Here is a 72,089-nt window from a genome sequence, read left to right on the forward strand (position 1 = left end):
GCATGCGGTCGTAAAAACCCCTTTGCCAAATGATGAACCATGCCTGATGTTGTAAGGAAAGGGGCATCAAGCAACCGACCTCTTAGTGTAGGAGTAACGATGGGAAAGAAGAGGTGAGGAGACTTTTGCCGTATACATGTTAATTTTCCTATTACTCATTTCCCTAAGAGACTAGCAAGTCCTTTCGAATTTATTTTCCTTGGTACTCACCTCTTACCATCGCACTTCACTCTGGTTCAGAAGGATGCTTGAACATTAACTTTTTGTTATCCTACTCTACTCGGGTAGAGGGGCAGGAGGGGGTTGTCTTTATCCATTCCTCCCCGGCTAGTCTATTCTACTGGAACTGAGAAGGGTCCTTGGTCATTCTTATCCCACTAGTCTATTCCACTGGGACTGAGAAGGGTCTTACGCCATTATTTTTCCACTAGTCTATTCCACTGAGATTGGGAAGGGTCATTTCTCTCTTGTCATTCTATTTTATTGAGGTTGAGAGAAGTTCTTGTTCCTTTCCTTCTAACCTCCCCACTCCATAAAGTTGAAAGTGGTCATTGGTCATTGGTATCATACTCCACTGGGGTTGACAGGACTGGGTCGTCTTTCTCTTCCTGCCTTCCTTTTTAAGTGGGGTTGATAGGGATCTTTGGCTTTAAACACTCAATAACATATTTTCTGCCCTCCTACGCCAGTAAAGTTAAGAGAAGTCGTAGGCTATTTCCCTCCGACCATCATATTAGGTGTTCTTGCGGCTAAATCCCTCTGTGGGAAATGTCTTGATCACCTTCCTTATTTGACCCAACTTCCACAGGGGTGTGAGGGGCCTCTAGCTCCCTCTCTCATTATTACTCCTAAAAGGTTCAGATGACTGCTCTCCCATTCCCACAACATCTTCCATTAAGGAGTAAGGAATCACTGGTCTCACATTCCTCCTACCACTAGATTTCACTTGGAGAAAGAGGAGTCCGTGTTCCCTCATTAACAAATCATTTCCTACTGGGATGAGAGGAATACCCGCCACGGTCTTAAATCTCCAATAACCCCTTTCCCATTTAAGGTGAGAAAAGTCTTTCCTCTCCCTACTCACATTCCAACAACAGCAGGAGTGAATGGGACTCTTGCCTATCATATTCATAAATTGAATGAGAGAATTCCATGAATCCTCCCTTCTACTGACCTTCTACCAATGGGGAGAGAGAACTCGTCGCTCCCCTTAAACAACCCCATTCTCCCTGAGGTAATGAGGAGAGAGAGTTTTTATGGTCAATATCGTCAGGGTCATCCACAAACATCACCCCTCGTAAACTTTGCGCTCTGTGGCTTTTTTACGCAAGTGATGATTCTCTGGCGACTTACGGGAGATCATAACAACGTCGCATTAGAATGGATCATTCTAATTGGTTCGGGTACAGCTTCTGCTAAAAACACTCGCATCATTTCCCCTGATTCTCTTCTCCCTTGCTTTATTTACCTTTCTTTCACTCATCTCCACCTCTTTTGCTGTTACAACTTCTGTGTCTTATCTATGTGGTCTTATTATTATTATTATTATTATTATTATTATTATTATTATTATTATTATATTATTATTATTATTATTATTATTACGTGTTCATGTCCATGTGTAAGCATGCTTGTCTGCTTACGATTTCGAGAGCCAAATTTAAGTGAATACAATTGTGTTTATTATATGGATTAAAGAAAGGGGACATCCTGAATTTAAAACACACCGTGGAGGCTGAATGGGGGAGGAATAAAAGGTAATTTATTCAAAGTACTAATGCACCATGAAAAATCCAAAAATATTTAGCAACAAATAGCGAATTTAAATGGTTTAAGACTCGTTTTATACAATGTTCGGTGGTTAACATATGATAAAATCAACTTTGAGTTAAAACAATCAATATATTATAGTTAGGCAACTAACAAAAAGTTTCTAAATGCACACCCTTCCTGACAATCCACCTGCAAACTCTCCCCAGCCAATTTTTAAATCAGTACAGAAAGACAGTTACCTGAAGGGTTTCTTACCTTTCAAGTTACAAGAGCGAAATGTATTCTCTTCAGAAAGTATCGGATTTCTTCAAAGGTGAACAGTATAGGTATCCACCAGGAAGCGTTCAGTTCGTTCAAGACAAATCTACTTTCCTCCTCGTTCAGCCTGTAAAGAATGAGAGTCACCGTTAGAGAGGTCGGACAGCGAGATGAGAGAAAGGAAGCCGTTGCGAAGCTAGGGACCGAAGGGGTGCTGAAATAAAATTGAAAAGTCTGAAAAATGAAGTTAAATAGACAACATGATATCCCTGCAGAATGAACGACGGTCTCTAATGAAATCGTCCTGCATATATAAGTTTGCAATCAAGTTGACACCTTCCGACAAAATGTATATTGCAATAAATGGATTTTTTTTACCTAATATCAACTCTATTGTTTATATATCATATTTCAATCGACCATACTAAATTTCGATAGAATAAAATACGAACGGGACAACCATATTGTTTAGATTAAAGGGTGGCAACTAGAAACAAGCAAATGCTGTTTAAAGGAGGGAGAGAGAGAGAGAGAGAGAGAGAGAGAGAGAGAGAGAGAGAGAGAGAGAGAGAGATTTGTTACTAGTTATGACGCCACTGTTTTGCATAACATCGATTCTTCATTTTGTACAATAGATACCGACATTTGTTATTAACGTATATAACTAGCGAAAATTTCAAAATATCCATGTTCATAAAAAGAACGTATGGTAAATAATAATAATAATAATAATAATAATAATAATAATAATAATAATAATAATAATAATTTACGCAATTCCCCCAGTCTCTTCTCTAAACACCCACGAGGTAATTTAAATGGAGTAAACAGTAATTATTTTGACAAGCCTTTACCGTGGTACTTGAAAGGGATACACACCGTATGGAATTATAACACATCACTGTGGAAATAAGTTTTATATAGCATTAAGTTATAGCACGACTACGCTATAATCGTTTGAAAAATCGATAGGAATGTCTGACGTGCGAAAGTTGAGAGAGAGAGAGAGAGAGAGAGAGAGAGAGAAAGTGGACTTTAAGAGCTAATTTACTCCTATCAAAAACCGGAATCAGAGAGAGACACAGACAGACAGACTTAGAGAGTTGGGAGGTTGGAAGAAAGAGAGAGAGAGAATGGAGGGAGAGAGAGAGAGAGAGAGAGAGAGAGAGAGTGGATTTTAAGAGCTAATTTACTCCTATCAAAAAACCGGAATCAGGGAGAGACACAAACAGACAGACAGACTTAGAGAGTTGGGAGGTCGGAAGAGAGAGAGAGAGAGAGAGAGAGAGACTAAAGGTGACTTTACACTTCAAGAAGTCAAAGTGGACTTGCAACTCGGCTCTGAAATGTTTGCTTTCATGAAATACTCAACCGAACATCGTTTGCGAAAGCAACAGCTCTGTGGTTTGTCACTGAATATAATTAAGTCTCACTCTAAAAAAAATTCCATTGTATTAATTTTTTTTTTTCTTGTTCCCTTTCGAAAGAGTTGCAGTTTTCATGATGCAGCATGACGTCACGAGAGAGAGAGAGAGAGAGAGAGAGAGAGAGAGAGAGAGAGGAGGAAGGTGATAGGAGATAGACAGATAGAAAGATAGATAGCGAGAGAGAGAGAGAGAGAGAAGAGAGAGAGGAGAGAGAAGAGAGAGAGGGAAGGTGGTAGGAGATAGATATGATAGATAGATAGATAGATAGCGAGAGAGAGAGAGAGAGAGGAAGGTGGTAGGAGATAGACAGATAGAAAGATAGATAGCGAGAGAGAGAGAGAAAAAAAGAGAGAGAGGAAGGTGGTAGGAGATAGATAGAGAGAGAGAGAGAGAGAGAGAGAGAGAGAGAGAGAGAGAAAGGAAGGTGGTAGGAGATAGATAGATAGATAGACAGATAGCGAGAGAGAGAAAGGAAGGTGGTAGGAGAGAGAGAGAGAGAGAGAGAGAGAGAGCTGGAGAAATTGTCTCCCTGTAGAATAGAAAGTATCTAGGCTGAAATAGGAGAGGCATCGATCATCTAGGAGAGAAAGTATGTAAAGCGTTTTGTCCAAAGCTTGTAGCCGGTTCTCCTTAAGTTATTGGTATGTTTTGTGTGTGTGTGTGTGTGTGTGTGGTGTTGGTAGTTTTTGTGTGTGTGTGTGTTGTGTGTGTGTGTGTGTGTGTGTGTGTGTGTGTGTGTGTGTGTTTTTTCGCGTTACGGCTCCTCTCTTCATTTTTTCTATTTATCCAGTTTTTCTTATGCAAATATATTCCATTCATGACAAACCTACCTGTGCATTGACACACAGGTTTAGCAGGTAAATATGAATATACTGTACATTATCTTTCTATTCAAATTGTCTCAAATTTGTTACTTTGATGACATGTGGTCTGATGTTCAGCATACCCATTTTGCATATGTTGCTGTACATTATTCATTTATTTAATATACTCCAAATATGGTTATGATTTTCTACAAATTACATTCACCTTCAACCGTGTATGTACAGCATGATTTCAATTTTGCCCTTTAGTATTCAAGCTTAAGTGATCTGACCGTGAAGGGGTTACTATCACTGATTGCCAGGGATCTTCATTCTACCCTGTTCTGGCTACTAATTTGTCTAGTCTGGCCATTTATTAGTAAGATAATGTACATTATTAACAGTAGAACGACAGAGCGGTCATTTCGATCGGAATTTCGCTTGCAAGTGTATTAATTTTCTGTAATTTTCCCGTTAACAATCATGACTCTCCGTGACTTTTTTCTAATTCATCAGGATGTATATTAAATTGAATATAGATTTTAATCGAAATTCCAAGCAATGGGACCTATGAAGTCATTCAGCGCCGAAACGAAAATTGACAGTGACAGGAGGAAAACCTCGTAGGTGCACTATGACTCAATTGTTAGGAGAGGTTAGAACGTAAGATGGAAGAAAGAGAAAATGAAAGGAGATACAGCAAAAGGAACGAAAGGGGTTGCAGCTAAGGCCCGAAGGGCACCCTGCAAAGAACTTTAAGTAATGCTCTCAGTGCACCGCATGAGGTGCACTGATGGCATTACCACCCTTTGGGGACCAGAATGTACGAGTATAATGAACTAAAATGAGAGTGAAACAAGCTTTTTGCTTTTGAGATATGGCCTTCTTCACCTTCAAAGACCGAACAACGGTCATTTTAACCGCTGGTCAATATGGAGAATTATTATTTTGGTTATTATGGCGTGGCAATCTACACTTCGTGACTCATTATCAAGTATATCATAATTAGTCATTTAGTCGCTGCTGTGGTTAAATACAGCGAATAAGTCAGCAAATATTGCTCGCTTTTGGGCATAAAAATTCTGACATTGTTGACTACAATATCATCCATTGATTCCGTGCGTGATCTATCTGACGACGGGGAAGAAAAATATATTTACACACTGAAAGCTCATCCACATCTGATGAAGAAGCTGATGATGACAGTGATGACGCAATACGAAGTGGGTATACTTTTGGCGAAGAAGAAAATGAAGTACATTGAGAATGATTCGCGGAGCACATCATTTGAAGAGGTGTGTACGACAATGGGCATTTTGACGCCAGAGGACTTATCGGCAAATGACAACCAGTATAACACTATAAAAAAGAAGAAGAAAAAAACTTGGGATCTCCATTTCCCTTCAAACAATGTAAGGAATCGTTTTAAAGGAATTATGAGATTTCTTAGATTTGCCGTCAACAAGATCCACTCGATGGCAAACTGATTGCGTTGATTTCTGAATTTTTTTTTTTTTCAGATTTATCAACAGCTGTGTTGTAAGCTATAGACGACTCAAGAATACGTTAGTGGACAAACAGTTATATGAAATGTAGGTGCCCATTCATACAGTATATTGCCAGCAAGTCATACAATTTCAGTATAATGGTTTGGTTAGCCAATAGATTTTTATATCTTGGTAAAGACCATAGTCGTCTTGCAAACCAATCAGTCTCCAAATGTGATGTCCAGAAGTTAATGAAGTCATAAATGGGAAAAGGAAATGTGACAAAGGATTACTTTTTTTCACTTCAGTAAAACGGGCGGAAAATAACAAGTTAGAAACACGATTCTTGTGGGGAGCGTAAATCCTATTCGAACGGAGATTCTCACATACATAAAAAAAAAAATTCCCTTGGCGATCTGTGCAGAAGAATAGCGCTGAAAAGTGATCAGTACCCCTTGGCAGAGTATCAATGTAAGACAAACGAAAGTGCACTCATACTTTGTAGCTTTAACATAACTTTAGAAACTGGAAATGATGCAAAGAAAATTAATGGAACTGTATTTACTGTACTTCTTCGAACTACGTAGATCAAATGTCTCGGTTGTACAGCAGTAAAGCAGCTTTACGACGATGGACAATGCAAGTATGTGATAATACTAACAAGCATATGTATACAGAAATTATGTATGATAAATTCGTCAAGTAACTAAGTTCACGGGCTTAACCAGCCCGTTTCACGGGGCAGAACCAGCTCCGTTTCAGGGAATCCCTCCTCACCCCCACCCCCTTTGAGGGGTGGGCACCCCCACCCCATTCGAGGGGTGGGGGGAGATAGAATGAACCCCATTATAAACTATCTTAGGGGTCCCCACTATAACACTGCCAGGTTTCATGCCCATCGGACCTGCCGTTTGGCCGTGATTGAATGACAGACGGACGGACATACATAACGTCCATTATAATAGTAAGATACTTGGTCTAGCAAGTTATCGGTCACAAAAGCTCCCGTCGTGATTTCCCTCATTAGTTAGCCGAAGAACTTCAGGAAACTTTGAAAAATAGCAACACCGCAAATAATAGTGGAAGCGATATTGATGGGTGACCGGTAATAACGTCACAGGAAAAAAAATGTCACATTTAACTTATAGTGGTCGGTTATAGAGTCGCATGGAAAAATTCACAATATTTCTTGGGGGTCATTGCCTTTATGATATTTACAGTCTTTTGCTTATGTTTATGCGGAAATTCCCAACGGCCTTGTACTAAATACGCCGCAGAGGTGGATACATACCGGGTTAAAACCCCCTTAGGGTCACTATCTAGGAAAGATTACTGTGACATTTTTTCCCGTGACTTTTTTTTCTGTAGCTTTTTACCTGTTTTCATAGTCATCCGATATTGAAGCAGAAGTTTCCATAATTACTAAATAAATGAAACAGTGCCAAATAGGATACTGCCATGAGAATAAGACTACAGACATTTATCATCGATGTAAGAGAGCTGCACGCGGCAAATGACCGAGCAAGGTGTTCAGTAAACTCCTTTGCAAAAAATAAAAAAAAATTACTTGCAAAAAACTGACATTACTCCTTGAGTAGAAAGTAAAATGAAAAATTAAACTGACAACGCATTATCGCACAAATATATATTATTATTTATTTTTCAGTCATTCGTGTTTTTAAGTAAAAACTAATGTTTTTTTTATTTCATAAACATCAATAAAACACGTTTTACGCCGTGGTACTCGAATACGGATTATGTACTGAAGCTCATTTCAGACGTTGTTATTTCATTAACCTAAAAGGTATCCACATAATGTTAACCGTCGTTCCAAGGATGACGGGTTATTATTACCTGCTTGTGTAAAGTCCAGGCTGAGAAAAAGACTGCTATTCTAATTAATCATAATCTTGCAATTAATTTTAATAATAAAAGCTGAAAACGATAGTATTAGACGGCTTCTGAAAGATAAAATAATAAAAAAATAGATATATACCAATAAAATCTTATATGTGTATTTTTTTGTTTTGTTTGTATGGTGTTTTTACGTTGCATGGAACCAGTGGTTACTCAGCCACGGGACCAACGTGACTTCCAAACCACGTCGAGTGAACTTTTGTCACCAGAAATACAAATCTTTAACCCCTCAGTGGAATGCCCGAGAATTTAACTCGCGGCCACCGAGGTGGCAGGCCAGTATATCTGTGTAACTACATAAAACTGTTAACATTGAAATACATAATTACATATTTGTAAAATGTAAACGCTGAAAATATTCATTAACCCGAACGATAGGATAAAATTATATTTGTTAATTTTTGGTAAATTTAAATCAGCTTTGATAAAATTCTGCTTTTAATACTGGTAAAATTGTAGAATATTGTATATTTTCTCTAATAAAATAATTGCTTTTAATATATTTCTTATTTCAATGCAACAAATAATATTTCAGTTTAGGAAATTATAATTTTTCATCTATTTAAGGTTTGATAGTAATTATGTCAGTTTTTCTTGAGTTAATTATGAAGTCTTGCATTACTGATTATGTCAACAACTTGGTTCTGTTTCCTTATTATGTTTGTTTGTTTGTTTGTATCGTGTTTTTACTTTGCATGGAACCAGTGGTTATTCAGCAACGGGACCAACGGCTTTACGTGACTTCCGAACCACGTCAAGAGTGAACTTCTATCACTAGAAATACACATCTCTCACTCCTCAATGGAATGCCCGAGAATTGAACTCGTGGCCACCGAGTTCAATTTTTCAACATTGAAATACATAATTACATATTTGTAAAATGTAAATGCTGAAAATATTGCCAACTCGAACGGTAGGATAAAATTATATTTGTTAATATTTGGTAAATTTAAATCAACTTTGATAAAATTTGCTTGTAATGTTGTTAAAACTGTAAAATATTGTATATTTTCTCTAATAGAAGAAATAGAATTGTTTTTAATATATTTCTTATTTCAGTGCAGCAAATAATATTTCAGTGTAGTAAATTATATTTCCTCTATTTTAGGTTTGATTGTAATTATGTCAGTTTTACTTGAGATAATTAAGGGATCTTACATTACTAATTATGTCAACAACTTGGCTCTATTTACTTATTATGATTGTTTGTTTGTATGGTGTTTTTACGTTGCATGGAACCAGTGGTTATTCAGCAACGGGACCAACGGCTTTACGTGACTTTCGAACCACGACGAGAGTGAACTTCTATCACCAGAAATACACATTTCTGACCCCTCAATGGAATTCCCAAGAATTGAACTCGTGGCCACCGAGGTGGCAGGCCAAGACCATACCGATCATGCCACTGAGGCGCTTAAAAAATAAAATCCCCAACGGACTTGTATCAAAGACGCCGCAAAGGTGAATACATGCCGGGTTAAAATTGACTTTTGTGGTTCACTATCTAGGAAAGATTAAGGTGACTTTTTCTCCTGCGACGTTTTTTCTGTGCCGTTTTTTCTGCGACTTTTTTACCTTTGACGTTTTTTTACCTGGATTCAATGTAACTCACATTCTATCCTTTCCGGGGAATAAGTCGTGTGGGTTGTTCATTAAATATTCATGGGTCAAAAAATGGTGACCGAATGGAAGACTGAATAATATGACTTCACTGCGAGTTCTTTCGTGTTTAATCTCTCTTAGTTTATTATTGACAGAACCATATTATTCCAAAACGTATGCTATTTACGCAATATGATGGGTTTAATAAAAGCGACGAGATACTGACAGAATGGAATGGAATAAAGTTTATGCCAAAGGCCAAGCGATGGGAACTATGAAGTCATTGTGTTGAAAGGGAAACAGAGTAGAGAGGCTTGACTAGTGTAACAGGAGGAGAGCCTCGCAGTTGCACATTGAAACTATTGGTGGGAGAGGGTGGATAGCAAGATGAAAGAAATATAATATAGAACGGAATGGAATATGGAATTTAGGCGTGAAGCCAAGCACTGGAATCCAAAGGATTATTCAACGCTGTAATGAATTTGGTTTAAAATGCATGTCAGTGAATTTATGAATGAATGAATAAAATAAAAGTTTTTTTTAAACTACGGTAAAAATTGATATTTGGTAAAAATTTATATTTGGTAAAAACAGATATCCTCCATAAAAAAATATAACTTTAAATTTAGGATATGCATACAATCTTAAGTGGAAAACAGTAAAAATAAAAATAAAAAAGTATACATAGAAATACATATATACACAACTGCAAGTGCATATACTATACTTGGCAATGTATCAAGAGGACAAATATTAAGTCATTATAGACGTTTATGCCTCTAAGGAATGCCACAAGGTTTTTAACATCCACATCAGGACCAAGAAGTTTTGCTATATCACTGACCACTAACAAATGTCTTTGCTGTGCTGCAGCATACATACGGCAATGTAATAATATGTGTTCCACAGAAAGAGGAGAGTCACACTGTATACAGACTGGTGCAGTTCCCCCATATAAAAAGAATCTATGGGTCAATCAAGTATGGCCAATTCTCAGACGATATAAAACAATTTCTACCATATGGGTTTGTTGGTATACAGATGGCCAACGTTCAATACTTTCTCTGATCTTCCTATACTTTTTATTGTTGGCCAGAAGGGGAGAAGACCAACGAGCTTGCCATTTATTTTTTATATATGAACGAATACTCCATTTCATATCGGTAGCTGGAATACGAGAATGTCTTCTATAGTAATGACATCCCTAGCTTCAAGGTCAGCAAGTTCGTTACCTACAATGCCTACATGGGCAGGGACCCAGCAAAGATGGACTAGTTTGAATTTGGAAGCAAGCCTATACAGCCATTCTTGAATACATTGAATAATTGAATGTTTAGGGTTATATTGCTTAATGGCCATGAGTGCACTAGAAGAACCTAAGTATATGGTGACAGTATTACACTGTAGAGTAGAAACAACTTAAGTGATTTAGCTAATGCAGTTAATTCAACTGTAAAAAATAGAGGCATTATTTGATAGTCTGTCGGCAAATGAACTGTTACCATGAACAACAGCCCAGCCAACACCACTTTATCCTTTTGATCCATCAATGAATACTTCAACGAATTCAGGCTTATAACGAATGAAAGTGAATTCCCAGGTCCCAATTCCAATAAATGAATTTAAAATTGTCAGTAGGTAACGAAATTCTATCATCAATTGTTAAGAAATCAAGCATACAACGAACTACTTAAAACCTGTTGAAACGAGGTGATAATTTTGTTAAATATCAAACATTAAAATACATAACCAGTTCTTAAGCTAACAGTGACTTTTAGTGAAATTATAAAAAATCTTGATAAACTTAGGAAGATCGATACTTTTATCGTCTGGATTTCATTCTGTATCGGAACAAGGTAGGTAACCCAGTCCTTTAAAATATTTCATTTTATAACGAATGATGCCCATAAAGGCCTGTCCAGTGTCCACACAAGCGGGCCTGATCGGCGTGCTCCTGGGTTGACGGGCAAATTCTGGCGGGCTTACCCGTGAATGTTGTCCACACGGGTGAGGCGATGGAGAGGTGGGCGTGCCCAACGATGCCAGTAGTGTGTTCAGTGCGGTACGATAAACATGGTGCCTACTGCAAAGAAGAAGATATTGTGTAGCATGATAATTCCTTTGTGTGTGATGAAAAAGAAGAAAAAGAAGAGAATATGGTGCAAAGAATGGCTCAGTAAAAGAAATGTATATGGTTAACTTATGTCTGTCAGGGTCGAAGCTCTAGCCATCTGGCACCACCATGGTGATTTTGCTACAAGACCCATCGGGTAATTTGATGGTTTGCTCGTCAAGTGTGCCCGGTACAGGCCTTAACGAATTGCGGACGAGAGTCCTCTGGAATTCGCTAGTGGAGTAATTATAATTAAACTATAAGGAAGAGCTCCGCACGGAGATATATATTAAATTTTTTGACTAGGCAATCTTGAAAAGAGTGCATACGATGCAGTCAAGAGTTTTTACGCTGCATGGAACCAGTGGTTATTCAGCAACGGAACCAACGGCTTCACGTGACTTCCGAACCAAGTCGAGAGTGAACTTCTATCACCAGAAATACAACATCTCTCACCCCCTCAATGGAGTTTTCACATTAAACCCCTAGAGGGTGGTACTAACATGGTGTCCCCCGAGGAACTTTCTGCCTAGAAACAAACAGACAAACTACAAACAATTACAGTACATTTTTTTTAAGTTACCTCACGTGCACTGCGTCGTGCACACACTTTTCTATAGTTTAGTATATAATAGGGAACGGTTAAAAGTATATTGTCTAATAAGAGTAAAAAAAAAATCATGGACTATCTCCCAGCGGAGTTATATCCCATGATTACCAATTATACTATTGAATTTAGTACCATGTCATGTCTTAAGAAATTGTCAATCTTGGAGTAACAAAAGCAATTTCAGTTTATATTTCGCGCAGTTAACCAAACTGCGATGATTTCATAACAGCAGAGTTCCTCGTTGGAAGAGTGGTTTTCGCGCTCGCCCACCAATCCGGTGGTCCGAAGTTCGATTCTCGGCTTTGCCAACGCGGAATCAGAAGAATTTATTTCTGGTGATTAGAATTAATTTCTCGATATAATGTGGTTCGGATACCAGAATAAACTCTACGTCCCGTTGCTAGGTAACCAATTGGTTCCTAGCCACGTAAAAATATCTAATCCTTCGGGCCAGCCCTAATGAGAGCTGTTAATCAACTCAGTGCTCGGTTAAACGAAGTATACTTAACTTTTATCATAGAAGTAAAATATGAGAAATAAATTTGAACAAAATATTTTAAAACATACTGTTCTGGTAATTTCAGACGACAGTAACATCGCTGCTTGTCACCGACCTTCAAACTACCGTGATTTAGGGAAACTAGATATATAATAGTTCCCCCACCCCCCAATCTTTTATTCTGACCCACGAGCAAGTAACCGATGGTACGTCTCGCAATTAGCGTAATGTATTCCTATGCTAGAATCTCATATGATTAAACCAATATTTTTTATAAAAGTAAATAACGTCAACATTCACACCGCTAGTTCTAGAAACCTTCACAGTTTTACAGATTCATTGCCGTGAACTTTACCAACCAGTTCTTGAGAGGATAATATCCATTCGCCCAACCATTTAATTTCTTACCTTGGCAAGGAAAGCCATTTTGCCTCTACCGTCATCCATTCCCCAAGATTTGCACTACCGAAAACACCTATTATTTTTTTCTCTCCGTTCTTCAATACTTTGAATTTAAGTCAAAATTCCTATTCATTTTCTTCGTTCGACAATGCTTTGTAACGCCTGTATAAAATGGTGCTATGAATGAGAGCTTGTTTGTTTGTATGGTGTTTTTTTTGTTGCATGGAGCCAGCGGTTATTCAGCAACGGTACCAATTGCATCACATTGGCTTCACAACCACGTCGAGAGAACTTCTATCACCAGAAGTCATCTCTAACTCCTCAATGGAATGCTGGAGAATCGAACTCGCGGTCACAGAGATGGCAGGCCAACATCATAAAACCACGTCACTAAGGCGCTGCTATGAATGATTATCCTGCAGTTTCTATTTATTACAATGCATTCTATGCTGGATAACTAAGAACTACCTTTTTTTGCGACATTGCCTTTAAACACTGCGATGCTCAGAGATTTTATCCATATAGGAAAAAGTGGCTGGTCAAACTTTTCTGCTGAAGTCCTTTGGTATGAAAAAAATATAAGTAAATTGAACATTCTGTTGCCCTAGTTAAGAGTGTTTGTCCATTTTCGATTTTAAAAATCTTTAAAAACTGGGAGGGGAGGATCTTGGTATACAATTACAAATTCTTTAGAATTTGTTGATCTTTACCAGTATCTATGGCCAGTATCTAAATATTTTTTTAATAGCAGGATCAGTACAAGCATAGTTACTCAATAACGGGCATAATTGAATTTAATCTCGGTATACATTGGACATGTGTCAGGCAACTTTTTTTTCTTTTTACTTAGAGAATTTTTTTTGTGCGACCAGCGTCAGACGACAACCTTTTTTTGGACCTGCGTCAGACCCTTTATTTCTTTACCTGCACGATCATAAGTCAACAGCTAAGGAGGCATGAAACCCTACATATAAAAATTTAAGTTTCAGTAACCTTCATTATCGAAGTACACAATCAAAGAGGCGATACAAATGAATAAAGCTCAGAGTGGTTATCGTAAAAGATTTGTAATGTTCATATACCCTTACAATCGTTATTGAGAAGTGTTAACAGTTTTCAAACTCGGCCAGCTGCTTGCAACGATGAACGATTTCGATGGGGGAGTATCAGGCAAACAGCATCGTAGGTTCCTAGAGCTTCGCCTTCTTCACAAGACAGATTCGTAAATAGACTTTACTATCTCTTACTGCAGAACCAGCTACGTACAGATGCAATCCAAATCTGTGAAAATAGGAGGGCTGAAATATATGTTGAGCAGATTTTTCAACCATAATCTAAAGGACATTCCAGCCGGCTGTCTCTCTCTAAAATAATTTAACACCTTGAAAGGTCATTTCTGCCGTCTTACCTCAATTTAACAACTTAGGTCATTTCTGCAGTCTTAACTCATATCTGCCGTCTTAACTCATTCTAAAATAATTTAACTTTTAAAACTAAAATTTATACGATAGCAAGGAATTCAGTATAGCACTATGACAATATTCAAGTGCTAAAACAATGCATTGAACTATAAAATATCGAAAAGGGTACAGTCTAGCATTACATGTTTCAATGGAAAATAAACCCAAGTCCACGTCTAAAAATTAACAGCGTAAAATAAGATGAACTTTAATTTATACCACTGATTAAAACTAAAGCCAAAATCTTAGTAATTTTAATTTATAAAATTTGACAATTAAATTCAACGTCTAATTACATTAATCAGAACGGTAAAACCAATGTCAAAACTACACTACATTCCCTAATTATCTCCGAAAACCTACATAACAAAATACACAAAATTGTTGTGGTTTAAGTAGATAGAAAAAGAAACGCAAGCCCCCTTGTGACATACGGTAAATTTACCGTATGCCAAAAAGGATATCCTCCCCCGCCAGCGGCTCCGCCCCCGATGGGGGGAGGATTAACTTGCACCAAGGTTTGAGAAAAAAAACGCAACTGTAACAGACTCTCACCTTTTATAATGGTATAGTTACCAAACTCCTTGACGGATTCGTAGCCAAAGGACTTTCTTCACTGCTATCTGTTCCGAAAAAAATAGGGGGATAGTAATGTATTAGTGCTTTAAAAATAAGTATGTAATTAATAGTAATAATAATTAAAGCTTCAACATTAATCGGGTCTTACGACAAAAAGTAATTTATAAAACTGAAAAAAAAAACCGCTTCAACAGTGATCGGCCTTTCGACAAAAACTATCGTTACAAGCATCAAAAGCAGTCCAATTACCTTGAAATCGTAGATGAACGATTATCCCCAACGGAGGACTCGCTTAATTAAACACACCAAAACCAGACAGCGCGACGCGACAAAGAAGCAACACAAAACGAGAAATACCGTTTCACGAACCGGACCGGAGAAGTTCACTCTCCACGTGGTTTGGAAGTCACGTAAAGCCGTTGATCCCGTTGCTGAACAACCACTGGTTCCATGCAACTTAAAAGCACCATACAAACTAACAAACAGCTGAAGGCTGAAAAGGCCCCAACTAAGGACGACGGAACCACAGGTCTGGAAACATTTGGGATGAAGTTCCAAGTCACCATGCACTCGCTGTTATTTTAATAATTTTTTGACAATGAAATTGGTCATAAGGTTATGATATAAGGATGAATTGGTAATGCTAATGAAGATGATATTAATGACGTAATGATAAAAAGGGTGATACTTGGAGTAATATCGCTAGATAGGACTAACGATTTTACGCGATCGTTGCATAGGACGAAGATGAAAAAAATATGGCAATTAGGACAATGAAAATGATGGATGTTATAGGATTGATATGATATCGAAGTTTGTAATAATAATTATGATGAAAATGATAACGATGACAAAAATGATACCGATAGTAGTTATGGGAATGCAATTATAATGATGATAATGACAGCGATATCAAAGTAGTTATTGGTGATAATAATGTTATTGTAATAAAGACAATAATTGAAGATGAAGGTTACATTCTTGATAATGATAATAATCACAGTGGCGAGAATAAGAAGCAATAAAAATTGAAATGACAGTGATGATGATGATAAATCATAATGATAATGATGATGATACTGACAAAGACTCATTACTAGAAGTAGCAATATACATACATCGCATGATTATTGTAGATTCTCTTGAAATGAACTCGGTATAGGTGTATTTAGTAATGACGTCATCCATTCTTCTTAATAACTTTCTTTTACAATAGTTTTCTTTTACAGAAAGCTAAAATGAGCGATAGCGACCTGAAATTAGCTGTTCAACGTCCCATTTCGAGTGAGCAAACACGAAAAAATAAAAAAAAATTCTAATCTGTCATAATATTCAGTATAAAACATTATGGAAGGCTTAGAGAGCGAGAGAAATTTGCAATTTCTGCTTAATGAAGAGGAAAGTTTCTTGCCACAGTTGGTGAAAGGTGAAAGTGCATCCCAGTGCTCCTCACACGGTGTACCGTAGGCATTAGGTAAGGTTCTTTGCAGCGTCGTAGAGTTGGAAGAAGGAATGACAGCGCTTCTTGCATTTTTAACAACTCTTCGAGGTCAAATGAACAATGCTGATCGAGTCGTTCGGAATTTCATTTAATATTATTCTTATCTGCATTCCGAGTTCCTGAAAAGTTGCTTTTTCTTCTGTTTTCGCCAATTCGATATGTTTCTTGGGGATGAGCCGATGGTTCTCTTCGAAGGGTGTAGAACCGAGGCAGTTTATAAGTCTCCTGTTCATAGATGACTTTTGAATGACCTGTTTTATTTTTGTTGCAATAAATTGCTATTAGAATGTGCAAAGATAAGTAGACAACACCAATGTAAGCTAAACAGATTCACTTAACAAAGTATTCGGACAAGATATCCTAAAAATGTTTCCTTTGTAATATATCTAATAAACCTATGGAGAGCACCACCTCAGTAGTCTTAGGATATGGAATAAATTTCCCCATTAAAACAGATACAGATTGAATTGAAATTGGGAATGCATTTTGTAAGCTTGAAAAGTATGGTACCACTACATCAGAAGAAATCAGTATATGTAAGGGTATAGTGTATGGGATGGTCAGCTTCGATTCACCTGCGAATATTCCTGTAAGGTTCTTAAAGCATATAAGAGACTGAAAAAAGCTGAGGATTTTCATATTACCAGAGCTGACAAACCAACACCCTGGTCATCATGATCAAGGTCGAATATGATAATAAAATGTTTGAATTACTCTAAGCTCAAGAAACCTACTCAGGAATAAGAAACAATCCTTTAGATAATGTTAATGGTTTTTTCAACAAAAACATCAAGAGTATTTTAATGATCACAAAGACTTAATACAAAATTCATTACTGTAAATCCAACTCTTTCTTATTTATATGGAGTTATCAAAACGCATAAGGCAAATAATCCTCTTAGACCCGCTATAAGTTCCGTAGGCTCTTATAAACTATTGAGGTGGCTTGTTAACGAGTTGTCTCTAATGCTTGGAAATATATAAGGTGTGTCTGTGAAAAATAATGTGGATTTTATAGATCGTTAAGAAGGTTCATTTCGAATTATGATTTCAAGTTGATCAGTTTTGACGGCAGCTCATTGTTTACAAAAGTACCACCAGTAGATGAACTACTTGAATTTATGAAGGAAGAAATGGAAAAATACACTTTCTCTTTGGACAGGTCTTCTATGATTAAGTTTACAGAATTGTGTTTTACAGGTTGTGAATTTGTGTTTGGAGAAAAGTATTATGAGAAAAGATTTGGCATGGGATTGGGCAATACGTTACCTATATTACTTAGCATCATTTATATTCAGTTGTTCGAAGGTATGTACCTCCTAAGGATACTTGTTAAAGGTATCCTCTGGGTTTGGTACGTTGATGATATACTTCGGGCTAGGCTCTGTTGACAAAGATGAAGAGAGGTTCCTAACAGCGTTAAATTTATAAAATTCACCTTGGAAAATGAAGTAGATAATAAGATGGTGTTTTAGATGTTTTAATTGTGAAGAATGGTAGAGTTTTTAGATTTTCCTTGTACTGGGTGCATACAAATGTAGATTCCTACATACATTTTTATTCAAACCATCATCCAAGAACGATGATAATGCTATTTTCATCTAAGTTTTTAAGGGCGCTGCGGGTCGGTTGCCCTGACTTTTTCGAGGATGAGCTTCGGAAGATCCGAGACATTGCAACAAGTCTTAGATACCCTCGTGATTTTATTGACAGAGCTTTCTGCAAAGCAAGAGAAACTTTTTATGAAGTTGGTCGTAAGAGTAATTTTAATGTGAAAAACCTTCTTGTTTTGCAAAACTTTAACTAGTTTATGGCCATCCCTGGGCTGTTGAGACAATTTAATGTTAATGTCATGTATTTAAGAACATGTTAATCAGGAATTCCCCTCTACAGGAGAATGGTTGCATAAATGAGATCCCTTGCAATCAGAATAATAAAAAGTACGTGGGACAGAGTGGCAAAGATCTCGAAACAAGATTAAAACAACATAAACATAATGTCAGAGAGTACTGCGAGCAGTTTATTTCGACATAGGAATGAATGCAACTACGCAATGAATTACAAAAATGCCAAAGAGATGATGTTCTGTAAAGACATTACGAAAAGAAACACTGTTGAATCATGCATAATACAGAAAAAATCGTATAGATTTGATCAACAGCAGCCCCGGGATGTACAAACTGGATGAAGTACTTGTAAACATTTTAGACAATTAGTTTTTAAATAGTAGCACGATAGTTTTTATACTTATCTACTGCTGCCACAGATGTGTCTTTGTAACAAATCATGAATTTTTGTACAACTTGACCTTGGGGAGGTGTGATAATACACGAAAGCTCTCGGGCAACTCCTTATTTTTTTTCTTCCTCCAGCCATACGACACCAAAAAATATCGCAAGTTTTAATGATAGATCGTCAGTATGTGTGTGTGTGTGTGTGTGTGTGTGTGTATATTAAATATTTATATCCTTGAGAGAGAGAGAGAGAGAGAGAGAGAGAGAGAGAGAGAGAGAGGAGAGAGAGAGAGAGAGAGAGAGAGGAGTTTTCAACGTCAGATAGCCGAAGGACAGTGTAAGTACTTACAGGCCAAAGGAAAGGCGGTGACGAGAGTTTACTCACAGTCGGGTTGAAAGGAAAGAAGGACCGCTTTTGGGAAAAGGGGCGCTGCCTCGAATGTTGGAACATTGGAACACGACCTCTCTGGAAGAGCGATAGCATCGACAAGGACAGAGGGAGGCCATCTTTTTATAGAGTGGAGATATGGTAAGTTTCGTCAAGCTTTCCTTTCAGAGATTCGTCGTCGATAGCGCACGCAAATTAGACCTTCGGATAGATGTCTATATTTAGGGTTGGGAGTTCTGTTCGAAGACTAAAGATATAGGGTTTCGCTATGGCTTCGGAGTGTCTCAAGATCACGTCATTTTCACACACACACACCACACACAAACCCACACACACACACACACATATATATATATATATATATATATATATATATATATATATATATATATATAATGTATGTATGTATGTATGTATGTATATATATATATATATATATATATATATATATATATATATATATATATATATGAATGACTGTGTGTCTTACTGTATCAGTAAGTATTTAAACTTCTTCACTGATTCGCTTCAGTCTTTGAGGGAGGGTGGGGGAATAGCCACCCAGGAGTTATTGTGAAATTATGTTGCAAGCCTTGTGTGTTCTTAACCTCGTTGCAACCCACCACATTCGACTCTATCTAAAGTAAAAGACCAGCCGGAAAACACTGAGTATCAAAGAAACGTGCCCAAGTCGAAAGCGGGAGCATAAGAGGGAGTAGATGGAAAAGATGAAATCCTTAAAACACTGTACTGAATAATCGCCCGTGAACATCCCTGAAAAGGAAAAGGCTAAAAGTTTTATGTACGAAAGCAGATTTTCCATTCGTAAAGAGTAAACTGATATAACTTTGTAAATATGAATGTGAGTAGTATCCATCTTGACATGATAATTTTACATGATATATATCCATACAACCTTTTCGTTCCTTTTACTGTACCTGCTTTCATATCGTCCTTCCTACATCTTACTTTCCACCCTCTCCTAACCATTGATTCAAAGTGCAACTGCGAGGTTGTCCTCCTGTTAAACCTTTCAAACCTTTTACTGTCAATTTCCGTTTCAACGCTGAATGGCCTCATAGGTCCCAGTGCTTGGCCTTCGGCCTAAATTCTATATTCAATTCAATAACTATACAACTTCCTCTGTAGAAAGGTAAAATGAATATAAAGTAGCAAATGGATTTTTCCCTTTTCTTGGAATGATGACGAATTTCGTCTAGCCGCAAGGTAGTCTTAGCATTGCACCAGAACTTGATCGAAACTTCTTACGCAATATTAATATAGGTATTTGTTGTCAACAAAATATTGCATAGAAAATGCTCTTCGTTTTTAGGAAAATCAGGGAGCTAGGCTTTGTGAGGATGATAATTTTGATAGTCCCAAGGAATACGGGTCAAACTTCAATCGAATTGCGAGTCGAAAACAGGATCCTCCGTAACCAAGACTTCAGTAACAAGGAGACAGAGCACGAACACTTGGCAGTTCGGTGTTCACCGTCCTTGAATCGGAACCACTAGCTGAAATCAGTAACTAAACCATCGGTTGGGGTGTTGGTAGTCGCTTGATCAGATGTTGTGAAGTGGCTCGTGTGGCTTTTTTGTCATCTATCAGCCTACAGACTGTTCCTATAATCTGAGGTGAGTTTTATAGATCGTTGGATTGAGTTGCTTTTTGTTATTACTTGACTTTGCTCGATTATTTTTAAAGAGATGCGCTTGCTCAACACCATTTCCAGTTTATTTTATTTTATTTATTTTTTTTTTTTTCAGGATGGCGGGAAGCGGATGAAGAAAGCTGCTCCTCCAGGAGTCTTCGTAAGGTATAGTATAACAATACCAACGGTGAGTTTGATTCTGATTTTAGCGTTTGATTCTGATTTTAGTATTTTTCTGATTTTAGTATTCACAAACTTTTGCAAGCTCATCCTCCCCCATCAGGGGCAGGGCCCCTGGTGGGGGAGGATGTCCCTTCTGACATACGGTATTTTACCGTATGTTAGGAGGGGGCTTGCATTTTTTTTTTTTTCTAAAAACGAAAAAATTGACAAGTTTGAGTTTCAAATTTATTCTTAACTTTGCTAAATTCCACATAAAGGTCACTTAAATGAAAGTAATTAACTTAATTAGTTTAGAAATTCTAACTACTTTTTTTTATCTTTTATTACAAAAATACAATTATACACCAATAATTTACATTATTTGGATAATTCTGTTATACAAAAATTATAAATATAAACTTAAATAACATTTTGTTTCAAAATCAATATAAATCAAAATCAAAACATATAGTTTAGAAATTCTTTGGTTACATACTTGTAAATATTGCTTGTATATCTATATTTAATATACATCCTTTGTGCTTCTAATTTATTTTTCAAAAGAACAATTACATTTTGGCAGCTATTGTTATGTTTATAACACATCCACAAACAATACAAATAGCCGGTGATCAACAAAATGGCAGTGTTTTTATCAACAATTGATTTTGCTTCTATATCATAGAATAATAATTTCAAGAAACTATAATCATTTAGTTTACAGCATTTCTTAAGGACAGAATTAAACCATTTCACTATATTTTCTTTTCTCTACAGAAGTAAAAAAATATGCATTTGAATACTCGTTTTCCCCGCACTGGTCACACTTTGAGTCTTCTTTTAATTTCAACATATGGAGCCTTTGTTTTGTTGCTAGTGACTCATGAATATACCTAAACACAAATTCCCTTTCCTCCACTTTAATGAATGTGCTATTAACATTTCTCCAAATATTTTTCCATTTAAGTGTCGGATAGTTATTTTCTACCATTGGGGCTTCTTTCCTCCAAATGATTGAATACATTTCTCTGTTATTTATATATGGAAAGAGTTTGTTGTGATATGCTTTCCTAATATCATCTACTGCCAAAAGAATAGTACTCAGGGGTAAAATATGCTACTTCTGATAAGCTATCTAATTTTAACATACCATTCAGTCTTACAGAACAGTAATACCTGGTTAACCCGTTACAGTTTTAGACTTTTTAAGCAAGTTACACTGAATATTGATCTTGCCTTTTCTTCAATACTTTATCCCTAAACCTCCTTCTAATTTGGTAAATGCAGGGTACTACGTTTTATAGGTCGATACATACCACACCATATATACTTGAAAATAATTGCATTCACCTTTTGAGCTTGTTTTTACTTAACGGAAGTGTGTGAGGCTACATACCACATTTTGGATAATATCAAAGAGTTGATTATTAGTGCTTTCTGGTAAAGTGTTAGATACCTTTTACACAACATGTAACTGCCTTTTCAATTTTTTTCTCTATAATCTGACTACAATTTATTTCACAAGTTTCCGCATACGAATTGCTGAAGTAAATGCCCAAAATTTTAGCACAGTCCACAACTTTGAAACAAGTTAACTTCCAGTCTCTTCTGCCTGACCATTCACCAATTCCTAAGATGACAGATTTTTTCTTTATTTAATAATGAGCCAGTTGCTGCTTCAAATTTCTTTATTTCATAGTGAATCTCTATTAATGAATCATCGTCTGCAAAAATTACTGTTGTATCATCAGCAAATCCCTGTACTTTAATTTTTTCATTGTTTGGTAACGTAAGAGGTACAATTTTTTTATTGGTTTTTAATGCTAGGTACAATGGGTTCTTGGAAAATGACATACAATAACATTGATAGTGGACAGCCTTGTCTAACCGACCTTCTTACATTAAAGGTGTCTGTAAATAGTCCATTCACACATATCATACTTTTACATTCTTTATATAATATTTTTGAACCATGAAACTAAATTTTACTGAAAATCCAAACTTTTTCATAATTCTAAAAAGAAATGGCAAGTTCACCCTATCAAAAGCTTTGGACCAGTCCAAGTTAAACATACCTGCATTCAAATTATTTTCTCTTACATAATTCATTATGTCTCTTATTGTATTATTGCAGTGAATTATGGATCTGTTTGGAGTACCACAATATTGTTCAGGTGATATGATTTTTCCAATTACAAGTTTCAAACGATTTGCCATTGTTTTTGCTAGAATTTTATAATCAACATTTAACAAAGTGATTGGTCTCCAGTTTTCAACCATTTCCAAATTTCCACTTTTTGGACATAGTTTTATTATTCCTAAATTTTGTGATTCCGATAACTTACTTTCTTTCAGCATACATTTCATTACCTCTGAAAAATCGTTTTTTATAATATCCAAAACCGTTTATAAAACTCCACAGTTAATCCATCACTTCCAGGTGATTTTCCTTTATTCATTTTATTCAATGATTCCCATAATTCATTTATATCAAAATCCTCCTCTAAAAGTTTATTGTCCTCTTCATCTACCTTTTTTTTGCATTTCTCAAGCAAATATGATTGTTCTCGTGATTTCCTTCAGTAAATTCATACATTACTTTAAAATGGTCTTTAAGATACACAAGAACAGCCTTTGTATCCGTTAGTATATTCCCACTATTACTTTTTTATCTTCATTACCAGGTGATTGCCTTTATGCTGTTTCTCCTTCCCAAGCAAGTGCGATGATAATTTTTCCCCTTCCACTTGATCTTTTAATTTTGCTCTTATTTTTACTCCCTCACAAAGTTCATTTTGAAGACAGTTTATTTTACTTTTCAAAGCATAAATTTCATCATATTTATCATTCCCAGCATTACATAAGCCATATAGATATTTTAATCGATATTGCAATAAATTTATTAAACCATATTTTTCATTTGATTCCCTCGTTGCAACTTTAATGAAGAACCTTTTACATTCCCTTTTAGCAAATTCCCACCATTCAATTACATTTTCAAAACAGTATTTTTAGTTTTACATGACTCCCAAAAAGCATTCAAAGTTTTCGCCTATTCCTTCTGTCTCCAGTAAAGACGCATTTAATTTCCAAAATCCTTTCCCTTTTTGCACATCGCCTATCCTGAATTTAGCAATGACCATACAATGATCAAGAAGGAAGGCCACAGGCACTGTATCAGTACTTAACATATTATGGAGTAGCTGTTTAGTATATAGGCGATCTATCCTAGAACCATAGCCTTTTCTAATGTAGGTATATTTTGGAATGCCTTTACAAGTGCAAGTTACATCTTTTAATCCAACATTTTTTATGAAGGACTGCAATGATTTTGACACTATATTGTCCTTCCCTGTACTGACATCTCTGTTGGATGTAACACAATTAAAATCCCCTCCGAAAACTACATTTCAATATTTTTACGAAAATAATATAAGATTTTATTGTTAAAAAATTCTTCTCTTTCTTTCTTTTATCTGTACCTGAAGGGGCATAAATATTCACAACTGGAATTTCATAATTTAAACAAGATATTTTTAGCTCCTATTCTTGTCCCTCCGTATCCATTTCCTTGCTAATGACAGACACAAAAGATTTAAACTTATTTATACAAAACTGCTGTACCTCCTTTAAGATTATTACTTGGGTTTAACAAAACATCATAGTAATTTGTGAAAAAATCAGAGCTTTTAAATCCTTCACATTATGCTCTTGCAATAACAAAATATCTATATCATAATACCTAGACAAGGATAACAGCTTCATTTGTTTACCAACGTCATTTAACCCGTTCACATTTAAACAGCCAATTGAGAGATTGAAGGCGTAAAATTAATTAGATTCCAGCTTTTTCCTTTTCTGGTCTCTCAATTTTTTCCAATTTTCCTCATCACTATTATCTTCAGATCTTGAATATTTTTGAGTTCCTATTTTTTTTCTTTGAAATTCTCATCTTGACGTAATTTTCCATCTGAATTTTCCATTTTCCATTTCCAGGCGCAATTTCCAAATCTCCACCCGTTTCCATTAATCCATCTTCCATATTCTGCATCATTTTGTCCTCCTCTTCCTTGATCAGTTCCGTGTCCCAGGTTAAGAGTTATCTTTCTGTCCTCTTGATGAACGTCCGCAGTCGTCGTGATAACTGTGAACTCATCAGGTGCAGTTTCTTGCGGTATAATCACCACTTCAGACGCTTCCAAACTTGGTCCACTATGTAGTACCTCATCATCGATAGATATCACCTCCTCCTCCTTATCTGAATCCTTATTCTCACATTCTTTGATTTTCTCACTATCCCTCAAGTTTCAATAATTCAATCCTTTCTGTTAAAACATGTAGCTCGGTTGTTGCCATTTTCCACTGTTATACTATTGATATCCTGAACATTATTACCATTTGGTGTCTCTTCACTTAGTGACTCTTGCCTTTCCTTCTCAATGTTGCGTTCGTTCCCCTGTGTTTCGTTCCCCTGTGTTTCGTTCCCTTGTGTTTCGTTCCCTTGTGTTTCGTTCCCTTGTGTTTCGTTCCCCTGTAGTTTCGGCAGACTTGGAAAATCCTTCTCATGCTCAAAAATGTTCACTATTCTGTCCAAGGAGCAATCTACAGCAAAATGATTCTCACTGCCACACTTAAGACATGTCTTTTTCTGTCCGTTGTACATGAAAGAAATAGTATGTCCTCCTATGAAAAGCGCCGATGGAATGTTTTTTCTTAATTTCCATTTTAGCCGTCCGTATTCCGTTTAACAGTCCTTTACGTCTGCCGAGTGTGGAAGTATTATCACGTATTCCAATAACTTTCCCATACGAGCTTAATACATCGCTCAACATACTGTTTTGCATATCAAATGGAGCGTACCTTATTGAGACAAATGTGAAGACACTGCTGAAATTAACTACTTTCACTTCCAGACCATTAGGTAAACAAATTACTTTTTCATCATAATTATTTAGAAAAGTTTCATATACACACTGATTCCGGAATTTCAAGATCACTTTATTACCTCGCATTTCTTGAACACCAATCAAATCTTCAATATCAATTCTCAGCTTTTCAAAAATTACATCATCAACATCATTTAAGTTCGGTTTACCAGAAAATATTAAACCAACGGAGTCTTTTCTCCTAATGGGTGGAGCATAGAATGAAGCCATTTTCACTTCGTCCGAACGCTCTTGACGTCACTTCTATTACGTCACAGCCATAGCCTGAGGGCATATGGCCCGCCCGGTTTGGCCGGGCCAGGAGAGTTTTTGAAAATTTCTTCTCCTATCTACACTAATTTCACTGTATACAGGAAGTGTTCACTGTCTATGCTATCCTTGATACTTTAAAGGCTTCATGACATTACCTTAAACATTCATATTGTCCTCGTTCACAGATAAATCAAGACAAAAAAGGAGCTTGTGAAATGTCGACCTTTGTTTACAGTCTGCTCTTCTTCTTCCTATTCTAACTACTAAATAAATCTATCGCTAAGTTTATTTGGATTGTGACTTTCATAAATTTATTACATTGAAAAGGTCTTTTATTAAAAAATCTTTACTTTTTATTTCTAAAGTCTAATGATTATTCTAACATTATTTTGAATATTTGGTCAGCCTTAAGGAGTGTACAGGGTAGCATTTAAATAAATTTTAAACTTAACGCTGTTTTGAATATTTGGTATTTTTTTTTTTAATCTCAGTGCAGGTTGTTAACATTGAAGGAATTTTTAACTTGAGTATTTGGTGTTTTTAGCTAACTTGAGTTTAGTAACTTAGGAACTTCATATACGTACTAGCGGAACACCTGCTTATGCTGTTGTCTTTTGCAGGTTGAATGTCGAAATGGTTCCTTCAACGTGTGTTGAGTATTTTATCTACAGTGTTTTGATAAAATATAGGCTTATGCTGTTGTCCTTTGCAGGTTAAAAGTCGAAATGGTTCCTTTAGCGTGTGTTGACAATTTATAAAATAAAATATCGGTTTTTTCGGACTGTGCTAGTTCCCGTTAGAGGTTCTTCGTGTGGTCATTTAAGATGCCCTGGGCATCTTCAATTACGACGGATGAACAGCTTATAGAAGCCCAGAACTTAAATTTTCCTTCCACGGGCTGATGAACCACTTAAGGGCTGATTAACCGCTTAAAGAAGACTAGAACCAAGAGTCTTGGTTTACCTACCGGTTGATTCAACTAAGTAGACTTCTCTTTACACAAGGTGACAATAGGTTCGCGTATTTTCCACACTTTGTAATTTTTGTCAATGAAAGTAAAAGAAACTACTGTTTTCTTTATTACCTATGATTTAAATTTTCCTCTAATTTTAATTGTTGCAAGATTACTTTAGCACAATGGATAGTGCCACGAGAGAGCCATTTACTGGTACTGGGGTGATGCTCTTTATTTAATTTGTTGGAATGAAAAGTTTTTATATCCAGACAATCTTGGTAGTTGCCCCAATATGGTCCAGAAACCATTCTTTTAAAATGGAACTTTTCGGTTTCTTTTTCTTTAATTTGATCATAGATGAACATCACTGAATATGGTGGTTGAAAATTTAATTCCTATACATAGGTAATCGCTCGGAAGAATAATATAGATCTACCTTAACTTTTGACACAATACCGAGGAAATGGTAAAGAGAAGTTTAAGAAGTTTATACGGAAATCAACTTAATTGGCTCTAAGAAAGTAATATGAAGAACTACTGCGGACGAAGGCCTATGAATACCATATTTTATGACGAAGTTTGTTAAGGAGATTTTTAGCTCTTTACGCTTACGTAAGCCACTTTGGGTTTACCTTATGGGTCTATTTATATAGTAACTTTAGTAGAAAGTTAAACTGCTTTCGGGCCTCATGAGAGGAGTTTTGAGGCTAGTTTTAAGATTTTACTGTAAAGCTGTGTGAGACTAATAGGTTGGCTCTTCTCCGTTGGCGAAGTGCTTTTAAGTTAGTACCAGTCCTATGCTCCTTCCTGCCACAATGTAAGGTTTAGAATAAGAGCTCAAACTACCTTGATCTACAACAACCAACCTGGGTGGTTTTTGTTTGCTCTAGGTGTCTTTGTTTCAAAATTATATTTTTTTTTCTATTTGTAAAACCGGTGGGTTTCCTATGCACTTCAAGAAGTTTCGTTCAGGTAAATGCTATGTAGGTACAGTTGGACACAGGTTTCCCTGGTACACCTTCTTGAGGGACTTCGAAAAATTATATGGTAACAGTGTTTACTGAGGGGGACGGGGGGAGGACTCTTCCTCTTTTAGCAAGAGTTCCACCAATAAGCTCTGGAATTCTTTCAGTGGGAGGAGTCATTAGGTATGGTTGGAGAAACACACACACACACACACACACTCACACGGAGTAAAAGAAAAAAAAAAAGAAATCTGAGCAGGTTATATCACTGTAACTAAGATTACTGTCTCACTTTTGATATAAGATTGTTTATTAAGATTCCATTTAACTTTCGTCTAGGTCGTTATCTTACCACCGTGTCTGTTATTATATATCGGTCATATTCATTACGCAATACTTAAAATTGATAAAAATTTTAGTTATATTGGTATTGGAGAGAATCACGAACATCATAACAGGATATTTTAACCTTATCACGTAAGCCAAGTTTATAGTATCCGTTGCAGTGCGTTTCCTACCAATAATATAATAGGAAGCTATAAAGAGAAGCGCAGCAGCACTTCATTGAACATACCCAAACACTATGAACTTGTTGAAAGTGTCCGACACCTTAGCTCCTCTCTCTCTCTCGCTCTCTCTCTCTCTCTCATATCAGCTAATTTAAAGTGACATGTCATCTAGAAATACCACTGCGCTAAGTATGCAGTTTTGATATGTCATTAACACAGTCTAATCTTGACTAAACTAATACATGCATATATATTTTTTCGGGGGGGGGGGGGGGGGGGTTGGTCTCGGGGATTGAGTTCTTGTTGTTAAGTCGTCTTACAGGTTTTGGAATTCTAAGATGTAATTCAAACTGAATTGCTGTACCGATGTTGGGTTTGTATTCCCTCTTGAATATACAGTAGATGTTATACCCTACACGCCGTTCATTACAATAATTTAATTACATGATATGGATAAAACATATTTACTTGGCTTATATTTTCTAATATATTATTATGATAAATGTTTAATGTCATACGGACAGAAATTCCTTTCGCTCTTATCATCATTCGTGTGAGGATAATAGACAGACGTCTCTATTGTTAAACAACCCCTTCAGTCATTTACCTGTCCATTGTGGAAAGAGCTATTTGGAGAAATGTAGTTTGATAATATTGTCCTAAGTTTGGTTATCTTTTTAGATAAATTTTTAAAGAAAAAATCAGGATAGCGAAATTCCCTTTAGATTTTGAACTCCTTTAAAATATCAAATTCACCTCTCTAATAAATAAATTTATAATAATCATGACCATGAGGTAATCCAATATACACACTCAATTTTTACATTTATTTTTAATATTAGTGAGAAATCCAGCCACCTTCCTTCTAGATCACCTCTTGCAATCTGTTAGGCATAGAAGATTCATGGTTTCTGACGATCTGTGGTCGATTGTGGAAGAGTTTCCATTGTGTTCCCAGAGGTTCATAAGTTGATCTGGTCTCCTCTCCCTCTCAGATTCCCAACATTTTACCAAATTAGCCTAAATATTCTCAGTGAGGTTCATGTCTGTATCCTTACTTGGCCAGCCAAGCAACTGCAGATCCTCTCGACCTTGAAACCATTCCTGGACTACTCTGGCCGTATGGATGGGGCAGCGGTCGTGAATGAAAATGACAGGAGCAGGCGGGGAGGAATAATTCCGCTCTTGAAGTGAAAGAAGTTAGCAATCCTGAAGAATTTCAATGTATTTTTCACCAGTGAACCCCCACTCAATCCTGGTGATATCATCCATATAATGTAAGAAGATCCAGCCCTACAAGTTTACTGTGACATGCCCATCCTGGTCACCTCGTAAATTTCTTCTGTAGTATCTGAAGGGAAAAAAATCTAATTTTCAACAATTTACGCTTTGCTTTTCGTAATAGGAAAAATAATGCTATATCGTTTGGGGAAATAAAATGCTAAGTAACAACCCTTGCAATAAGTTAAGGATGTTTATTCATCTGCAAGGATTAATACTTATAATAGCATTAACTTTGATCTGCAACAGTCCGTATGCGATATATTCTTTAATTCAGTAAACAGGCTGTACTCCTATTTATAAGTTTGTCTACGTGTTATTCATAACATTAATAATGCATTTGCTTAATGCCTGAAGCTGGCCATAATAGAACTAATGGGGGGTTTTCAATGAAGAATTTTTATTTCACACTTCTCGTGGCAATATAATTCAATTAGTAGCGGAAAACATACATGGTTATTGACAAAATTATATCTTTTGATTAATAATATTACCTTGCTTATAATTATTATAGGCTGACTGTTATTAATGATTATAGAAACTCACCTTATATTACTCGGTCTTCAGTTTATGTATTCTGCCGTGACTTCTGCTAGTAAAAGACCTTTCGTCACTGCATACGACTCGAGACCAAAATTCCATAACCTCCCCCACAAACTGTTGAACAAAGGCAAGCCTATCAGCACGATGCCGTTCGGCGAGAGATATTCCTTCTTGGCATGAATTCTATGAGGTATTCCTGCCTCATGCAGACGTCTTCGCACCGTCATAGCCGAAACATTTAATACCAGATGTTCACAAATAGCAATAGTATTGGTAAAAGGATCTTCTTATGCTGCTCGTCGTTCGTGGTGGAGGTCTTCGAACTGAAATAGGTAATTAACATGCAGATACCTAGATAATCAAGATTAATTATAGCCTGTTTAATTATGGGAACGCTATTTGGTATTCTGGGTGAAGTAAGAGAAAGAATCACTATAAGAGTTCAACAGGACCAAAGCAACTGTAATTTCGGTTTCATAATTTCACGGGTTTATAAGGTTTAGTTTAAAAAATTAATAAATAAATGAAATAAATAAATGCTATCCGAAAGTCGGTCAATTTCCAAAGTCTAAGCGTGCCTCCTTTTCCATTTATTTACTGTTGTAGGGGAGACGTCAAGATGCTGTGCAACAGCACGTATTGAAAGCCCACTTTCTCGTAGAGCGACGATCTGTGCCCGGAGAACTATATGTTGCTGTTCATTTGGAGACTATAACGAATACTACTAGCAGAGGAGATAACCCATCAAAATTTATACAACACCTTAGTCTAGCCATGATTGGGTGACAAACTTGTTAGCGTGTAATAGGGGTGCTGTAGCAGTGATATCGTTATCACTGAACAAAGTGATATATTAAATCACACGATTAGTGGGACTGATTGATTGGTTGGCTGTTACTGGCATTGCAACATCTCAGGTCATTACTGTCATTGATAACGTTTAAAATTCTGTATGTCTTCATAATGAAAAATTGTTAATTGTCTGTTTGAAACACTGTTTACTAAAGGTGGTGGTGTTCCTCTCTTAGCGTGAATTCCACTAATCCACTTTCGAGCTGTTTTAGTGTATAAGAGGTTGGAGGATGCAAACCTGTAATAAGTATTAATCCTCATAGATGAATAGACATTATCTTAATGCAGGGGTTGTTACTTAGCATTACATTTCCCCCTACCGATATATCATTATTTTCCCTGTTACAGTTCCTCGCTGGACGAGTGGTTTTCGCGCTCGGCTGCCAATTCGGTGGTCCGAAGTTCGAATCCCGGCTCGGCCAACGCGGAATCGGAGGAATTTATTTCTGGTGATAGATATTATTTCATTTTCTCGATATAGTGTGGTTCGGATCTCACAATAACGGTAGGTCCCGTTGCTAGGTGACCAATTGGTTCCTAGCCACGAAAAAAATATCTAATCCTTCGGGCCAGCCCTAGGAGAGTTGTTAATCAGCTCAGCGGTCTGGTAAAACTAAGATGTACTCTGTTTTCCTGTTACGGAAAGCAACGCGTAAATTGTAAAAAAATTCAGATTGTTTTCCTTCAGATAATACCAAGGAAACATTTACGAAGTGGCCAGGAGTGGCTTGTAACCGTAAACGTGTGGGCCTGGATTTCCTTACATGGTATATGTGATATCACCAACCAAGACTGAAGGTTTTATCATCATGAAAAATACGTTAAAATTCTTCAAGATTTCTTTCTCCCTTCACTTCACCAACGGAATTATCCCTTTTCACTTAGTCCTGTCATTTTCATTCATGACAGCTGCCCCATCCATACGGCCAGAATAGTCCAGGAATGGTTTCAAGGTCGAGAGGATTTGAATTGGTTGACTGGCCAAATAAGGGTGCAGACATGAACCCCATAGATCCCGAGAAAGATTAAGTCGATTAAAGATTGAACAATTAATTCACAGGTGCCCCGAGAGAGGCCGAAGTGCAGTGGAAAAATCACTGAATTTCTAATCAGTTTTCTCCCATGTATACATTAAAAAAAGATTATTTTTGTTTCCATTATTTTTATGCTTATCCATTTCGTATGAAGTAGCTACTGTCGCATGTCTTATGTAATATAAGCAGGTTAGGGGTAATTACGTTTGCTTTATGTCTATTACAATTCGAATCATAATTACCTGACCTGTTATCGAATTACAATTATAACTTCAATTACAAAATGGGGAACAATATCAAATACGATCATTAGTATAATTTCACAATTGTAATCACAGCTACAAATACATATATAAAATTTATTATTCAATTACATTTCGCACACCCATTCCTTAAACAAATGCAGATAGTTGCAAAGTGTTTATACTTGAGTTTAGTGTCCTTTTACAGACAATTTCTGCAACAATTGTAAGTTGTAACTTTTAATACCTTTAGTACAAATACAAAACAAACATATCTAAAATATTTTAGAACTGCAGAAATTATCATTAACATCATATGATTTGCCTAAGTAAATTGTTAGTATGTTTATTGTGTTGAAAATGATTATGCTCATTATAAGAAAATAATACTGAAATACAAAACTCAAATATTGGAAAACATTTTCGCAAAACTTTGTACAAAAAAAGGAAATAAATGGAATAAAAATTTTTTTAGAATTGGTAGCTGTTTGTTACTAACATCTCTAATGCATGTGGTTAAGATGAGTTCTCGAAAAGTAAGAGGGCTGCTCTAGGATAACAATTTCAAATAAAGTACTTTATTATTTGAACTTTTCAGTTACAATTACAATTACCATTAAGTATAAATAAAAAAAAAGCCTGAATAAAAGGTAATGTTTAATTGTAATTGGTAAAGCTCCCTTACTGTGGGTTTCACAGACAGTGCAGTCACGTTTTTGGTCAATAACCCTGTAATGAAGACTGGTATCAGTACGAGATTTTGCTATAATTTTTGCGCTATAATCAAGGCTTTAACTCTAATGAATGTCCGGTAAAAATGCTCAATTTTTATTTGTAACACAGAGCAACTATAACCAGTTACCTATTCAAACCAATCTGTAGGCAATAGGCGGCTCTCTCTTTGCTAAAAAAAAAAGTTGAAAAGTTGCGTGACAAACGGATTTCTGCTACCATGCCGACAGTTATGTTCCGGCCATCTCTTCTTCACCTCGTAATACAAGCATATGGCTGATGCCCATCGAGTCCAAATGAAGATTGCGAAGGAGGTAACCAAACACAAGTCTAACAGTAGCTTTACCATCAATCACAGTGTCTATCGTTCTACTACTCCACTATACATGCAGATATCTCTCACTCTAATCATTATAATCATTTACTCCTAACCCAAATCAATAGTCACTAAAAGAAAGAAAAAAAAAATTTGACCTCAAGATAAAAATAGTAATAGCTACTACTACTGCTGCTGCTACTGCTGCTGCTACTGCTGCTGATGCTAGAATATAGTAAAAAAACGCTATATTATCACTGGTTATTATTATTAATAATATTTAATATTGTTCCCGTTGTTTTCAACGTAGAGCAAAAGTAATATATCCATGCCTAAGGTAAGGTAGTACGGTACGAATTTGCACATTTTTCCGTACCTGAACAGTACCGTACCGTACTTTGGTAAAATTGTCATTGCGTAATTCCGTACCGTACACATAGGCTAAATATCAACCGTACCCAACCGTACCGTACTGTACCGTAATGCCAGCAACCGAGTGAATCGTTAGATATAAACAACATTGTAAATTATTATTAGATTAGATAGATGGATAGATAAAAAAATCGTACAAAATATACTTAAACTGAAGTAACATTCAGAGAGTGAGAGAGAGAGAGAAGAATGGTGGGGAGGAGAGTTGAGGGAAGGAAGAGGAAGGGGTGGAAGTGGGGGGGTGGAGGAAAGGGTAGCGAATTTTTTTTCTTTATACTGTCGTGTTCATATCCATTTCTGGCTAATCGAGCCTTTTGCCTCTTCGTACAGGACAAGTGTCTATTCTTTATAATTTGTGATTCATGATTCTCTTAAAAATTACACTACATCAAAAACTCGTACTTATACGAATCTTAGTTACATAGAAATAGGTTTTAGAATTCGCGAACACTTTTACCGAGCTCATTTTACGAAGCAGTGCTCAACGAGTATTCAGTTCTCAATGTAATTATTAACAGGAACAATAATTACGTGAGCTTATTATATTTAACAGTAGTAACTTTATTTCATATCATGGTGATTATGATCCCTATTGGCTAATCCTACAATCAAGGAACGATGTAATGATATATGAAGCAATGTATTGTTTTACTCGACTCGAAACAGAGTCTGAATCCCAACGGAGGTGAGGTCGTCAGCAGGATTTTTAAATAGGTCAGACTTCATAACCACTCACCATGAATCGAAGGGACGCAAATCTGGCGTTGCGAGGACGAATTGTCACTTTACGCGACAATAGCTTCAAGATACGACCCATTGCACGTGATGTTGGTGTGTCCCCCACCACGGTACAGTTGTGGATAAGGTGGGAGGAGAATGGGAACTTGAACGACTTGCGTAGTTAAGTTTATGCGGGATGAAGGGGGTGGTGTGATATGTTAACAATTGTTCATGGTTATTTAATCCGCCCGAAACCCCGGGGACCTCGGCGGGCCGACTGGCCCGCCCGACCCCGGGGACCTCGGAGGGCACGTGGCACCGCCGGCCCCAAGACCTAGGCAGGGCCCCAGTGGCCGCCGCCCGGGGACCATCGGGCGGGGGCCCCAGTGGGCCCGCCCGCTCGGGGACCTCGGCGGGCCCAGTGGCCCGCCCGCCCCCCCCGTGGGGGACCTCGGCGGCCCAAGTGGCCCGCCCGCCCCGGGGACCTCGGCGGGCCCAGTGGCCCGCCCGCCCCGGGGACCTCGGCGGGCCCAGTGGCCCGCCCGCCCGGGGACCTCGGCAGGGCCAGTGGCCCGGCCCGCCCCGGGACCTCGTGGCCCAGTGTTTCCCGCCCGCCCGCCCGGGGACCTCGCGGCCCGGGGTTGCCCGCCCGCCCGGGGGACCTCGGCGGGCCCCAGTGGCCCGCCCGCCCCCACCGGTGGGGGACCTCGGCGGGCCCAGTGGCCCGCCTCCGCCCGGGGGACCTCGGCGGGCCCAGTGGCCCGCCCGCCCCGGGGACCTCGGCGGGCCCAGTGCCCGCCCGCACCGCCCCGGGACCTCGGCGGGCCCAGTGGCCCGCCCGCCCCGGGGACCTCGGCGGGCCCCCACTGGCCCGCCCGCCCCGACCTCGCGGGCCCAGTGGCCCGCCCGCCCCAGGGGACCCTCGGCGGGCCCAGTGGTGCCCGCCCTCCCGGGGACCTCGGCGGGCCCAGTGGCCCGCGCCCCGGGGACCTCGGCGGGCCCACAGGCCCGCCCCCCTCCCCCCGGGGACCTCGGCGGGCCCCACTGGCTCGCCCGCCCCGGGGACCTCGCGGGCCCACGGGGCCTGCCCGCCCCGGGGTCCTCGGCGTGCCTCCTGGCCTGCCGCCCCGAGGACCTCCGCGTGCCTCCTGGCCCTCCCTGCGGGGAACTGGCTGGGCCTCCGGGCCGCGGGCCCGCCCCGGGGACCCCGACCTCGGCTGGCCTCCGGGCCCGCCCCGCCCCGGGGACCTCGGCGAGCCTCCTGGCCCGCCCGCCCCTGGGACCTCGGCGATCCTCCTGGCCCGCCCTCCCCGTGGATCTCGGCGGCCTCCTGGCTCGCTCGCCCCCCTGGGCGGTTTCGGCGGCCTTTGGCCCCCGCCCCCGTCCCTGCAGACACTTACCCTTTGCTTAGTCTTAGAACCAGAATATGCCACTGAATCCTTGCAAATCTCCTCAGGCTTCTCTCAATCCTTTCTTCCTTCTTTTGGCACTCCACGAATCTTCACTGAATCCTTTGCTCCTTCTCCTGGGACTCCACCGATCTTCCCTCAATTCTCTGCTCCTTTTTCTGCCACTCCAGAAATCCACTCATTTTTGTTTCTCACCTTTCTACAATCCCTCCATCTTCCTTTTCCCTTCAGGAATCAATAAAACTCTTAACAAAACATTTTCACTGATTTATTTTCCTACAGCTTTCTTTTCCTTCAACATTTAACACAAACTTATTATGCATAAACATCAAACTAATCATACACTAATCTTCAAAACTTTCATCAATTAGTAACCTTTAGTTTTCCCAAAGCTAAAAGAAACTATTGCGGATCACTCTTAAGATCCAAACTAAAATTCATTCATTCATTCACATCCATTTATGAAAGAAGTCCTTTAAACTCCACTTAAACTCGAATTATTATGTATGTAACAAGTATTACTCTCAAGAATTGTTGTGGTAATGAAATTGCCCATCTTTGTAAATAAACCTTTATTTATTTCAATTCAAAACAAATTCCATACAACACACTCTCTCATTTTCAAAATATGATCCGTCTTCGTGAGTCCACCTTAGACTGGATCCTGCTATTCCTTGAAGCTGGGCACCTGCTCCGGCACTTTCCAATTGTCCTTCGTCAGGCATCTATAATTCCCCTTCAGGTTCTTCTGCTTGCAAATCAATTTTTCCTTCGCTCATCTCGTCTGTCGGGCCTCATCTCCCCGCTGCTCCTTCAGTTCGGCCTGGACACCAGTCTTCCTCTCCACCGGATTGATTGCAGACCATTTCCTTCTTCAAAAAAGGCATGTCAGCTCGTTCATCTTCAGCTACGCAACCTTATCTTCACGCTGGATTCCACCCTTTTCCTTCGTCATGTCTTCCACTTCATTCTGCAGACGCTGCAACCTGACCTCCACGTCTTTCCTGCCGGATTCTCGCTTTTCGCTCGCGTCCTTTTCTTCCTGGATGAGCCTCGACATCTGCGCCGCTTCTGCGGTCTTCACCTGCAGCTCTTTCTCCTTCTGTCCTAGGAGTCTCTCTTGCCTTTCAACCTGGCATCGTTTCTCTGTCCAAATTCTTTTGTCTTGTCCATCAGATGCTGATTTTCTTCTGTTTCTTCAGGATTTTGTCTTCCAGCTGCTGTTTTTCCTTCTTCTCTTCATCGTTCTCCTTCAGCTTCGAGCGGTCGATCCTCTGTTGCAGCTGAAGAATTATCCTGTCCAAGTTCACCTGCTGCTCTCTCTGGCACTCGATGGTGTCTCGCAAGGCCGCAATTCTCTCCTTCAGTTCCTTTTCCTTGGGCTGTTCTCCTCCATCATCAGTCGTCAGGAGGACCCTCACCAGTGCATCGGCATTCATCGTAAATAAGATGATTATTCCTGCCTTAAGACTTCTCTCCGTATTTCGAACATCTGGACAACAACGTCCCAACAACACCTGCTAACTGGAAGCCATCTCTGAAGTGTGGTACCCAGCTCATATTCTCTCCTCTCTCCCTTGATTTTTCGTTGGTTTTATATATTCCACCAGAAATATTTCGATTTATCAAAACATAGCAGGAAATATTCTGGAAATATTTTAACTATGCCTTGTCTCTTGGTGTTTATAAATTGCTGAAATCTTTCTCAGGGATTTTTTGCAGTACGAATCTCTTTTGTCTGATCTCTTACTTATATCAGTCATTATTACAAAAATAAAAACACTTGTTGATATAAATAATTCAATTTACAAATCACTTGTCAATGCCAGTCTTATTATTAATGATACTAATAATTTCAGGTCTATTTTAAATGTATTATAATGTAAACAGAAATGACTAGATTGAATAATGTGTACTACTAATTTTACTTAAACATAAATGGCACAGAGGACAAGATATTGTCATGGGAAATTAACAGAGTACACTCCAATATAGCGGGGTGGGCATTGTGATACAAAGCTAGCTCTCTCTCTCTCTCTCTCTCTCTCTCTCTCTCTCTCTCTCTCTCTCTCTCTCACCCTTTGCAATGGCGGCATGCAGCTGCCCACGGCGATTTCGCGCATGTCCATTCCATGTTTATAGTTTTCCATGGTTATATACTAATCAAATTTAATCTCTCTCTCTCTCTCTCTCTCTCTCTCTCTCTCTCTCTCTCTCTCTCTCTCTTGAATAATGAACGAATATGTTTCGAGCCCATGTTTAATTTCTTATTCGGGAGTTACATATTAACCATCAATACAGTGGTTAATCTCCCGCCTTCTCCGGTGGTTTGAAGTTCGATTCCCTGCTCTGCCACGCGGAATCATAGTTTATTTCTGGTATAGAAATACATTTCTCGATATAGTGTGGTTCGGATCCCACAATAAAACTGTAGGTCCGTTGCTAGGTAACCAACTGGTTCCTAGCCTACGTAAAAATACCTAATCCTTCGGGCCACTAGATAGAGCTGTTAATCAGCTCAGTGGTCTGGTTAAACTAAGATATACTTAACTTTTCCCGTCTTCTCCACATCCAAGGACCAGTTAGTATAATATAATTAACCTCACGCTCCGTGGACTTGAAGCTTTTAGATTTAAATCGTCGTTTCGTTTTTATACCGAATTATCCCAAAATTCCCCACTGTGAGTAATTCAGTACTTCACTTTTCTTCAGTGACTCACTCCATTAGTTTGGCTGCTCTGTCTGCTCACGATCCTTATGTGGAGACTAAACTACCTACAGTTTTTCTTTTGGAAATAGCTCACTGCATACACTACACTTTTTCTTTGGCATGTGTCTTCTTACCTACAGCTTTCCTTCTGAGTAACTCACTACCTACAGCTTTACTTCTTAGAGTAACCCATTACCTACAGTTTCTTTGGTGAGTGAACCCCTGTTAGTATTATTTCGGGAACTCAGTACCCATAATTAACCATCGTCTCAATTTCATTATTTGCAATCAACATAGGCCCCAGCCTCTGCATATAACAGTAGCATAAAAATATACTGTTATGATGTTATTATTTTAACTTACTCGATCAGATTTTTCAATTTCCGCGCTGCCTGTACGTGAGCACATGTATGTATATATATATATATATATATATATATATATATATATATATATATATATATATATATAGTATATATATAACCGAGCAAATTAATCATTCGGCACTGGTTCATCAAAACTAAAACAAGTGACAAACTCTCTTACCTTTAGTTGCTGGCTGTCTCTCTCTGCAAACGATATCAAGCTAGGATAAAACTAGGCTAATGAATTCTCGTAAATACAAAAATATACCTTTTATTCCCCAAACTAGTTGAACATGATATGGAACAAAGAGATTAAAAAACGTAACATTAAGAACTAAGTCTGACCCACACTGTAAATTGTCATTCTATTCTCCTGAATTAGACTACATTACTTTCTTCCTTAATATATATATATATATATATATATATATATATATATATATATATATATATATATATATATATATATATATATATATGTGTGTGTGTGTGTGTGTGTGTGTGTGTGTGTGTGCGCGTGAAGATAGATAGATGGCTATATAAAGACACATAGTTGGGGGGGGGGGGGGGGGGTGGCGGGGTGGGGGGGGCATGGTTTCCCTTTATTCCAGTAGTTACTGTTCGTTTCTTCTATGTCACATTTTTTGTCAAGCAAGAACTAAAATGCAATAATATCCTGTATCCCATCTATAACAGCTCTAAGAAGAAGGGAATGTGGGTTGTGGTGGGGGAGGACGTTTTGAGGTTATTATTTATATTTGTAATGCTTAGTTACTTAGGGGTTGGTTAATTATGTTATCACATAATTTTTCTACATGGTGTAACTATATTGCATGATGTTTACATTCAGTTACGTGTTCATATAGGTTCAATAAACGTACGCTATCCATCTCGACCTGTCCCTATGCCTGAAGATACGCACGTCTAAGTGTATTCTATCTCCCGCACATTCACTCACCCAACCACATACGCACTAGAACTACGGGCTGCTCTATGAGCAAGAGCCCGTGCAAGGGCATAGGCCTGCTTAATCGCCAACAACAACAGCACTAGATCGCACACACAATATATATATATATAAATATAGATAGATAGATATATTATATTAGAGAATGGTTGATAATTTATTTTGAATATAACGAAATGAAGAAGCACGCATATAAATAGTTAATGGGTTGTGAACTAAAACTATCGATAGCCGCGAAGAATCTGGAGGGCTCAAGACTACGAGGAAAATGACGGCAGGAATCTTGGGAATAGCGACGCTGATTAGGAATGGGAACTCCTTGTGTTCATAGGAACCTTTATAACCCCATCTGGAATTTGATGCCGACTTTCTGAAGAGGTGCTTTTCACACTGCCGACTCACTACAACATCTCCTAGGCTTAATTGCATGTAAAACGAATTGATCAAGTATAATACTATACAGAACATGTATTTATAAGGTTACATTTATCCAACTGTAAGTGGCTCTTTGAATTTTGCCTTTTGCATCTCATAGAAATGAATATGAGTTACAAATTATTATCAATCACGTTGGAAGTTCTTCTGTTCCTAAACTTCTCTCTGCTACTCCGTGGCACGCGTGCACACACATATGTATGTATGTATGTATATATAGAGAGGTGAAAGAGGGGGAATGGCTAATAATATGTTTAAAGTGTTTTATATAATAATAAAGTCACATAGCTCTGCTCGCCTAGAGACAAGGGGTGGTACACTGCAAAGTTCACAGGAGAGAGAATGGTATTTGCTGAACAAGCAACTTGTCTAGTATTAGTCAGTTAGAGAATCCCATTCCTAATCAACCATGGAATCGGACCCATCTGTAATAAAGATAATAGTTATATAGACACCCCACGTCACTCTTTTCAAAGTATTTACGTAAATAGAATATTTCCACACTTCTCTCTCTTTCCCAAAAGGTAACAGATTTTCTAAGTTTTTAAAGAACGTGTCTTACCTTTTCGATGGGCGTTTTCTCCCGACACTTAGGGCAACCGCTTGTTCTCTCCTTTGCACAAAGAATGCGTCTTCCACAAGTACCCTGAACCAGTAGGCCTGTATACGTACAAACGAATGCACATGCCTCGCAAACGGGGAACGACCTCTGAGACAAGTTGCTTGTTCAGCAAATACCATTCTCTCTCCTGTGAACTTTGCAGTGTACCACCCCTTGTCTCTAGGCGAGCAGAGCTATGTGACTTTATTATTATATAACACACTTTAAACATATTAGCCATTCCCCCTCTTTCACCTCTTTAAAGTATTTGTAACATGTTTAAGAATGACCTCAAAGTTATAATTACAGACTGAAATAAAAATTATTTGCCTTAGAGATATCTTCGTTGTATATGTATGTTTAATATGTATTGTGAATATGTATTGTGAATATGTTTTTGTTTACCAAAGTTCTGAATAGCTGTCACTTATAATAATCCTTTAATTGTCTTGCCCTTGGGTCTGAGCAGATTGTCTTAACTTTTTTTTATTTATTTTTTTTTAAATTGTACTCATGTTTATGCTTGTTTGGGAAGGTTACTCATCTTCCAGGTGTGTCAGATTTTAGGTACTAATCTCTTTATAATCCCTATCTGTCAGCTATACAACCTTTCTTGTATTGTCAATTCCTCATGTAAGTCAGTTCATCTGCTAAGTAAAGGACGTTGAACGTCGAAACATCTTGCGGAAACTCCGTTGTTTATTTTTCCCTCGTGGATATAACCTTTATTTATGGATTTTATCACGTTTCCAAACTCTCGTGATTCAGTTATATATATATATATATGATATATATATATATCATAATATATATATATATATATATATAATATATATATGCATGCATATATGTGCGTACATAAACTTCACAGGTGGACATCTCTCTCTCTCTCTCTCTCTCTCCTCTCTCTCTCTCTCTCTCTCTCTCTCTCATATTTACATTGTCTATCAAGAAAGTTGGTCATCGGGTATGTAGGGTGGGGTATGTGGATTTCCCACACTAGTTGTAAATATACCTGGACCATTATAAATCGCTTGTACGATAATGTTGCCTTATCATCAGTTTGTCTTAAGTTTTATTTTATGGTTCTCTCAGTAATTTTCTATTTTTCCGCATTTTTATTTTCAAATTGAATAACATTACTATATGTGTGTGTGACCTTCATAAAGGATTTATTTTCTGTAAAATTAGAAATAATTCTTTGTAATTTACTAACTGGCATCATTCTGATTTCCGGAGAGAAGATGTTCTCGACTTCATCACGTGAATGATCGCAGCTACCTCATCGGATGATGACTGACTTTCTTTTCCTTTTAGAAATATGATTACAGTGAAAATGTTGTTCCTCAATTAAAAAATTATACATTGGATCTGAGGAAGAGCACCAGTTACTTATTAAATCAAATTTAGGGATGTAGGGCGACTTGGTGACAGCGTTACAAACACGTGAGGAAATGAAGCCAGTTAGAAGTAGCGAGAGGCAACTTTCACCTGGGAAACTCGCGGGAGAAATGAGGTAGTCTCGCCAGAAATAAGCCGAATATTTGGCGTAGTTTTGAAAATTATTTTCGGGGGTAGATTATGGACTGAATTTGGGGAATTAGGTTTTCTTTAATATATAGACATCAAGTAGAGAAAACAGTCCTTGGATTGGTTAAGTTTAGGGGTCGCTCTATCAAGTTATTACAAAGATATTTACAGTTTGGGGTTGGGCTGCCTTGAGCAGCCCTCAATACCTAGTATGAGAGGGATTGATGGCTGCTCCCAGCCGCCCCAAGACCGGGAAGGGTTAATGGTCAATTTGAAATATTTCGACAATAGCAAAATAACTAACTAGATAAATAAGAAATAAATACGTTTATGGACATAAATACGTAAATATATTTTTAGAGATCTTTCTATGATAAAGAGTTAATCTAGTATACGAAAATATTAATAAGTAAATAAATATAAGATAAATACTTCCGTGACATAAACATCAAGTATATTTTCAAATAGCTCTCCAGGATAATAAGTTATCCTTTATGGAAAGTAATGGATTATGACCGCACATGCGCAGAAGATACGACATTGCCTACCGCTTTCAAGAAACGATTTGAAATAAAATATTTATTTCATGTCTTAAAATCGACTACTAAACGAACTCCACAATTAGTCGATTCACAAGTTAAAATGATGCTTCCTTAATCAATTACTAGGAAAAAAGACGATACTTTACGATAACGAAGGGAGAAACAAAAAGAAAGAAACAATTGACATCTCGTGCCATTGCGAGCAAGAGAGAGAGAGAGAGAGAGCATGACTGAACCCAAGGCTGGGAGTTCGAGCAAGACGAGCGTGGCTGCCCGCCGGAAAAGACTTTGGAGGAGTGTCCCTACGGAGCCACCTACGACATCTGCTACTGCTGCCCGAACATCAGATGCTTGAACGTAAGTCAGAGCTGGTGTTGACACTTTGCTGGAGTCGATTAAGGTTGATTGTAGAAGTGGAAGTTTGCCGAAGTGTTCTCTGGAAGTCATTGCATGTCTGGTCTAGGCCTGAGTCAGGGCTGACACTTCTCTGCAGTCGAATAAGGTTGATTATGTATTGCTGAAAAGTTATCCTGAAGTCATTGCATGCTTGGTCAAGGTCTGAGTTCGTGCTGACACTTCTCTGCAGTCGAATAAGGTTGATTATATATGTAAGAAGATTGCTGAAGTGTTTTTTCTGGAGTCATTGCATGTCTAGTCTAGGTCTGATTCAGGGCTGACACTTCACTGCAATTGAATATGTTGATTATATATATACTATATATAATATATATATATATATATATATATATATCTATATATATATATATATATATATATATATATGAAGATTGCTGAAGTGTTTTCTAAAGTCACTGCAGGCTTGGTCAAGGTCTGAGTTAGTTGACACTTCAGTGGAGTTGAATGAAATGGATACATATATATGAAATTGCTGGAGTGCTTCCCGAAGATGAGGTTTTCAGGGAACAATGGAATTAAGTTTTCCCTGGAGATGTGACCTCCAGAAAAAAATGTACTAAATGCACATATATAATGTCATATGAAGCAATTTTGTCTTCCTAATTAATACAGATTTTCTGAGCATTTTGCTTTATCTATTCTAATTCACTTTTTTACATCCTCACAGGGTCGCCAGGAGATAGGTGCGGAGGAGACTACGATTTGTCTGGACCTTGTGCCGAGGGCCTGGTCTGCAGGCCTTACTATGGTGGAGAATATCCAGGTCTGTATGAGACCTGTCAGTGATTCCTGACCTGTCAGTGAAAACCTGTCGCTCTGAATGTGCACAAGAGAACTCCAAAGTCCAGACCTAACCTTAGACCTGGGAATAAAGGCAATTAAACAGAAAATAAGGTTGGTGATTATCCGAATAACGCAACCTGAACAGAAATGAACGTTGTTGATTCTCTGAGTATTCGGAGAAACGAAGTAGGTTCATGGCAGAAAGGGGGAGCCCAAAGAACTGACAATTTTTTTTTTTAGAAAAATGTTTAAAATTTTTGTCTACCAAGACAAAAGCTCCACAAGGCTTCAATACCATTGTGTAGCAACTAATCCACCTTTGTGCTTCCTTGTTTAAAGTGAACTGTTACCATAGACTGTTTATTTGTGATAAGTTATAATTATAATTTATCTAATTAAAAAGAATAAAACGCATTGTAATTTCAACAATGTAGGCTAAAAAACAAAACTTGATTTGTAGGAACATAAGTAACACTTGGAATATCATGGTGAGATTAATTTTTTTGTTTGAATAGACAATACCGTCCTCAGTAATACTGCAATTGCAAATCAAAACTGCAAACTCAAAAAGAAATAAATTTAAATAAATAAATATGCTTTATCTCTGTTTCATTAAACTTGATAATTATTGATCGTTTTCTTTTGCCTACCGTCCTAACTCTTTCTTGGACTATATTAGTAAACGCGGCAATCTTACTAATTAGGTTTAAACAACAAGGCCAAAGGAAGACTTAACATGGAATGAAATGTCTCCAAATTTTTTCAGTGATCATTTAACAGTTTTCCGTGGGCCAAGTTAAAGTCTTTTAGTCCTCGTATAGATTTCGGGTGGTACCTCCAAAGAACACACAGCTCGGTTTAAAAACCTGCTTTATGGCGGAGCAACTGGCAAACTATGTACAGTTGGGACACAGGTTTCCGTGGAACACCTTCTTGAGGGACTTATCACAGGAAATAAATTAATCTGGGTAACAAGTTTTTTGGTTTACTGAGGGGGATGGGGGGAGGACTCGTCCTCTCTTAAGCAAGAGATTATAAACCACCAATAGGCTACTGGAATTCTTTCAGTTGGAAAAGGAGTCATTAGGTTATGGTTTGGAGAAACAACACACCACAGGTGACACTCCAACATCGGAGGTAAAAGAAAAAAAGGAAAAGAAGTCTGGCAGCCAGGTTATGATCGGCTGTAACTAAGAATTACTGTCCTCACTTTTGAAATACTAAAAGATTTTGTTTATTAAATTCCCTTTAACTTTCGTCCTAGGTTTCGTTGCTTTAACCCATTTCCGTTGTCGTTATTATTATATACTCGGTCAATTTATTCATTACGCAAATATCTTAAATTTGGATAAAATTTTTAAATTTTAAAAGGTGTTATACTTGGTATTCGGGAAGAGAATTCACGAACGTCATAACAAGAATATTTTAACCTTATCAACTGTAAGGCGAAGTTTTATAGTATCGGTTGGCAGTTGGTGTTTCTTTACCAATTAATATAATAGGAAGCTAATAAAGAGAAGTGGCACGGGCCAGCCCACATCATTGGAACATACACAAAAAAATCAGTGAATCCACGTTGTTGAAAAGTGTCCGGACCCACCTTAGCTGCCTCTCTCCTCTCTCTCTCTTCCTCTCTCTCTCTCAATTTTTTAACTTTAAAGCTATTTAAAGTGACATGGTCATGATAGAATACCACTGCGCTAAGTATGCAGTTTTTTATGTCATTAACCCCACCCTCCAACCAATCTTGACTAAACTAATTCTATTGCCATATAATGTTTTTTCCGGGGGGGGGTGGGGGGGGGGGGAGGTGGTGGAACGGGATTGAAGTTCTTGTTGTTAAGTCCGTCTTAACCGGGTTTTTGGAATTCTTAAAATAATGTAATTCAAACTGACGAAGCTTCATTGCTTTTGGTGCTGTACCGATGTCCTCAGCCTGGCTTTTGGCTAGCAACTGAAATGGGTGGGGGACTAGGGGGTTAAGGCGTGGGCCTTTTGTTGCGACCCCACGATCGAGTGGACGCAAGTACTAGATATGCCTCGTGGATAGAGGTGTATGGCTAACCGAAAAGCTCCCACTTTAAAATTATTTTCCTTGTTTATTCTTTAATGCCTGTGTGTTTTTTTAGTGTTTATCCCTCAATATTGTAATTATATGTACTGTAGATTTTTACTGAAATACAATCAAACATTTTACAAGGAATAAGGATTGGGTTAAACTCACTCTCTCTTGTTAAATACTATTAGAATGAAAAGGAGAGAGGAAGAGGAGATAGAGGAGTGAGAGAGAGAGAGAGAGAGAGGAGAGAGAGAGGAGACTAAGACGTTACTGAGGCAATCAAAAATGAAACTACATGAGGGACAGAGAAAAATTCCACAACGTGTAATGGAAGAAAGTGAAGAAAGGAACTCCCAAACTTGGTTGCAAACTTTTAACCATTCCCCATATGGTAAAACTTAATTCGTTTTGCCAATGATAAACAAATTTTTGGTAATGGATTGCTCAGAGGTTTCATGTTTATTTCATGGGTTGGGGTTTTGGGTTTTATTCCCGCCCTTCTTGAATATACTGTAAGGTAGGTTATTCCCTACACGCCGTTCATCTACAAATAATTGATTACATGATATGGATAAACATAAATCTACTTGGCTTATATTTTTCTAATATAATTAAATTGTGAATAAATGTTTTAATGTCATTACTCGACTAGAAATTCCTTTCGCCCTCTTAATCATGCATTCCGGTTGTGAGGGATGAAGAGAGACTGACCGTCCCTCCTATTGTTAAAGAACTCAGGCCCCGCTTTCAGTCCATTTTACCTTTCCATTGTTGGAAAGAGCTAGTTTGGTGGAGAAACATGTTTTTGATTGTTATGACTATTGTCCTAGGGTTTCTTTTTCTTTTGTAGATACTTTTTTAAGAAAAATCAGGAGATAGGTGAAATTCCCATTTGGATTTTTGAACTCCTTTGCAAATATCAAAGTTCTCACCAGCTTTCTGCCTAACAAATAAATTAATAAGATTAAATACACTGAACCATGGAAGTTAAACAGATAATGCAAGGTAGGCTCATGTTTAACGATTTTTGTTTTTTATTTTCCATTCAATACGACATGGCGAAGTTTAGCGGGGAAGCCATGGGGTAAATCCAAAATAATACCACTCAATTTTACATTTAAATTTTTAATATTAGGTGAGAAGTCCCAGCCACATTCCTTCTAGATTCACCCTCTTCTTTGCCAATCTTGGGGGGTTTAGGCAGGGGGTGGCAATAGGAAGATTCATGGGTTTCTGGATGCATGCTGTTGGGTCGATTGTGGTAAGTAGTTTCCATTGTGTTATTCCCATAGGTTTCATAAGTTGTTCATCTGGTCTCACTCTCCGTCCCTCCTCCCAGATTATCCCAACATTTTCACCAAATTTAATCCTAAACATCATTCTTCAGTTGAGGTTCATGTCTCGTATCCTTTACTTGGCCACGATCCGCAAGCAAACTGCAGATGCCTGCTCCTAACCATTGTAAACCATTCCATGGAGCTATTCTGGCCCGTATGGATGGGGCAGCGGGTCCGTGAATGAAAATGACAGGCAGTAAGGAGGGAAGGAAATAAAATTCCGCACTGTTTGAATGTAAAACAAGTTCTAAAAGAAATGCCTGTAAGAATTTCCAATGGTATTTTTCACCGCAGTGGAACGCCTCCACTCCAATCCTCGGTGATATCATCTCATAATAATTAAGGAAGGATCCACCGCCCCACACGTTTTGCCTGTGACATGCCCATTCCTGGTCCACCTCCAGGTAAAATTTTGCTTCTGTAGTATCGTGAAGGGAAAAAATCTTCACTTTTTTCAACAAATTTTATACGCTTTGCCTTTCCGTAATAGGGAAAATAAGTTGATCTAATATCGTTTTTGGGGAAATAAAAGAATGCTAAAGATAACCAACCCCTTTGCCTTGCGAATAAGTTGAAGAATATGTTTATTCATCCTGCAATAGGAGTTTTAAGTACTTTATAAGTATCCGATTAACTTTAGGCTGACTGCAACAAGGTTCCGTTGATCGGCTATGGAATTCTTTAATTTTTTCACCCCTTTGATTTTGTTTTAAAATTTCCCCAGGCTTGTAAGGGCTGGTTTACTCTTAATTAAAAGTTTGTCCTACGGTGATTATTCCATCAACATTAATAATGCATTTGCTTAATGCCTGCAAAGCGTTGGCCAATAATAGAAACTAATGGGGGGTTTTCAATGAGGAAGTTTTTATTTTATTATTGTCTCACGACTTCTCGTGGTATAATATAATTCAATTAGCGGAAAATATCATGGTTATTGGTCGAGGAGCAAAACTTAAGATTATTATCTTTTTGATTGATAATTTGAATATTACCCTTGCCTTATCAATTGTATTTATAGGCTGCACTGTTGATTAATAATAATGATTATACGAAACTCCCACCTTATATTGACTACGGTCTTCAGTTTTATTTGTTATTCTGCCGATGACTTCTGCTAGTAAAAGACCTTTCGCTCACTTGGATCAATACGACCTCCGAGAACCAAAATTCCATATCCTACCCCGAGCCCCCAAAAACTGTTGTGAAGCGTAAAAAGGCCCCAAGCCTAATCAGCACGAATGCCGTTTCGGTGGAGAAATTCGTTCCTTCTTTGGCCAGAATTCGAATTACTTACTGCAGGCTATTACCCTGCCTCCCATGCAGACGTCTTCGCACCCGTCACTCACTGGCCGAAATCATTTTATACCTAGAACGTTCCAAACGAATAAGCCAATAAGTATTTGGTAAAAGGAAGGATCATTCTTATGCTGCTCGTCGAAATTGTCCGTCGTTATCCGTCAACGGGCTGGGTTCAGTTCGTGGGGAATGGTCTTTCGAAGCTGAAATAAGGTAATTAAACATGCAAGATACCTAGATAATCAAGAATTAATTATAGCCACTGTTTAATTATGGGGAAGAACCGCTACTTTGGTATTCTGGGAAGTAAAAGAGAAAAGAATCAATTCTATTAAGAGTTCAACAGGAACCAAAGCAACCTGGTAACATTTAGGTTTCCATAATTTCACGGGTTTGTAAGTAAGGGGTTTATAAGTTTTAAAAAATTAAATAATAAATAAATGGAAATGATAAATGCTATCGAAAGTCGGTCAAATTTCCCAGTGCTAATAGTCTTGCCTCCTTTTCCATTTAATTTACTGTTGTAGGGGAATACGTTCAAGGACGCCTGTGCAACAGCACGTATTGAAAGGCCCACTTTCTCGTAGAAGCGCACTATCTGTGCCCAGGCGCAGAACTAATATGTTGCTGTTTCATTTGGAGAACTATAACGAATACTAGACAGAGGACAGATAAACTATCAAAAAATTTATACCACACCCTCCAGTCTTAGCCCATGATTAGGGTGATCAAACTTGTTTAAGCGTGTAATAGGGGTGCTGTAGTCAGTGATATCGTTATCACCGAACAAACAAAGTGGATATATTTAAACATTACACTGATTAGTGGTGACTGGATTCTGAATTGATTGGCCTTGCCTACTTAATGGCCACTTGGCAACCATCATCCAGGTCATTACGTGGTGCAATTGTTTAATTCTGTCTGTTTTTGTAACACTGGGTTTACTAAACAGGTCGGTGCTGTCCCCTCCTCTTAACGGTGAATTCCCGCTAATGTCAGTGCTTTCGAGCTGTTTTTTAGGTGTATAAGAGGGGAGGGTTGGCGAAGAGGCAAACTTGGTAATAAGTATTTAATCCTCCATAGGATGAAAACTTAACATTATCCGCCTAATTGCAGCGAGTTGTTAACTTAGCCATTAACATTTCCCCTCCCAAACGATATATCATTATTTTTTCCCTTTTAGACGGGAAAGCAAACGCGTAAATTTGTGTAAAAAAAAATTTAGAATTGTTTTCCTTCAGGATACCGCATCCGGGATGGTAAAGCATTTAACGCAAGATGGCCTGGAAGTGGCACTACGTAACCCGGTAAACATGATGGCCTGATTTCGAGTTTCCTTAACAACTAGGTGGAGTATAGTTTTTTGGTGAAAATATCACCAAAGAACTTGAGGGTTTCCAGCCCAGTGAAAAAATTACGTTCAAATTCTTCAGGATTTCTTCCTCACATTCACTTTCACCGCAGGCTGGAATTATCCCTTTCCACCTACTATGAAATTCAGGGCCTCTGTAAAACATGGGTTTTTTTTGGGATTTGGGCTCCTTATCAAAACCAATCCGGATTGGTAGGGCTGAAAGTTGACATTGTGTGTATATTTTTAGGCAACTACCACCACAAATTTTTTGTGGGTCAGCAATTATCAATAACCTAAACCCCGATAGTTTCTAATTTTTTAATAGGGAGTGTAAAACAATGATCTAGGCCGACGCCATGGCCGCAATGATTGCGAGCCAAGAGTCGAAAAAACATTCATTACCGTAAGCAAAGAGTAAACAGTCCGTTTTCAATACCTAAAATGTTGCCCCGCCCCCCATTCCACCACAGACAGGAAACCAACCCTTCACCTTATTTGTCACTCGGGCTTCTGAAAACCCCATAAGTCAGCTGCAACGAATGGGTATAAACCAGGGAAGTTGGCAATTTTGTCCCCGTGGCTTTGTCAAAACTGCAATTTTGTCTTACGACTTAGAAACCTTTACAGTATAACAGTCAAGGAGAAAGCCCGGGTGGTCCATACTTACTATATAAGCTTGAAATAGGGTAATTGTATTCAGTTTCTAAGTTTAAAAATCCAATGTTTATGGGGTCTTTGATTTTGTATTTATCCGTAACGTGATTATAAATATTGACTTTAAATTGTCCCCTTCAGGATTTTGTAACATTTCCATTAACTATTCACTGATGGCTCCAGAAGAGAGAAGGAGAGAAGAAGAGAGAGAGATTGTATGCTAAACAGGTCTTTTATGGTAACTAGTTTTTGGTTAAACAATAAGATTTTTTATCCAAAGTAAATACAAGCTTATATGTGCTAAAATCTCAACGCCAGGAACCAACGGGATCATCCCGACTATAATTTTTTTTTTCTTCTTTCTTTAGTCTGTAACGACCATGCTTTTGGATATAAAGACGTTTATGAATGGCGGAACGGATACATTAGATTGGGTTGGGGTGGGTATCTGTGGCTCGCGTAGTAATACTACTGTATCCAGTAAGTGCCGGCAAAAATTAGTAATAGCAGGCAATATAGATGAATTAAACGTTTTGAGGCCCAATCTGCTGGGATCCCATGAGGATTCATTTAGCCATTTCTTTACAATACTACTGCGAAAACAATGAGTTTTTAATAAGCCGCCGAAAAGTTAAAATTTTCTAATACAACCAATGGCCCACGATAGCCTTCATTGGTTTTATCCTGAATTATGACTGGAAAGGCCAAAGTGGGTGGAGCCTCATGAAGTCATTCATTATCTGACGAATAATTATTGGTGAAGGTTTAAAAAGCCAAAAGGATACGGTAACCTTGTCTTACTTTTTTTTTTTTTTTTTTTTTTTTTTTTTTTTGGTTTTTTTTTAACTTTTTTAGGTAATGGTATATATCCGGATAAATAAACAAAAATTGCGTTGACATTAGGAGTACTCGAAACAGTTATCTAAATCAAGCTTGTCCTACTATGTCTTTGAAAATTACTAACTATTCCCCTACATCTTGTCAATACTGATTGTCTGGGGGACCGCTATAAAGTAGATTATTAATTTCGTTAGGACACTTATTTTGGGAGTTAGACAATAACTCGGAGTGTTTTTTTATTTTGAATTTTAATTAACAATAATTTTATTTGGTTTGGATTAAGCATTAATGACAAATTATCAGTGGAGAGGATTCCAGAGGTTCATAAAAGGTGGTACTCGCTTTGCTTGTTTAAATTTTTAAATTTTGTCCATTGTTGCCAGAAGGTATAGCCTTGCGTTACGTATAAGCCAATTCCATCCATCGAGAAGAGGGAAGAAGATGCTGTCCATAAGTTACGTAACTGAGTTGGCGCCTCGAAAACCTTATCTTCTGAGTAACGTTGGATCCGTCTTCAAAAAAAGTCCCACTTTTTACATTGATAAGTACCGCGAAAATTTCATTCAATCCTAACGTAATGCAAGGAATACAGTTCAAAAATTTTTTTGTTGTAGATTAATGTGTTTATTCTGAATAAGCGTTATACTCTTCAATAGAAATGCATTTCAAGAAAAAATAAAAAGTTATTTGCCCGAAAAAATAATCCGTGTTTACAGAAGCCCGCATGAATCTCATAGTAGTTCCCCTGTCCATTTTATTTTCATTCATGACGGCCTGCCCATCCCCATACGGGCCAGAATAGTCCGCAGGCGAATGGTTTCAAGGTCGAGGAGCCGATTTGGAATTGGTTGCCCTGGTCAAAGATTAAGGGTTGCCAAGAACCTCACATAGAATCCCGGTGAAAGATAAAGGTCGATTTTTAAAATTAAAGACTTTGAACAATTCACAGGTCCGCCCCTGCTGAGAGAAAGGCCGAAGTGCAGTGGAAAAATCACCGAATTTTCCTAGTCAGTTTTCTCCCATGTATACCATAAAAATCCTTTTTTTAGCTTTTATTGTTCCCATTATTTTTATGCTCATCCATTTCGTATGAAAAAGTAGCTACCTGTACCGCATATCTTATGGTAAATTATGAATAAATCCTGGTTGTGGGGGTGATTTACGTTTGCTTTTAATGGTCCTATTACCAAATTATAATCATAATTTACCCGGCTTCACCTGTTATCGGGAAATTACAATTACAAAGCTTCAATAATACTGGAAATACCATAACTTAAAAATATTGGAAAAAATTTTCACAAAACTTTTTGCAACAAAAAAAAAAAAGGAAATAAATGGAATAACGCCATTTTTAAAAATTACGTAGCTGGTAGATTCTCCCTTAATAATAATAAATAAATAAATTGGGTAGCGAAACTCAAACATCTCTCCTATTGCATTGGTTTGGTTTAAGATGAAGTTTCTCGAAAATGGTAAGGGGGAGGGCTTGCTCTAAGGGATAACAATTTCAAATAAAGAAGTACCTTTGATTATTTTGAACTTTTCAGTTATCAATTACAATTACCATTAAGTATAAATAAAAAAACCCCAACCGCAAATTACAGTTAACTTCCAAACGTATAACATCAAAAACATTTCAGATAAAAGGTTAATCGTTTCTTATTTTGTAATTGGTAAAGCTCTCTTACTGGGTGGGTTTCATAAAGAGTGCCATGTCATTTTTGGTTTTTGGTCAAATAAGCAACTGGGTTAACTGAAGAACTGGTATCAGTACGAGATTTTTGCTTTAATTTTTGTTTTTTCTGCTATAATCAAGGTTTTCACTTTAACTTTTTGATGAATGTCCGGTTAAAAAATGCCTCAAATTTTAGAGTTTGTAAGCACAAAAGAGCAAACTGTAACCAGTTACCTATTCAAAACCCGGATCAGTAGGCAATTGGCGGCTCTCTCTTTGCTAAAAAAAAAAAAAAGAAAAAAAAAAAAAGTTGAAAAGTTGGCGTAAACAAACGGGGTAATCTGCTACCATTGCTGGTGACAGTTATTGTTCCTAGGCGGCCATTTCTTCTTCCACCATTCGGTAATTACAAGCCAATATGGCTGATTGCCCCTGAGTCCCAAATGAAAGATTGGCGGAAGGGGAGGTAACCCAAACCAAGTATTCTAACAGTTAGCTTTATCCATCAAATGCCACGTGGTATCTATCGTTCTAGGCTACTTCCGCCTATATATGTGGGCAGATATTCTCTCCGCTCTAATAATTTAATTATAATCATTTATCCTCCCTTAACCCTCCAAGGTCAATATAGTTACTGAAAAAAGAAAGAAATAAAAAACAAGTTTGACCGCTTAAGATAAAAATAAAATAAGTAATAAGCTACTACTGCACTGGGCTCGCTGGATGCTAAGAATAATAGTAAAAAAAGCTAAAAAAACAATCCTATATTTGAACTGGGTTATTATTGATTTAATGAATTAATTAATATTGTTCCCGGTTTCGTTTTCTTTTCAACGTAGAGCAAAAGTAATTATATGCCATTGCCTTTAAGGTAAGGGTAGTACGGTACGGAATTTTGCTTGCAAAAAGATTTTTTCCGATACGCTGAACTAATACCGTTATCGTACTTTGGTAAAATTTGGTCGTTTGGCGTAATTAATTCCGTACCGTACATCATAGGCCCTTAAATATCAACCCAAGGCGACCGTACCGTACCGTAATGCCAGCCCTTGGGCTGGTAGGTAATACAAACCGAGTGAAATTCGTTTAGATTACTGAACAATATTGTAAGAATTTCTTATTATTTAGATTAGATAGATGGATATCATAAAAGAAAAAAAATCGTACAAAAATATACTTTTAAACAACTGAAGTAAGCATTCAGCGAAGAGAGATAGAGAGAAGAGAGTGAAGAGAGAATAGGAGAGAATGGATGGGGAATGGAGAGGTGAGGCGGAAGGCGAAGAGGAATGGGGGTGGAAGTGGGGGTGGAGGGAGAGGGTAGGTAGCCCCCCGAATTTTTTTTCTTTCTCTTTAGCTGTCGTGTTCATATTCCCATTTCTGGCTAACATCGAGCCTTTTTGCCGTCTTCGTAAGGCAGGACAAGTCGGTCTATTTCTTTTATAATTTGTGCATTCCATGATACTCTCATAAAGTTATGGTAAATGGGCAGGAAGAATAGGTTTAAGGGAATTCATCGCCGAACACTTTTGCCCGAGCTCATTTTAGCGAAGGCAGTGCTCAAACAGGGCCGTGTTGGTTAGTTACTCAATGTAATTAATTAACAGGAATCAATAATTGATGTGAAGCTTATTATTATTTAATTTAAACATGTAAGTTATCCTTTCTATTTCAATACCATCGGTGATTAATGATCCCTATTGCCTAATCCTAACCAATCCAACGAACGATATAACATGATAAAATTGAATCATGGTATTTAGTTTTACCTCGAAGCTCAAAACCAGAAGTGCTGAATCCCTCAACGGAAGGTGAGGCCGGTCCGCAGGATTTTTAAATTGGAATTCAGACTTGCATACCACTGCTCCCCATGAATCCGTAATGGGGACACAAATCTGGCGCTGCGAGGACGAATTGGTCACGTTTATGCGATCAATTAAGCTTCCCTCGGCGATACCGACCCATTGCACGTGATGTTGGTGTGTCCCCCATCCCCGACGGTACAGTTGTGGATAAGAAGGTCGGGATAGCCCGTGGGAAACACTTGAACGACCTTGCGACTTCGTAAGTTGTTTACTGCTGGAAGTGATTGGTGATATGTTACAATTGTTCGTGGGCTATTTGAATCTTGGCTTAATTTAATATGAGAGTTTCTTTCTTAAATGTATTTCGTCTCGCTATTATAATTTTGGTTAGATACAGATATCCCACATTCCATTTTCCAACACCACAGAAATATTTCAGGTGCACCTCCATAATTCCACACCGATGGTGGTTGGCCCTTTGCCGACCTCGACATGAACAAAGTTAGATACTCGATTGAGTTGTCTCGGTAAAATTAAGCCTATAAGAGCATTTTATTTGTGCCCACCCGTCACAGTCATTGTGTGTCTTTTGATAGCTATAGTTTATTTATTAAATGTCATTTCAGTGATGGCTCAGGAATGATTTACAGTTTTAATAACCACCAACCAAATTGAGAATATTATGGATATATGTAATCTCGTTCTATTTGATATGCTTTTTGAAACCAAAAATATACAGACCATGTTTACTAAATTATGATCAATCCATAGAGTACAAAATTCGAAGAATCTAGAATTGATTGCGATCTTATATAAATTATAAGTTAACAACTTAGATAATATGTTCTCTTAGCTAGGCCAGGGGGTCCACGGAAAACCACCCCAGCTGAGGATTGACGCCATTATCAGGGCGGCTCGAGAGCAACCCTTAACCAACGCCGAGGCCATTCATGAGGACCTTGGATTAGAAGTGTCATCGATGACAGTACGACGCAGACTCCATGCTGCTGGGATTCATCACAGAACTCCAGGGACGAAGGAGCTCTTGACGGAACAACATAAGAAGAAAGCTTGATTTTCCCCAAGTCATGCTGTAAGGGTTTGGACTTTTGGGGCAGGGTCATCTTTACTAACGAGAAGTGCTTCTCGTCCACATCGCATGGGAAAGCTGCATTGTTGGCGAAACAAATAGAACTCTGTATGATAAGCAAAATCATTACTTGCATCAATTATCAATTGCATCTCTTTATATTAATTATTAATCTTCAGATTTTGTTCCACGGAAGTGGACTGTCAAAATATATACAAGGGAGTTTACAAAAAATAAGAGTGCTATTTCTGAGATAAATATTAGGTAAGGACACAGTGGCATCATTTGCTCTTTTTCCTCCAATATAATATATTAAATAAATAAATAATTACACAATAGAATTCTTCAGTGTTGTTCATCACACTGAGAATTTAAATCTCCAAAGGTATATATATATATATATATATATATATATATATATATATATATATATATATATATATATAAGATTTATATTATACACCACCATTTTTTTCTCTCTTTCAGATATGAACCCCGTAACATCGTTGAGGTGGTTCGATCTGGCCATGTCACCTGCAACGTATGGGGCTGGGTGTGTCTGCATGGTATGGGTGATGTGTTCCGTATCGAGGGACGATTTACAGCAGCTAAGTATGTTGAGCTGCTGCAAACCACCTCTTTGCCTTCGTTACGGAAAGGAAATTCTTCAAAAAAAAAAAGTTACGAGAAAGGAATTTTTCCCTTCACACTGCTCACGTTGTTCAAGAGTGGTTTGCCAGACAGGATAACCTGCTTCTTCTTGAATGCCGAGAAAAGGAACAGATATGAATGTGATTGAACCGTGTGGGCCCAGATGGTGAACACATGGAAAATGGAACATGAGAGAACAACGCAGCAACTCATGGCTCACATCAACTCTGTGGGAAATTTGTAGACGGAGACCACAGCATGGTCAAGGTATTAGATTGTATAATTTAAATGTTATATTTTTTGTAATAGGACATAAAAAGTTCTCATTTTGTGCTCACTAGTTATTGATTATATGTTTAATAAACATAATTCATAACAAGTTTTCTTATAACCATGATATTCTTGATATAATATTCGAAGTATCTGTAAAAAATGGCGTAATGCCTCCATACAATATTTTGAGTATTGCAGTAAACTTTCCTACTTACTCAGGCCCCACATGTTTTTTGATGTCTTCCTATCACCGTTTCTTGTTAACAGCATTGAATTATAGAACTGAATGACTCGCTGAGCACTGTTATCATACAGTGAGGTCGGTAGCAGTATTGGCAAATTGCCTTACCTGTATACTTTGTTCTCTGTGGTGTGGCCGATACAGATATGATACTTCGCCACTTATTTCGCTCATTAGCTTCTTGAAGTTCTATTAAAATAGTTTTCCATTATTTGAAATGTAATGCTTTATAATCCTACTGATATTTTCAATGTATCTTGGTGTAAGACCTAAGTTATATGAGCAAGAGTAAAAATGTGGCATATTTTTGGGCCGTCGTTGACGTTTCTGAGTATAGGGGTCATATGCTCTGTGGGACATTTTAAAAGGTAACTGTCAATTCAGTAGATGATACTCTCTTTATGTCAGCCACTATAAGGAAAGCCCAAATGACTTCACCTATCACCTGAGGTCAACGAAATATATAGTCTATAATATATCGGTGCATACATAATTTTAGAAAAAACAACAGTTAACCCTTAAAAGGTCAACCACGTCATATGACGTGTTGCAGAAGTCGTCCCACACATGTTGTTTACGTCATGTGACGTTCTTAAGTTTTTAATTTTGTGCGCCTTCATAGCTTATTGTATCGATATTGGTTCTGTACTACTTTGCCTTATTAGAGGTCTTGCTGGCCGTTTGCACTGATCGTCTTCCATTCGTATGAACTGCGCAGGGGAGGGGAGGTAAGGGTGGCCTAGGAGGTGTCAGAAACGTCAAACCAGCTAATCCTGTGTGGCTAAGGATTGGTGGCGATAATTTTTTGCCGCACACCTTCGATTTTGATGATAGTATATCAGGAATAAACTTTTTTCTATTCTATTTTTTATAATTCTATAATGGAACTGACTGTATAGAGATCCAATCGTTAATTTCATGTTATAAAATGGGGTAATATATCAAGCGAACACTCAAGGGAACAAGAGTTTAGGACATTACAGTATCAGAGATGAGAAATTTCTTTGCTTTGGTTATGCTTACGGGTATTGTCAGGGGGGGGGGGCAATCTTCGATATTATTGGGTCACTGATCCTCTCCTGAATACACTAATGACATATCAGAACTGCATACTGAGCGCAGGGGTTTTTCTTATCACTAAGTTAGCTAGTATAGTTGAGAGAGATATATATAATATAGTTAGCTAGTATAAGAGAGAGAGAGAGAGAGAGAGAGAGAGAGAGAGAGAGAGAGAGAACGTACTGCAACCAATGCTGTAAACTTAGCTTACGCGATAAGGTTAAACTATCCTGTTATGATGTTCGTGATTTTCGGCAATACCAATATAACTTTAAAATGTTGATCAATTTTAAGTATTGTGTAATGAAATGAAATGGACCGATTATATAATAATAGACACGGTTGTAAGATAACGTCTTGGCCGAAAGGTAAATGGAACCTTAATAAACAAACTTATATTACAAGTGAGACAACAATCTTCATTACAACGATATAAACTGCTCAGATTTTTTTTACTCCGTGTGTGTGTGTGTGTGTGTCTTTCTCCAACCATACCTAATAACTCCGCCCACCAAACGAACTCCAGAACTTATTGGTGGAACTCTTGTTAGCAGAGAAGAGGTTCTCCCCCACATCTCCCTCAGTAAACACTGTTACCATGTAATTTTTCGAAGTCTCGCAAGACGGTGTACCAGGGAAACCTGTGTCCAACTGTACATATCGTATTCAATAAGGGACATTAATGCGCTGATGCCGTGCATTTAAATGCTATGTAGGCATATGTTCGATTAGGGACATTAATGCACGAATAGTTGAAAGAGGATTTCGCTTATGAGTCTGTAAAGTTTAGTTTCAAAGACTGTCCCCTTTTTGTGCAGATTTTCATTGTTTAAAGAAATCTTGCGAGAATGAAATTGGTTGGTCACTGCAAATGGGTTAAAATTGTACGAATTATTTCGTTTAGTGGTGATCATCTAGCAGCCCATGAAATGGGTAACGACTTTTTATGGAGAAATAATTTGAATGACATTAAATGTTACAGGTCCACAGTACGTTTTGGTGGAGACTTGTTAAAGACTGCAGGTACTACACAGTAGCTTATGGGAAGAATGCCAGATGAACTACAGACTTGGTTTTCCATGTGGGTGACAGTAAAGGTTGGGGAAGCTTTTTGTGCCTGTAGGCCATTTTGAAATTCACTCTCACAGAGGCTGCATTCAATAAATAGCCCTTGTTTTTTCTTTTTCTTTTTTATGACTAGCAAGTATAGCACAATACAATACACTGGGGTAAAATCTTTGGCATAACTAAAAGTTTGTTTATATTTTACACATATTAGTGGCGTCCTTCAGGTGGTTACGTTTTAAACGGCATTTTGATATCAGGTTCCAAATTAGTGGTTTTCAGTTTTAATTGGTCTTGCTGATTTTCATCTGTCACCAGCGGTCTCAAAAAAGAGTTCTTGCTTGATTTGTGTGAAGTGCGAGAATGTGGATTGACAACACTTTATACAAACGCAAGGAAATTTCTGTGGGATCTTCCCTGCTGTCAAACATAGAATTCAGGGTATTATCTAAAGACAACTCGTCCCGTAGGGAGGCAGTGCCTTCAGTGCACCTTATGCGTTGCATTGTAGACATTACTTAAGGTTCACTGCAGCCTTCCTTAGGACCCTGACTGCAACCCCTTTTATTCCATTTACTCTACCCCCATTCATAGTTTTTCCATCTTGTTATTCCACCTCTCAACATTTGTTTCATAGTGCAACTGAGAGGTTTTCCTCCTGTTACAGCTTTCAAACCTTGTATTCTCAATTTCCGTTTCAGCGCTGAATGACCTCACATGTTCCAGCGCTTAACTTCTGGTCTAAATTCAATATTCCATTCCATTCTGACAACTTTGTTAGTTCCATTTGTAACTATTCGGGAGCCTCTGATACATGATTGAAGTGAGGAAGAAAAGCTAGTCTAAACTGATTCATATTATTCCTAAGATTCTCAGATATACTCTTTAATTCTCTCTTATTTTCGTTAATTGGGGAAAGCGGTGTTCTGAAAGTTTTGACTGAACAAGAAGGGATTTGAAAATAACAAGCTCTTTGTAAATGTCAGAAATTTTTTGACACATTTTTGCGTTGAAACGAAATAGTCCAATTTTCTTTTAACATTACATCACATATAAATGCAAATTTTGTGAAAATTTGCATCTGATAATTCAAAATGTTTGTTTTCTTTGGGGAAAAAATAATTTGCTCTCCTCAAGACAAAATTTTGACCAATACTTGTCTTTGGGACAAACAACATATTTTTGAATGATAGGACGAATCTACATTAACTATCTCGTTATCCATCGGCAGCAAGTTTCAAAACTAACGATGCCTCATGGAGCTTTGCTTGAAAGTTGGGTTAATTTTTCCTATTTTTTTACCTATTTTTTATCTACTGGTGATTATAAAGTTGAGATTATTTCATTCATTTACTTTACACACTGAACGAATTCAGCATTAGCTTGTTCTTATTTTGTAAGAATTCTGTAGTAAGACTTTTGCTATATATCATTGTTACAGATTGATATATTCAAGGGGTTTAGAGTAATTACGATTTATCTATGAATAGGTACAGAAGGCCACATTTGATGGCCCAGAAGGCCACAGGTTCCCCAACTTTGGTTTTGATCGTGAAGGAAAGGTTTTAGTACAAGGAGTGCCGCCAAAATAACATTATTGAAATGGTACGTTAAGTTCCAAATCTAGAGACGCTCTGTATCTGGTTTTGTTTCACCCTTTGTGTTATGTAAATTGTGTCTGGTTATAGTCGACTGTTGCTGTCTCAAGGCTTCGTTTTATTAGTATTGTTTAAAAGCATAAGGAAACGATCTCTCTCTCTCTCTCTCTCTCTCTCTTTTATTATTACTATTATTCAAAAGCATATGAAAGCAATCTCTCTCTCTCTCTCTCTCTCTCTCTCTCTCTCTCTCTCTCTCTCTCTCTCTCTCTCTCTCTCTCTCTCTCTCTCATAGTCCCCTAAGGGACATTAGAGGTAACCTAGTGAACTCAGACTTCGAAAAAGCAGAGTTATTGAATAAGTGTTTTACTAGTGTATTCACAACTGAAGACACTACCTCAATACCGGAACCTGCTATTAAATATGAAGGGGCAGATCCACTGGACAAAATAATATTTACAGAAGAGGGCATTAAAAACAAAATATTCAAACTCAACAAGTTCAAATCTCCTGGTCCGGATGGGATTCATCCAAGAGAAATTAAAGAGCTAAAAGAGGAGATAGTTCCTCACCTATACAAACTCTACAGGAAAAGTGCTGAACAAAGAAAGACATCAAAAGGATGTCAACTAGGAAATGTGCCCCCAGTTTACAAAAAAGGCCCAATCTGCCTAACGTCGGTCGTTTGCAAGATTTCTGAGTCCATAATTGCAGATCAATTTGTGGATCACATAGATAGAAACAACTTATTGTTAAACAGTCAATAAGGTTTCAGACAAAACAGATTCTGCCTATCAAACCTATTGGAGTTTTTTCATAACATGTTAGGTATCTACGACAGCAGTAGAGCAATAGATATACTCTACTTAGATTTCCAAAAGGACTTTGACAAAGTCCCATAGAAGAAACTGATGACAAAAGTTAGAGCTTTAGGAATTGTAGGAGAAACAGCAGACTGGGTCGAAGACTGGCCAACTTATAGAAAACAGAGTCGTAATAAATGGTAAAGAATCAGAATGGGCAGATGTAACAAGCGGAGTTCCCCAGGGTTCTGTCCTTGGCCCTCTCTTGCTTTTTATTTACATTAATTGATGTAGGCTTAACTAGCAGGATAGCCAAATTTGCAGATGACTCCAAACTAGATGTAAATGCAGCAGGCCCAGATGCAGTGGAAAGTTTAAGAAATGATCTAATGAAAATAGGAGAGTGGTAAAACAAATGGCAAATGCCTTTTAACGTAGATAAATGTAAATTGTTACAAATAGGAACAAACGACCCTTCTGCCAGTTACAAGTCATTATTACCAAGGACTTAAAATCCACAAAACATTGCATAAAAGCAGAAAAGAAGGCACAGAAACTAGTGGGATACATAAAGAGGCAGTGCGAATACAGAAACAAGGAAACTGTGCTGCAGCTCTACACATCAATAGTTAAACCCCATCTTGAATATGCAGTACAGTTTTGGCCACCAATACTAAGAAAAGACATAAATAGATTAGAAGGAGTACAAGCAACAGCCACAAAGTTAATTTTATCCATCAGGCAAATAGGTTACCGAAGACGGCTAGAGAGCCTGAAAATGTATGGCTTAGAAAAATACGACGAATGCGAGGACAACTAATAGAAACACAAGTAGACAGTAACCTATTTACATTAAACGAAAACCAGACAAGAAATAATGGATGGAAACTAGAACTGAAGAGATTCAACACATACCATTGTGGGAACTTCTTTACATACAAGACGTGGAATAAACTGCCACCTTAAGTTGTAAACAGCAACGGTGTGGAAGAGTTTAAAAGAAAGACTAGACAAAATCATTAGGACACTATGAATGCACAAGAAAACCTGCTCCTACAGATAAGTGAGCACACGATGTCTCCTCGGATTGACTAACAAGTCTTTGAAACACCCTAATCCTTGTAACTCCTTGTAACTCTCTCTCTCTCTCTCTCTCTCTCTCTCTCTCTCTCTCTCTCTCTCTCCAAAGGCATGTGTATAAAAGTAACCATATGAAATACAGCATCATCTACCCATAAAATAACTACCAAATCTTTTTCAAGACCATTGTCGTTTTTAATTAAACATCAGATGGGCGAGGCTGTTGACCTTTTATGTGCAATCTTCAAATTGTGAAGAGGAAAGCCATCTGAGAAATAATGGAAAGTGTGGAGTTTTTAATTCATTCAATAAATACGTGGATTCGTCAGTCTTCGAACAGCTGTAAATAGGCGTCCCTGTAACAGTTTTAACTACAGAAAAATATTAACATTGAAATACACATTATTTGTAAAATGTACAAGATAAAAGTTTTGTTAAATTCTGGTAAATTTAAGTCAACTTTGATAAAGTTCTGCCTGTAATACTATTAAAATGGTAAAATATTGTATATTTTCTCTAATAAAAGATAAAAAATGTAACAGTTTGGGTGCAGGTGCTCAGGCGAACGATTAGCACGTAACGACAATAGAGATAACGACAGTAGTCCTCAGTTCCCGGTAGCAGGGTAGCGCCGTCAGTGCACCCCATGAGGTGCCATGTAGGCTTTACTTAAGGCTCTTTGCAGATTGCCTTAGGCCCCTAGCTTCAACCTCCTTCGTTTCCTTTACTGTACCTCCTTAAAATTTCCCTTTCTTCCATCTCACTTTCCACCCTCTACTAACAATTGATTCATAGTGCATCAGCGAGGTTTTCCTTAAGTTACACCTTTCAAACTTTTTACTTAGAACTTCCCTTTCAGCGCTGAATGACTTCATAGGTCCCAGTGCTTGGCCTAAATTCTGTATTCGATTCGTAACAACAATATAGATGACGACAGTAGTTCTTAGTTGAAATGTAACTAATTAAAGATCGGTTATTGGTTACCACAGGCCGGCTATTTATACAGTGAGTTACAGACTGGACCTTCAAATAATTTCTAATTTTTCTAAACAAAATCATAAACACTTTTGCAGTCAACAAAGTATGATAAAGGCTGCCAGATTTCTTTTCTCTGCACAACCTATCAGTTAGTTTATTCCCACAACTTTGCTACAAAATACAAGAGGTAGATTCAAATATTGTTACAGTTGGTAAAATAGTATGGAATTCAAGTGGTAAAATTATTTATTTACTCGTATGACGACAATGTTGCGTTGATCCTTCATTCTGCGTACTTTATTAATAATGCCTTTGGATGACAGGGTTTTATGATCAAGTCTAAATATAGTAGAATTCGTTACCCTAAATTCGTTACCCTAAGATAAGATTATCGTACATCGTGCGTTGTTTACTGTACTAAAGGATTTATGCAATTCCCTAAGGTTTACATATGAGTTACTTTAAGGCTTCGATGCATCAGCTGACCTTTTTTTCTTTTTTATTTAAGCTGTAGCTGATTACGCTGGTTGGCTAACACGATCTCTTGTTCCAGTAGCCAGTAATTTTTATAAATGTTAAGTAGAGAGAAACGTGAGATAATGAAATGTAACATGTAATTTCCTTTGAATTTTACTTGACAACCGTTAACTACTGCGCGTTGACCACCATAAAGTACTCTCTCTCTCTCTCTCTCTCTCTCTCTCTCTCTCTCTCTCTCAAAATCTTGATACATTCGAAATTAGGTTGCGTGACTTGAGCTTGAGTTTTGGTAAGCAGATCACACTGTAAAATTGGTGCTGAATTAAAAAGGAACCTCAGAATTATTACTTGCTGGAGCAAGTGTTTTCTCGACACGAAGCTATACACAAAGCGGTTAATTTTCACGAGCGGCATTCGCTCACTTACCGTTGGCTTCTCCTGGCTCGCTGTGAGTCTGCGACCCTTTCCGCTTCTTTCGGCTTTAAGCAATGGTCTCTGGATCTTGGACGCCGATGCGATCGAACTTTCATTGGTGGTCACCCTCAGTGTCCGCGAGTTCGATTCTCGGTCACTCCACTGAGGGGTGAGAGATATGTATATCTGTTGATAGAAGACCACTCTCGAGCTGGTTCGGAAGTCACGTAAAGCCGTTGGTCCCGTTGCTGAATAACCACTGGTTCCATTCAACGTAAACCCACCATACAAACAAACTAACAAACCAGGCTAAATTCTTCATTTTCACCCACCGGATGTCCAGATGCGAATGGAACATGTTACTTAACGTTGGCGTTTGGCTTTTGTCTTTATTGGGTCTAACTGCCAATCTCAACAGAGTTTGTTGACAGTATTTTGTATTGTTCCGCGCCGTCCCTGAATTAAAACCGTCCTATTTTACCAGGGTTGGCATCGGCACGTCAGCAAAAACTTTCATGGTAAGAGGGTACAAATCCAGGTTAAAAAAAAGATACAGGTAAAATAGTCACAAAATAAAAACCACAGGAAAAAAGTTACAGAACAAAAACCACAGAAAAATAGTCATATAAATCTCTCCTGTATAGCGACCGCCAACGATTTTAACCCGGTATGCGTCCAACTTTGTAGCGTATTTAGTAAAAGGCCGTTGGGGATTACCATAAAAACATAAACGAGAGATTGTGCATATAAAGATAATGACCCCAATTAAATATTGTTAACTTTTCCTCGTGACTTTATTACCGGCCACCATAAATTTGACTTTTTTTCCTCTTGACTTTTTTCCTTGCAAAAATAGTGACTTTTTTTCTGTGACTTTTTCCTGTGACTTTTTTTTCCTAGACCAAAATTGTGACATTTTTTCTGAGACTTTGTTTTCCAGTACTTTATTACCGGCCACTGAGGGTACAACTCGTCTTGAAAACCTAGTTACGTGTTACAGTTACTAGGAATACCTTTGTAAAATGCACGAAACTAATTTCTCCCCGTTTGTAGGATATTTGAGCTCATGAACGTTTGTCTTTAGAGTTTGTGTCGTCTTAGGCGAAAAATACCCGCATATGTATTTGATAAAATAACATATCCATGAGGAACTTCAAATGTTTTTTTTTTTTATCTTTTATTAGAAAAATATCAGTCATTACATGATACGTAGGGTGTTACCAAATTTTACAAAATTAAATATACATACAATATTTACAATTACTATTGGTTAGATTGTTTTGGAATGTCAGTCACCTGACGTTTAAACTCTCTCTCCCTCTCTCTCTCTCTCTTTCTCTGCTTTGTTAAAACAACATTAATTTCCAAAGAAGCTGATTAGTGAATAAACAGCAAGCATTTGTTTCTTGCTTTATGCAAGTGAGGCCAAAATTTCAGCTCTTTACCTACATTTATATTTAAGATCTTGTTAACTAAATTAGAGTTTTGTGATACAAATGACCATTATTGAAAATTTCGTTTATTTCCGATAAATACTCAAATATTGATGCATTTCATACAAAACATCACATGAAGGAAAATATATTTAGAACCCTCCCAATCATTTTAATAACGTCAGCCAGAGTATAACCACCCAAAATGGTAGCCAGTTTGATAACATCAGCCAGAGCTAAATCCAGTCTTTTTGAAACCTCCACAAATGGGAGCAACTTCAATAATATCAAGAATAGCAAAATACATTTGAACCTCCTACGAGTGCCGTCGTGTTTATTAATATCAACCAGAATGACAGCCAGTTTCACATTATATAACCAAATCTAAATATATTTAGGTCCTTCCCCGATGTTGACAAAGGGGAAACAAGCCGTCCTCTTGTCTTACACAGGAATGATGGTCATTTCCTCCAAGTGTTTCCCTTTCTCTCATTTTGTTTTCTCCTTCCCCTCATGATTTATTCTATTTTTCTCCATTCCCTTTTCCCCCAAGAGTACTGGGACGTTTCTTCAAGTCTTACCCCTCCTTTGATGTTGGATGTAATGAAATGTGATATTGCTTCTGCTGAATGATATTTTAAGAGCAGCAATAAACCGGAAGGGGGTGATCACAATTCCTCGTTTCTCATTATGGCTAGATTATCAAAAGAAGCCGACATATCCTGATAATATCCGTTTTATGTATACTACGTCCGTCTATGAAAAAACAAATTGCTACATTAATCAGAAAAGCTATCATAGAGAAGTTGGTTTTTAAAAATGAATGCTGTATTATTCCGTGGGAAGAATTTATATTATTTTTGGGGTACTTTTATATAGCTTTAATTAAAGGCAGTCTTGTCCAGCATTTGTCTCTTAATTATGTGATTTTTTTAAGTTCAGGGACGTTTTATATATTTTAAATAGAATTTGAAACAGAGAATTTAAAGTTACAAGGACTTGTGAACATAACTAAATTCTACATTCCAGATTCTGATATATATATGATATATATATATATATATTATATATAATATATATATATATATATATATATATATATATATATATATATATATATATAAATATATATATATATATATATAGAAGAGAGAGAGAGAAAGAGAGAGAGAGAGAGCTCATATCCCGAAGTTTCGACAGAATCTTTTTACCTTGAGGCAGAACAATTACTTATAACCTTCCACATTGAGGAGAATATTCTAAATACATACATGTTAAAAGTGCTTTGGAAAATCCCAAATAAGTATAGGGTAGGCCACACTATCTCTGCATATTTTTACACGACATTTTCTTCTTATCTTCTGTTTATTTTTCACTCCCCAATATTGTTAAGAATTTAGTTACTGGGTCTCTTTAGCGCTGAGCATTTTGGCCTTGACCCCGTAGTGGGGTAGCGCCGTCAGTGCACTTCACCCGGTGCACTGTAGGCATTACTTGAGGTTTTTTGCAGCGTCCCTTCGGTCCCTAGCTACAACCACTTTCATTCCTTTCCCTGTACCTCCATTCATATTCTCTCTCTTCCATCTTGCCATTCACCCTCTCCTGACACTTGGTTCATAGTGTAACTGAAAGGTTTTCCTCCTGTTACACCTTTCAAGCCTTCCTAGTCACTTTCCCTTTCAGTGCTGAATGACCTTTTAGATCCCAGTGGTTGGCCTTTAGCCTAACTTTTACATTCCATTCCTTTTTGTCTCTCAGAATTTATGTTTGCCGATTGAGACGCTTCTTATACTATAGTAGATTCACATCAACCGAGCATCTGATGTCTTGGCCCGTCTCTTACGACGTTCCTTTTAAAAGACGTATCCCTCAGGAGAAGTGGAACATACATCCTGCCTATGTGAACTCTCTCGAGGGATTGAGAATTTCCAGCCATATGATTGGCTTATCAACAGCCAATCAGGAGAGTCGTAAGGTACTGGCCTAGACACCAGATGCACGGTTGATGTGAATCTACCATAGTCTCTTCTGAGGAGCTCTTCCAGATGTATGATGAATCTATTCAAACTGCCTAGTACCTTCTCCAAGTTTGGGAAAGCAATTTTCCTCTCACTTTTGTTTTAATGATGAAGTTGAATTAATGCCTTCCCTCGAGTTTCGCTAAGGACTTGGTATTTTTTGCAAACGCTTGCTTCCTTTGTTTTTGTTTTCTTTTAGTGATTTTGTTTTATCCCTGGGTAGTTTTCTCGTAATAACATTTATTTCAATTTCATCTTTGGCAATTAGGATTTTCGTTATTATAGACCCCTGAAAATATAACTTTAGTGGTATTAATTTATTATTTTTTCCAGAAAGAAAGTCTTTTTATATACAAATTTGCCTCTTTTCATGTTCCGATTTAATGATTTATTGTTTCCACAGATATCCAATCATGAATAAATGTATCTGCATCCAATGTATTAGTCTTGTGGGATTTCTTTTATCTAATATTTATACCTTTTATTTGGCCATTAATATATCACTTTGAATTCATTACTACAAATGTTTTTACTGCAGTAAATATTAGTTTTTTTTTTTTTTTTTTTTTTTTTTTACATTTCATCAGATTCCTCAACAAATTAATTTGTTTTAAAAGTATTTTTCCATTTCGAGTATAATCTTATATACGAGAGCCTAGGTCGAAAGGCCCTTACCTAGAATAGACCTAAGGGCAAAGGGAAAGGAGATAAAAAAAAAGGTCGCCTTCCCCCCGAAGGAGAAGATATTGCTGCCTCTTAAAAGTTTATGGAATCTAGTACAACCAAAAGGCTTCCGTACCTTTCGGGTATATTGAATTTTTTTCATTCAGAATCGCATTACATAAGAAATGGCTTAGAACTGGACGTGAATCTTAAAAAAAATATAAATAAATGAAATAAAATAAGAATTATTCATTGATTTGTAACGTTACGGCTCTATTGATTTAAATAAATAAAGCGGTTTTTTTTAAGAGCGAAAAATGTTTGGCGTAAAATCAAAGTTCGGAATTCAAGAATTTCGATTTTGGCGTTGTCTATAATCAGATTTGGACTGCATTCTTAACCAAAGATTAAATATACTCTTTTGGGGTTGCCCTTGGTTGTAGGAATAAAAAAAATGCAATTTAAGTAATGTTTAAGAGGTATGACGCAAAAAAATGTTTTATATATTACGATTACAACGCATATAATCGGTGAAAATCTGGATAAATCGAAAGGAAACAGAAGAACGTTTATGACCTTGGTGTTCATATCTACAGATTTAATTGTCGTATCCTGCTACTCCCACTGATGAACAATGCACTTACTTCCTTAACGCTGTATTGACAGGACACGATTTTATATTCAGATTCGCTGGCCCGGAATACGTCAAGTTCCGAAATGTATATACTAGTATTTTACCAGTACGGTTGCTTTCACAATGCCCGTAAGTTAGGTGAGGTTAGGTTGGCTTAGATTACTTTAGCTCAAAGACAAGTCTTCTTCTCTACTTTCCCGCCGTAAGGGTTCGGTTGCCTGATGCGCCGTCTCCACTGCCTTCTATCAAAGGCATCATCAGGCATGGTTTGTTGTTTGGCAAAAGGGTTTTCACGACCACTTGCCCTTGCTGTCATCAACCACAGTTATTGGCAGTGGGCGTAGCCTTTTACTAAAAAGTAAGACTGCAATGAAGCAGCTGTCCTTTTAATCGCTTTTTACGACACGCAGGACCTACGGGGTAAGACCCACGGTGTTAAATATTATTTGGGTGTGGGAAGCATAATGAAATTATTTTCCAAGAATCCTCTGAGTCTCAAAAGTTAGAAATCGCTAGGTTATGAGTCAGATAAAGGTAGAAGGTGGTTGTAAAGAAGTTGATACTGCTGATAAGCTATCTATGTATATGTAAATATCACTTGATGATGTGGACATACCTAATTGCAGATAAGTAATGTATGCGACAGGGACTGTTGTCCTACCCATCCCTGAGGCATTATATATATATATATATATATATATATATATATATATAATATATATATATATAAGTGAATACCACAGGAAAATTTTAGGCAGAAATCCAAGCGCTTTTCGTCCTTTAGTAAAGACGAAAGCACTTGGATTTCTGCCTATCATTTTCCTGTGGTATTGACCCTTGATTAAATGAAGTCACGTGCATCTACCTGTGATATGATATTATATATATATATATAGATATACATATATAGATATATATATATATCTATATTATATATATATATATATATATATATATATGTATGTATGTATATATATGTATGTATGTACATATAATAAATATATAGATATATATATATATATATATATATATAGATTATATATATAATATATATATATATGTGTGTGTGTGTGTGTGTGTGTGTGTGTGTGTGTATATGTAAATATATACATATATATTATATATATTCCCCCGTAACTAACCAAATGGCATCATGCTCTCTGTGGCAACTACCCTTCCTTCTACCTCCAAATCTACCACTAACTCCCAACTACCATTTGAAGTCAACCTTTGTGATGGAAGTGTTATATTTTTAGTGTCTTGTTACTTAGACATTTTTTGATTTAATGAACAGAACGGCGATACAAATGAGGTTTTGGGGCTAATTAGTGTCAAATAATTCCAATACTGATATATGATTCTCGTCCTTGTTACCATCTTGTTGAAATGACACGAAAATAAGAATAGATGTTCAGGATTTCACATATTGATAGAAATGCACCTTCCTCAGTATTCACCTGCTGGGATGGTACGAAGAAATGGATTTAAAGGTGTGCTGTCCAATTCTGAGGATGGCGAATCTGTAGTAAAATTCGAAATGCGTTGAATTTTTACCCCTACCCCCCCTTTTTTTCTCTCTTCCAGTTTGGTCAAATAAGGAAAAAAATCCATGACCCAGCATGGAAGTCGCCTTCGAATATTATTTTTACGTACATTACATTGAGATAGATATGGACTTGGTCCCGTAATGGTGAGAAATTTTTTCCTGGTCATCCTTTACACTGGAATATGTCATTGAGTACTTATGTTCGATAAGGTCTTGAAGGTCTTCCTGATTGAGGATAATCTTGGTAAATCCCAGTAAATCCCACCAGGAAAATTCCACCATAAGTAAATTTCACCACAAAAAAATAATAATAGAAATGAAATAGAAGAAATTCCAGCTCATATCTTATCCTGACATTAAGATATGAAATAGCAGCTAATTTATGAAAAAAGCGGTTATGGAAAAAAGTTATTTAATCAAAATTCTCCTAAGACAAATTACGGGCAACACTTCTTAAAAATTGCAGAAAGTTTTCATTTTCATAATCTCGTACTAGCTTCTTGAGTCGTGCATCAGTAATTTGATGTATTTTTTCATGTTGTTGAGTCTCCACGTTTAATATGAGCTGTTTTTGTCTAGTTTAATCCTTCCTCCACCATAATGCAATACACAGTTTCCACAAATTTGGATCTGTGG

General features: G+C 37.5%; 1 protein-coding gene and 2 long non-coding RNA genes across 3 annotated transcripts; 2 read left to right on the forward strand and 1 right to left on the reverse strand.

The window, feature by feature from the left end:
- Positions 1 to 13,860: 13,860 nt before the first annotated feature.
- LOC135226085 (uncharacterized) lies at positions 13,861 to 15,352 on the reverse strand. Its single transcript, XR_010317150.1, has 3 exons — positions 15,180 to 15,352; positions 14,907 to 14,974; positions 13,861 to 14,172 (listed from the first exon to the last, which is right to left on the reverse strand). It is a non-coding gene; the product is annotated as an uncharacterized LOC135226085 (long non-coding RNA).
- Positions 15,353 to 20,557: 5,205 nt separating this feature from the next.
- Positions 20,558 to 27,135, forward strand: LOC135226086 (uncharacterized). Its single transcript, XR_010317151.1, has 3 exons — positions 20,558 to 20,690; positions 20,823 to 20,894; positions 26,688 to 27,135. It is a non-coding gene; the product is annotated as an uncharacterized LOC135226086 (long non-coding RNA).
- A 7,530-nt stretch (positions 27,136 to 34,665) lies between these two features.
- LOC135226189 (proline-rich protein HaeIII subfamily 1-like) lies at positions 34,666 to 36,059 on the forward strand. The gene is made up of 2 exons (XM_064265632.1): positions 34,666 to 34,776; positions 35,148 to 36,059. Exons 1-2 carry the CDS (start codon positions 34,666 to 34,668, stop codon positions 36,057 to 36,059), a joined length of 1,023 nt encoding a protein of 340 aa, XP_064121702.1.
- Positions 36,060 to 72,089: the final 36,030 nt, after the last annotated feature.

Source organism: Macrobrachium nipponense, chromosome 14 (assembly GCF_015104395.2).
Source record: "Macrobrachium nipponense isolate FS-2020 chromosome 14, ASM1510439v2, whole genome shotgun sequence".
In the NCBI taxonomy this organism is placed as follows: domain Eukaryota; kingdom Metazoa; phylum Arthropoda; class Malacostraca; order Decapoda; family Palaemonidae; genus Macrobrachium; species Macrobrachium nipponense.

What these genes read in the sequence shown, in the direction of transcription:
- LOC135226189 (XM_064265632.1), top strand. Translation starts at nt 34,666, where the DNA reads ATGAATCGAAGGGACGCAAATCTGGCGTTGCGAGGACGAATTGTCACT. An exon ending in TTGGTGTGTCCCCCACCACG is followed by an intron (nt 34,777 to 35,147) that starts GTACAGTTGTGG and finishes CGGCGGGCCCAG; the next exon opens with TGGCCCGCCCGCCCCGGGGA.